Here is a 71,749-nt window from a genome sequence, read left to right on the forward strand (position 1 = left end):
AACACAGAAGGCAGGCCCAGTTAGAGAAGGATGGGGGGGGGGGGGTTCAGACGGAGGTGAAGGTGACGGGACAGAGTTGTTTCCTCACCTGCACAGCGGCTCCACCAGGTCCCTGTCCAGGAAGTCATGGTCCCTCCTTACTGAGGTGATGTCTATGGGAAACTGGGAATCTGGGAGGGGCATGGGGGGGGGGGGGGGGGGGAGTGAGAGGGGAGGGTGTACTGGTTAATGATTGTCAGCAGTAAAAGGTTGATATAGTCTCTGATGGTGTGCCATCTGGTACAGTTCTCGTGTTTATGACTTCTGTTTTGGGGTAATGAGCTTCACACGCACAAAGCGCACACACACAAACCACACACACACACACACACACACATAGCCTTACAGACTGCTGGAAATACCTCATAAAGTAGACAACTATCTGTCCAGGACATTTGAATGAAATGTAACATGTAATGCAGATTCCTATGTGTGTCTGTGTGTGTACGTGCCTGTGTGTGTGTGTGTGTGTGCGTGTGGGTGTCTATTTGTGTGTGTTGGCAAAGTACAGGCCTCACATGCAATAGGCCAACCACAGAAGCCGAGAGAGGCGCATGGTCCTGCAGGCTGCAGTAACCCCCTATTACAGCGCCCGTGTGTGGAGCTGCAGGATGGAAATAGTCATTTCTTAGATTACGGGGGCTGTTTCCTGTTTGTGCCCCGGCGTAAAAGGGCCAGAGAAGCAGCATCTGAACTGCTCTCTGCTCTCCCCTCGAGGGGGTGAGAAGAAACAGTGAGAAAGACAGACAGAAAGAAAGAAAGATAAATAGAAACTAAAGAAAATATGAGATGAGAGAGAGAAAGAAAGACAAAGAGAGAGAGAGAGAGAGAGAGAGAGAGAGAGAGAGAGAGGAGAGAGAGAGCAGAGAGAGAGAGAGAGAGAGAGAGAGAGAGAGAGAGAGAGAGAGAGAGAGAGAGAGAGCAGAGACAAAAAGAGATTAAAAAGAGAGGGACGAGATAGAAAAGAGGAGAGCGGAGACTGTCGGGGCTACAGCAGGGACAACAAGGCCTTTCCCATGACCCCTCCCTCTGGACAGGAATTAGTCCCTGGAAATAGCCCGAACCATCCCAGAACCGAGGGGGGGAACAGAGGGAGGGACGGAGGGATGGAGATAGAGGGATGGAGGGTAAGGAGGGGGAACTGACTGGACTCTTGAAGTGACCCAGCCGGACAAAGGCTCGAGTGCGTGTACAGTACGCGTAAGTGGGCGTAAGTGTGTCTTTACCTTCATAGAGCTGGGCATATTGTGGAAACCCTGCTGCTCTCAGCCAATCACAAGCCTCCTTCCCCTCGATCTCTGAAAATCAAGAGGCAAAGTTTTGCAATAGAAGCAGGAACAGCTCTTCAGTGTTTTGAACAGTCATACACAGCTGGGGTGAGTTAGTGTGGTATATATACACATATACAAATACAAAGACATCTTTAACAAACATATTTACGTCTCATGTTGTACCTGATCCCCAAATATCGAAATCTCTGATGATCGACTTCATTTTCTACGACCTGGTGAATTCTCCAGAGGGAGACCAGAGCTATGAGCAGCGTGTGAGAGCAGGGAGTGTGTGAATCGTGTCATCTATGGAAGTCGTTCATTCCAGTGTGTGTGTGTGTGTGGGGGAGTGATTCCCAAATGGTCGTGTAATTCCACTGGGAATGTCGCTGGAATGCCGTGACGGAACACGCCGGAGAGAAATGACGTATTTCTATGGAGAGAAATACCCCGAAAAATATGCATTCACTGATATGAATATATCAATTTAAAAATGTATATTTCCTATTTATCTATTTAAATGTTATTCTATTTGAGGGTACAAATGTATTTGCATAGGATGTTAAGACGTGTAAAAACTCATTGCTATGTACAGGCAAAACCGGTATTTAACTGATAAATAAAACATTGAACTAATTTGGACTTTTGGACTTTGGAGTTTCGTAGCCGTATGCGTCATAGGAAAAATAGGATTTCCTTGTGGACTCCTAAGCCCCCACAGTCTCAGTGTTTACTGTGAAGGAGCAAACTTCAGAGATGCAACGCACGACACCACACCCCATCACCAGCTCCTGTGGCGGGCTTCCACTCGCCATCTTTTACTTTACTACTTTTTTCCGCTGGCACGAGTATTGCCCACACAGCTAAACTGCCAAGCCTCTCGCTCGAGTCTGGAAGGTGTGTGTGTGTCTTTATGAGTAAACACTGAATACAAAATCCAGCGAGGCATTTTGCTGACAGCAGTACTTCGGTGATTACGACCAAAGTAATCCAGCTCATGCAGACATTTCCAGACACACATACACAAGCACAAGCGCAAAAAAGCATTCATCATTCTAATTCTGAAAAACACCATCCAAATGTTGGTAATCAACCCCCCCCCCCCTCCCCCCCTCCCCCTCCCGCTGATTACGGAGTGGGAATAATTCAAAGCATGTGGAGGATGGCCAACACTACGACAGTTCTAAAGTCTTACTACGATCATTCATCTCCATTCCAGAGTCATCATAAGTCTAGTTATCTCCATTCTAGAACCCTCCCCACAGAGTCATCTCCATTCTAGAACCATCCTCAGCGCAGAGCCATATCACTCCCCAGGGTCATCCTGACAACAGACATGGACAAGCTGAATGAAAACATTCTTCTGCCCACCAGCCAATCATGTCCCTCCGACAGATGAGAGAGGACTGATGAGGAAACGCACCGCAATCCAACAATTACATCCCTTTCACAACATTCTCAGCATAACTCTTCTCTCTGTCCCCTCTCTGTCTCTCACGCTCTGAAAATAGACTTTGACAGGCGAGGAAAACAGGATGGGATCATCCGCGGGTACAGACAGTTCTAATGTGAGAAAATGGAGAGAGAGCGCGTGCGAGAGAGAGAGATAGAGGCGAGAGGGAGAGAGAGTGATCAGGGAGAGAGAAACAAAGACAGAGGGACAGAGAGAGAGAGCGAGAGCGAGAGAGAAAGAAAAACAGAACTCACTTGAAGTCCTCATAGTTCATTCATGGTATCACTGGCAAAGTGTTTCCTGTCTCTCATGCCCCGGGTCAAAGTCTCACTCCATCTCTAACCGCACACCCACAATCAGGGTGTTCAGCCCTCACACTACAAGCGCTCAACTTCTCTCTCTTTCTGCATACCCCCCCCTTATCCCTCTCGCCCTCTTTCCTTCTCTCCAACTTCTCTCCTTCTCTTCTGTTTACAACGTTCTCCCTCTCTCCTTGGCTGCCTGTTTCTCCTCCTTGCCTGTAAAATCGATCTATTTTCTCTCTCTCTCTTCTCTGGCTTTCCTTTTCCTCCTTTCTTTCTTTCTTTCTTCCCTCTCTTCCCTCCCACTTACAGTTTCCCTCCGCGGCTCCTCTCTCTCGTCCCCGAGCCTTCTCTGTGATATGCCACTTCACTGCCAGTCACGTTGCCCCCCCCCCTCTCTCTCGCACACTCTGTCCTCCCTCCATCTCCACTCGCTCGGTTCTCCCTGCCTCCACGTCCACTCCTGTCTCTCTCTCTACTGCTCTCTCCTCTTCCTCCTCCCTTGACAGAAGTCCCATCCTGTTTCCCTGTCCTCCTATTAAAACAGACTCCTCACATCCCTCCACCGATCACAAACGTTACGCCATTTGTGTCCCTGAAAGAGGTCTTACTGACTGACTTTTACTGGCTGACTCTTACTGGCTGACTCTTACTGGCTGACTCTTACTGACTGACTCTTACTGGCTGCGTCTTGCTGACTGACTCTTACTGACTGACTGACTGACTGACTTACTGACTGACTCTTACTGACTAACTCTTACTGACTGACTCTTACTGGCTGCCCTCTTATTGACTGACTTATTGACTGACTTAGACCGAGAGAGACAGGGAGAGACAGAGAGAGGTAGGGGAGAGATATATGCCATGATTCCAGATATTGTTGAGTGTGATGTGAAAAACACTCCAGAGTTTCCAAATCACAGAGGGGATTAATGGGTAAGGAAGACAGCGCTCAAAGTCAGTCCTGCTGCTGGTATGTGTGTGTGTGTGTCTGTGTGTATGTCGGGTGTGTATGTGTGTGTGTGTGTATGCGGAAGCACTCTACCACAGGCGTCCAGAATCCCTGCCCCTGCTGTCTGGGGCATGAAAGACTCCTATTCTTCCGAGCCGAATTTAATCAAGAGATTAATTGGAAACACAAACATGGCCACCCAAAACACACACACACACACTCCAGGCAGCTAATTCTACAGTCTCAAGCCCTCTCCACCACCCCCACTTTTCATATCCCAGAATTCCTCCGGGGAGAAAAAACGACAATAGGGGTGTCACACAGGGGCGTGGCAGGAGGGATGGAGGAGGGAGGGAGGGAGGGAGGGAGGGAGGGAGGGAGGGAGGGAGGGAGGGAGGGAGGGGAGGGAGGGAGGGGAGGGAGGGGAGGGAGGGAGGGAGGGGGAGGGGGAGGGAGGGAGGGAGGGAGGGAGGGAGGGAGGGAGGGAGCTATAGCTATCTATGTAGCTATGAGATGAGCTATAACGGTACCTAAGTACTGTATATACCGTATTCTAGTTTGCTATTAACTATAGGAAATACATGCTGACAAAGACACAAGTACACACTGTTCTGTGCGGAGGGTTCCGCAGGCCCGGTGAGAATGTGTGTCCTGAATACAGAGCACTGCAGTGCTGAGGTACCCTGGATGCAGCTGAACCCTGGATGCAGCTGACCAGTCAAACTGGATCGCTTCCGGCTAAAAACACAGCAACAACAAAAAAAAAGGACACACACTTACAATAGGACTCACTTCCAGAGGAGGGTACACACATCCTCACACACGCACTCGCATATATGCTCTCATACACACACACACAGTATCTGGACCCTGGCCATATTCCCACACAAGCTAAAACACTTAGGACTCCATCTTTAGAGGTCACATGGAGAAAAAGAGGGGGAGGGAGAGAGAGAGAGAGAGAGAGAGAGAGAGAGAGAGAGAGAGAGAGAGAGAGAGAGAGAGAGAGAGAGAGAGAGAGAGAGAGAGAGAGAGAGAGATAGGAAGAGAGGGATGTGTTTTGGTTATGTTTACCAGAACATGCCTTACGTCCGGTATGGGATGACAGATATGATGTCATTCCCTTGGGCATCTACAGAGTTCTAACTTCCTGAATTAGTTGTTCGTACTATTTCGTTTTTATGGGTGAGATGGAACACGAGGCACTGTCTATGTGGGTGTGATGTTGAGTGCGAATGTGCAGTATCTCCCTCGTGTCAAATAAACAAGCCAACAGGAATTTGATTATAACTTAGTTAACATTTCTGTAAGGTTAGATCTGGGAATTGTTGGAAAGGAAGAAAGAAAGAAAGAAAGAAAGAAGGAAGGAAGGAAGGAAGGAAGGAAGGAAGAAGGAAAGAAAGAAGGAAAGAAGGACAGGCAGGGTGTTTTTGAAAATCCCAACAGGTTCTAGGGTCTCGACTCTCTCTGCTGTTTTCCACCAGAGGGCAGTCATGAGCTGTAGTCAGACTCCTGACCCACACCCTCAATAGAGTTCAACTGGGATATCTGGTAGTTAACACTGCCCTAACCTAAACCTTAAATAGGTGTTTCACAACAAGCACTGACGATACAAAGAAAAAACCTGCCTATTTCAGAGGCAGGTCATAACCAGGTCATTGAGTTCTCCTTTCACGGATTCATTCCATGAACCATCTGCGGTTTGAGTGTGTGTGTGTGAGTGTGTGTGTTTGCGTGGGTGTGTGAGTGTGTGTTTTACTAATTCAAATAAGCATTGTGATGTGCCAAGAATGCTAAAAGTAGAAACCTGCATCAATAAAAATGCTAAACCAGGCAATTCTCTCAAATATAGACATGACATCATCCTATTCCGGAAGCACACTGTAGGAAATCACGCAACAACACGCACCCTCTCCCACTCTCTCTTTCACTCCTCCCCTCTCTTTACGCATCTTTCTCCCTCTATTTCTCCTATCACTCTTTCCCCTCTCTCGCTGTCTTCCTCCCCCTTCTCAATCCCTCCCCCTCCCCCCTCTCTCTCTTTCTCACTCTCTCCCCCCTCTCTCTTACTCTCTATCCATCTCCCTCCCTCTCTTTCACTCTCTCTGTCCTTCTCTCTCTAATTTACATTGAGTCATTTAGCAGACGCTCTTATCCAGAGTGACTTACAGTAAGTACAGGGACATTCCCCCCGAGGCAAGTAGGGTGAAGTGCCTTGCCCAAGCACACAACGTCATTTAGCACGGCCAGGAATCAAACCGGCAACCTTCCGATTAATAGCCCGATTCCTTATTCGCTCAGCCATCTGACCCCCCCATCTAATACACCCATCCACAATCATTCAGAGTTCATACCTGTCAACACTGACAGGCGGAGCTAAGAAGCAGAAGCCAAGCAGATACAGACAGAACAGTTCCCTCAGAAGCAGCGCCTGAACCTGAACACAAGACCCGACAGGCCCCTCCGCTCCTCCACCAACCTCCCCCCGTCATCGAGGAATGCAGAAACAGGCATCAGACACGTCGCCCCAAACCACAGGCAGCGCAGGGAACCCGCTCCAGTCACTCCCAGCCCCGGCCCTGATTGCGTACAGAGCGCAGAGTCACGACTTCTTTGACGGTTGTTTTGTTTTTTTAAGTTGTTCTTTGTCCGTCAGTGTTGCTGGAACACTCCAGACTTAGTTCTAGAGGGACTTAATCACACCAGGAAAACACTGAAATGTTTTGTCTATGCGTCACTGTCGCCTAGAACAGAAAGGACTCCTGGTTGTTCCTGGGGGTTAATTGGGTAGGGGGGGGGGCGGATCTGGGAGGGAGAGGTCGATATCAAACTTGAGGAAAACATCTTAAAGTGCTGGAGGAAACCAGACAGACGGATGGAGCGTTGTCATGGTTCCTAGGTGGAACACCTTCAAGAGGAACATTACACCCTCCTTTCCAGACCCCTGGAGAAGACGTTTACAGTGAGACCGTGGAACTGTCCGGCAAACCAACAAGTGTCCGGATGATAGATAGATGCCCTTCAGTGTTATTCCAACACCAGCACGAACTACAACATCAAATCATTCCGTAGGTCCAAAATATCAGGATTATGCAACGGCCAATGACATTCCTGACATGACTGACTTCACAGCCAATCGGAGCTGTAGAATTTGCTGCAGTTGTATGTTGCTGTGAGGGGCCACCATTTTGCCCTAGCAGAATGACAGGGATAGCAGAGCAAGCAGAGGCCCGAATCGCCATGGCAATTGTACGCCGACTGGACTGAGATGTGTCATCTCCGTGACGACCACGGGCGTTCCGCGACTGCACTTCAAACACAGCGGTACACAGGACAGGAAGTGTGGGAAGTGGGCATGGAACACTGACATAGCAGAGCGATGAGCGAGTACGAGAGAGTGAGGGAGGAGAGAGAGTGAGGGGGAGAGGGAGGGAGATAGATAGATACAGTAGATAGAGAGGGAGAGCGAGGGAGGTGGAGAGAGAGAGAGAGAGAGAGAGAGAGAGAGAGAGAGAGAGAGGAGAGAGAGAGAGAGAGAGAGAGAGAGAGCGAGAGAGAGAGAGAGAGAGAGAGAGAGAGAGAGAGAGAGAGAGAGAGAGAGAGGGAGGAAGAGGAGGACTCAGAGACAAGGCCCTGGGCCATGGTCTGGTCTGGTCCCGTGTTCCAGTCATGAGAGTTCCTGTGACCCACCAGGACAACCAACCCCCGTCTCTCTGTCTCCCCTCACGCCTCTCCAGCCAGAGAGGCCAGACGCGACGAGGAGAAGAAGGGAGACACGAAAGAGATTAGACATGAGAGAGAGAGAGAAGACAGGAGAGAGATAAGGGGTGAGAGAGCAGAGGAGAGACATTCGAGGGAGACATCAGGGCACCACTGGATGGATGAGCTCCTGCAATGTAGCCCTCCATTCCTCGCCCCTCCATCCCTCACCCCTCCATCCCTCACCCCTCCATTCCTCACCCCTCCATTCCTCGTCCCTCCATTCCTCACCCCTCCATCCCTCGCCCCTCCATTCCTCGCCCCTCCATCCCTCACCCCTCCATTCCTCACCCCTCCATCCCTCACCCCTCCATTCCTCACCCCTCCATTCCTCACCCCTCCATTCCTCGTCCCTCCATTCCTCACCCCTCCATCCCTCACCCCTCCATTCCTCACCCCTCCATCCCTCGCCCCTCCATTCCTCGCCCCTCCATCCCTCACCCCTCCATTCCTCACCCCTCCATCCCTCACCCCTCCATTCCTCACCCCTCCATTCCTCACCCCTCCACCAATCCCCCCCCCCCCTCCTCCATCCCTCAGACACGGTCTCGTCCTCTACCTTGTTCCAGCCTCCTCAGCAACTGTTGCCGGGTGATGATGCGGGAGAGGCGCAGGGCGGAGCGACGCCGGGGGGTGTGGCCCAGCCTCAGGTAGTACTCCTGGCAGTCAGGGGTCATGACCTCCAGACAGGACCTCTCGCTGTCGTTGTCAGCGGCGCTGTCCGTGACATCATCCAGCCACTCCATAACGGACGCTGTTTTCTTTGACTTTCTTAGTCTCTCTATCCACAATATTTGACTCTCTCTCGCTCTCTCTCTCTCCCTCTATTACGACAGTTGTATTTATTATCTGTCTTGACACTTCTCTCTCCTATCAATCCGATTTCACTATGCTGAGTACATCAAACTGTTTCCCCCGATCTGGCCGTCTCTCTCTCTCTCTCTCTCTGTCTCTGTCTCTCTCTGTCTCTCTGGCTCTCTCTCTCTCTGTCTCTCTCTCTCTCTTCCCCAGGCACGACCAGGAGCCGTCTGGACACTCCTTCGAAAATTCCTATCTTTATCACGCCCCTCTTGTGTGTCAAAGGAAAAAATCTATCTCCCTCTCTCGCCTTCCCTCTCTCTCTCTTTCTCTCTCTCTCTTCCTCTCTTTCTCTCGCCCTCTCTCTCTCTACTCCCTTTCTCTCTCCCTCCACTCTCTCTCCTCCGTCTTCCCACAAAAGTTGCGACATTCGGAACACACACACAACTCCTCACCTGAACTTCTGCACACACACACACACACACCGGCCCGTAATTGCTCTACCTGTCTCTCTCCAGCTGAAGTCCCTCTTCACACACACACACATTCCTTCTCAGTTCTCCGTCTGAGTCAAGGGAACACCAACAACCTCTCCTCAACCACGTCCTTCCTCTGGTCACATGACCTGCCGCTCAGCCAATGGGATGAGAGATCCGGGAACACGGCCCAGATGCTTGAACCAGTGCCAGGGACCTGCTTTTACTACTGTATGCCCTGTGTGTGAGAGGGTGTGTGTGGGTGTGTGTGTGTGTGCATGTGGGTGTGTGTATGAGTGAGTGTGTGGGTGTGGGTAATCTAGTGGAGAAATGGACCTGGAAAAAACATCACCCTTAAGATCCTAAAATATCCTAATGTGAGGGAGGGATTGCTTGAACAGTGAATGAGCCGGGCTGTGGCCTTACCGCGGAGGCCCGGGTTTGAATCCGACCCAGGCCCTTTGTGTGCATGGCTTCCCCTCTCTCTCCCCTGCCTTTCCTGTCTGCCTTGAAAGGAACCATCCAATAAATAATGTGAATGAGCTGGACCCTGGCATTGGTGTGGGGTGACTCCAGGACCGGGGTCTGGGCCTGGGTCTGGGCCTGGGCCAGGGTCTGGGTCTGGGCCAGGGTCTGGGCCAGGACCTGGGTCTGGGCCTGGGTCTGGGCCTGGGTCTGGGCCTGGGTCTGGGCCTGGCCTGGGCCAGGGCTTGAGGGGCTTAATCTGATGCTAAGCACTATTACAGACAAGGCCAGATTGTTTTACATGTAAACTCCAGGAAGAAAAACGTGCATGTCCGACTGCTATACAAGACCCTGAGTCAGTTAAGGGTGGGGGAGGAAGAGGAGGGGTCTGCCTTACAAAGTAGGTCAGTGAGAAGTTAGTTTTAGGTTAACAGTCACACATACACACACACACAGACACACAGGACACACTTTTCACATTTAAATGCTCCAGAGAAGAGGTTTTAGGGCAGTCTTTGTAGTCTGCAGGACAGACTTGTTAGAGAGGTGAGGGTGAGTGTGAAATGGGTCAGAAGTTGTTTAGATCCATGTGCTAGAAAGTATGGGAAAGTATGGCATGTGTGCGCGTATGTGGGCCTGTGTTTGTGTTTGGGTGGGGTCTGTGCGTGTGTATGGGTGTGTATGGGTGTGTAAAGCGCAAATTCCTAGCTTTACTTATACCCCTACCACCAGGAATCCAGCAAACATTAAAAAATCCCATTCATTCGTGGATGTGTGAGAGAGTCTGTGTGCTGCTGGACACCTGTCACTTGAGAGGGTCGCCCTCTAGTGGTCACTCCTAACATCACAGCCATCAGACATGGATCTTGGCACTGCCAGCCGACCAGAGAAATCAAACCCCAAGCTGTGTGTAGGAGAGATGGAGTAGCGTAGCTCACTATCGTGGCGGTGTTGTGGGGAGCCGATACTGTATCACAATAAAGGATCCCCATGATGCAATCGCCTCGATTTCCTCCAATCACAGTTGCAGTAGCTCAGGGGGGGGGGGGGGGGGAGGAACCTGGCTGAACACTCTATGTGATATAGAGTGTTCACTACATTCATCACTACATTACCACTGTATGTGATAATGTAGTGATGATGGGGTGTCCAGATGATAGCAAAGATATCAAGCGATATATATTCAGATATTCATCATTCATATTCATTACATAGCACGTTTATCCCAAACTATATACAAATAGTGTAGAAAGTACACCAGAAGATCAGAGGTGTGTGTTGCTAGACTCACTTGTTTGGGCGAGTCTGTGGTGTGACCCACTCTGGTTTGTCTGGTCTACTGAGAGACATCTAAACAGAAAGAGAGCACAGGAGCCGTGCTGGAGAAAGGCTTTGAGCTCGTCCTCAACACTAATGGTGTTCTGAGACAACCTCTAAACTTCCCAGGTTGTCTGTGAGCAGGCTGTGCAGTCATTTCACTAGGGTGTAAAGAGGTCAAGTGCATGGGGCCGGGGCTGGGGCTGGGGCTGGGCAGGGGCCGGGGCAGGGGCTGGGGCTGGGGCTGGGCCGGGGCTGGGGCTGGGCAGGGGCAGGGACTGGGTGAGTTGTGTGTGGTGGTAAGAGGGCAAGAGGTTAAGAGAGAGGGGGGAGATAAATGGGGAGATAGGGGTAGGAGAAAGCTAAAGGGTTGGAGAAGAGGGAAAGGTGGGGAGGGAGGGGGAGGGTGGAGAGGGAGAGGGAAGGAGGAGGAGGGGGGGGGGTTCAAGTGAGAAACGCTACAGTAAGTGCTCTGTCAACCTGGTATGAATGCTCCGGTTCTACTGTGGCTGCTCTATATTCTTACCCTGCCTACGTGCCAACTATCGCAATGTTCAAGCTGTGACTTGGCTAACAGTCAAATAGTTCCTGCATCTGTTGTAGCCGAGTCAGTTATCTATCGTCATTACCAAAAAAAACATAACGCGCATGTAGATGCTGTCAATTATTCACCTAACACAACACAGGCCGTTAGAAACCGTTGCATGTTGATCCATGTCTCGGAACGCAACTACAACACGTAAACACAGCATCTGACTGCTTCACACTGCGTTTTATGGGCCGAGATGGCAGATGTGAATGGGGGGAATGTTAGGCGTTTAATTTGCTTAAGAGGCAGACATCTCAGTAATTACATTAAGCCGAGTAACGCAGACAGCTGCGGAAAAGGGAGAGAGAAAGAGGGGTTTCTGCACGGCGCAAAGCAGAACGATTACTGTAGTGTGACAAACCCTGGGAGCTCTTAAAAGTTGGCGCATTGACGACTTGTGAATCATTTGATTTCATATGCAACAGACAGCTTGCTGTAATGTCATAGGTTTTCTACAGTCCCAACTGGAATATTACGCCCCTCAATTTTGCGTTTGTTTGTGGGCTGTGGACCACAGCCGCACGAGCGTGCTTTCACAATAAGGACACTAAATTTGACTATGACCTTCCCAAAATATCAGCCCTTCAGCGGGTGCACAGAACACAGGCTATTCAAACGCAGACAAAACTCTTGCCTGACGACAAATGTTATTCTTTTACTCAACTATTAATTTGAGAATACAGATATGTTAAATAACCTCAAAAGACCTTTTAGTTTATTTGTTAACGCTGAGTGACACTGACCTGCAAGACGTCTTTCCCCGCACATTCCTCCACAGAAGATCCCAAGCCTTGGACGTTGAGGTCCCGCAGCTGCTCGCTGATAGAACGCCGCAGCTGGAGCTTGGCTGATTTTCGCTTCGTGGTCATTATGAACACGCACACATAATAAAAGACCAGTGCGACCTGGCTTCCATTCACGACCTCACTCAAAAGAAAACGTTATCCCGTTATTCCCGTTTGCTTAGCTGAACGGGACTCTGCGCGCCGGCTGCCGCAATTGTCGTCACCAGCCCGCTCGCTCGCTCTCGGGCGCTGCGTCAACTAGCTGCACCAAGTATTAGTACGTGCTCAACATATCACCTATATTAAAGATACATTAACTTGTTCGTTTGCCTTATTGATAAGCCATCCTTATATTCCTTATGGTTTTCGGACTTCGGGTGTTTCCGGCCAGCCTGTCATGCAGACACGAAGGCAGGCGAGTTCTCTGTTACTGCCAGATGTGTTGGTGTGGGGGTTGAAGTTTCCCCGTCAGACTGCTGCAGACTCTGCTGCCTGCCTGCCTGCCCCCCCCTCTCTCTCTCTCTCTCTCTCTCTCTCTCTCTCTCTCTCTCTCTCTCTCTCTCTCTCGTCTCTCTCTCTCTCTCTCTCTCTCTCTCTCTCTCTCTCTCTCTCTCTCTCTCTTCTCTCTCTCTCTCTCTCTCTCTCTCTCTCTCTCTCTCTCTCTCTCTCTCTCTCTCACTCTCTCACTCTCTCTCACTCTCCAGTAACTCTTGAACCTTCTGAGATACACACTCTATTTTGTTTTCTATACGGACGTCATTTGAGCGAATTGTATGCGTGTACAGGTCATTCATTTCCATGAGGTACTTCATCATTCACGTTTTCAAACACGAATCAATGACATTTCCAAAGAAGCACACACACACATTCGCACAAGTTAAAGGGACATTCCGTCTCCACACAGAAGGGTCATCCCCAACACCTGACAAAGCTGTCAGTGCAGCACACAGGTGATCCCAACCACACTGCTACAGGGTCGGTGTGTGCACATTGAGGGCTTAGAGTGAGTGTGTGTTATGTGTGCACGGAGGAGAGAGAGACAGTGTGTGTGTGTGTGTGTGAGAGGTAAAAGTGTGTGTGAGAGAGAGCGTGAAAGTGGGTTTAAAAGAGAGAGAAAGTGTGTAAGACAGAGAGAGAAAGTGTGTAAGAGAGAGAGGTGAAAGTGTGTAAGAGGAGAGAGTGAAAGTGTGTAAGAGAGAGTGAAAGTGTGTAAGAGAGAGTGAAAGTGTGTAAAGGAGAGAGAAAGTGAATGTGTGTAAGAGAGAGAGTGAAAGTGTGTAAGAGAGAGAGTGAAAGTGTGTAAGAGAGAGAGTGAAAGTGTGTAAGAGAGAGTGAACGTGTGTAAGAGAGAGAAAGTGAATGTGTGTAAGGAGAGAGAGTGAAAGTGTGTGTGTGAGTGAGTGATAAATCAACAGGACCAGGAGCGTCTGCAGTGTTGCGTGTGTGCTGGACAGAGGGACGTGGGGCAGGGGAATGGCATCCTGCTCTGCTGTTATCCCTGGAATGCCAGGAGGAGCAGAGATCAGGAGACCCAGGGGAGTGATCCTCAGCTGCTGTCTGCCTGTCTGTCTGTCTGCCAGGCCTGCCTGTCTGCCTGTCTGTCTGCCAGGCCTGCCTGCCTGCTGCCTGTCTGTCTGTCTGTCTGCCTGTCTGCCAGGCCTGCCTGTCTGCCTGCCTGCCTGCCTGCCTGCCTGCCTGCCTGTCTGTCTGTCTGTGTGTCTGTCTTTCTGTCTGCCTGTCTGCCAGGCCTGCCTGCATGCCTGCCTGCCTGTCTGTCTGTCTGTCTGTCTGTCTGTCTGCCTGTCTTTCTGTCTGCCTGTCTGCCTGCCAGTCTGCCTGTCTGCCTGTCTGCCTGTCTGCCTGTCTGCTTTCCTGTCTACCTCTGGCACCCTCCCAGTGGACACCCTGTGTCAAGGGAGAAGAGTGGGAGAGGGGAGGGGGTGTTCTAGTTGGCATGGCCTTCCACTGTGTATGAGTGTGTACTTGTGTGTGTGCTTGCGTGTGTGTGTGTGTGTGTGTGTGTGTACGTGTGCACGTCCTGTCCTGTTTGTGGTGTCGGGTTCAGGTCTGGCGCAGAAGACAGATTTGTCACTGCAAAAACGTCTAACAGGCAGTGCTTCTCCGAGCAGCACTGCCGACCTCTATGAGAGTCCCTGCACTCCGGGGATAACCGAGGTATCGGGTTCGTTATCATTGACATCAGCAACTATCGGCAATCCGCAGGTTCCTGTTTCTGTTTGTTCACATCGAAAATAAAGGTTGCAGGAACACTCGAACACCAGTGTAGGAATGGGAAAGTGAATGATGTCTTACTAGTGTAGACATGAGCTGCCTGACTGGATGTGTCGGGTTGGGGTGTGGACCCTAACCACCCAGCGCCCTGCCCTCACCAGCACCCTCTACCTCCCTCCTCTCCTCTCCTCTGCCCTGCCCTCACCGGCACCCTCTACCTCCCTCCCTCCTCTCCTCTGCCCTGCCCTCCCTCCTCCTCTCCCCCTGCCCTCCTCCTCCTCTCCCCTGCCCTGCCCTCCCTCCTCCTCTCCTCTGCCCTCCCTCCTCCTCTCCCCTGACCTTCCCTCCCTCCTTCTCCTCTCCCCTGCCCTCCCTCCTCCTCTCCCCTGCCCTCCTCCTCTCCCCTGCCCTCCCTCCTCCCTCCTCTCCCCTGCCCTCCCTCCTCTCTCCCCTGCCCTTTCCCTCCCTCCTCCTCCTCTCCCCTGCCCTTCCCTCCCTCCTCCTCCTCTCCCCTGCCCTTCCCTCCCTCCTCCTCCTCTCCCCTGCCCTCCCTCCCTCCTCTCCTCTCCCCTGCCCTCCCTCTCTCCTCTGCCCTGCCCTGGGAGTCCAATATCGGCGCTGCCGGGGAAAACCACCAGGTGATTTACAAGAACGTGGCCCTGCTGGGACGACTGGTGACAGGAGGCGATGAGAGGAGAGGAGAGGAGAGAATTGAGACGGACAGGAAACGAAGGGGGTGAGAGGTGGAGAGCCGTTTCTGGAAGCAGACATGCTTTCACTCACAGGGGAGGGGGCGGAGAAGCACTCTGGGTGTTACAGCGTGGGGGGTCAGATGGCTGAGCGGTTAGGGAATCGGGCTATTAATCCGAAGGTTGCCGGTTCGATTCCCGCCGTGCTAAATGACGTTGTGTCCTTGGGCAAGGCACTTCACCCTACTTGCCTCGGGGGGAATGTCCCTGTACTCACTGTAAGTCGCTCTGGATAAGAGCGTCTGCTAAATGACTAAATGTGTTAGAGTGTGCGTCTGGGTGTTACAGTGTGTTAGCATGTTGCAGTGTATTCGTGTGTTACAGTGTGCAGCGATGTATGTGGGCAGGGATTAAGTTGCAGGTTAAACGCGATACATGCCATCACGTCTGTGTCATGTCTGACACACATACGTGCACACACACGTGCACACACACACACACACACACACCAACACCAGATCTTCAACACCCATGACCACCCCAGAATAACACTGAGGAGTAACTCTAGACCAGCCACCCTGGAGACCACATGGCGTCACAACACACACACATGTGCATACATGCAGGACACATGCATGAACACACACCTTGTCACACGCTTAAAGACACACTCACATCGACAACAGGAATACACACATTAACGAGGTGTCTGACCAAATACATTTGGATGGGCTGCCTGACTGATAAGAGACCTCAATCGTACTATCATGAACAAAGAGGTGAATCATTCTGGAAGCAGAGGAGGATTAGAGGATGAGAGATGGATGTAGAGAGTTAAAGAGGGTCAAATCTTTGCTGTGATGGATAGATTTGAGAAAGAGGGAGGCAGTTAGGTGGCAATGGGGACACGACAAAGAGTGAAAGAAATTGTTCAAGAGACGGAGATAGAGATGGAGGACAGCCCTCCCTCCTCGCTCTCCTTGTTTGAGTAAGGGCAAAGGTCAAAATACTCATAGTCCCATGCCTGGGGAAAACAGACTGTGTGTGTGTGTGTGTGTGTGTGTGTGTGTGTGTGTGTGTGAGAGAGAAAGAACGAGAGAGACAGAGAGAGAGATGAGGAGACAGAGACAGAGGTAATAAAGTATCTCAGAGTTAATAAAGAGGAAAGTCAGTCCATTAGCAGTAAGCTAGAGCACTTAACATAACGAGTGAACAGTGGCTGACATTTAGGTTGTATGTGCGTCCAAGCTACCAACAGATGGAACAGCTACCTCTCTAACCCCATCCCTGGATCAGCTGCTAGCTTCTCTTCCCTCACCTGGTTCAGGTGAGGACACTGGAAGCCAAGGTGGTCTCAGGTCAGATACCAGCTCCACCCCGAAGCCAACAAACAGAGCCCGACATGAACACGGTCTAACAGCAACACTCGGTCGTAACACCAGAACAACATCTCTCCGAGGAATCACAGCCAATCCAAGCAAGCCGCCGGCCATCTTCAGGACGAGGAACGGCCAATAGCAACACAAGGCAGATCGGGGTTTCCGAGCAAATACACGGATAGGTACGGGCGCGTACTGAGAGGGGAATCAGATGCAATAGGGTTTACAGAAACAGGGATTCTGGGAGATTAGCCGGTGGGTTGCTACGACGACGGGAAGTCTGCGCTGATCTGGAGGTGAAGAGGGCGGAGTTTCCCGCCAGGTCTAATTAGATGGATTATTGCCAAACTTTGGGTCATCAGATTCTGGGAAAATGTGTTCCGGACTAAATCTCATACACACACACATGCACACACACTGTCTCTCACTCACAGACACACACACACACACATAGACAATTATATACTCTTGTTATGAAAAGTCAAAAGGGACATGGGAGGTTGGGGTGAGTGAGCTCAGTGTGGTCAATGATTCAACAGATGATGTGATGTTGGAGTTTTTCTGTCATTGTCTCTCTACTACTCTCTGTCTCTCTCTGTCTCTCTCTGTCTCTCTCTGTCTCTCTCTGTCTCTCTCTGTCTCTCTCTATATATATATCTCTCCCTGTATCTCTCTCTAATTCCCTTTCATTTTTCCCTCTTCCTCCACCTCTGTCTGCTCCCTCTTCCCAAATCTGCTGGTGCCTGCTACCCCTCTCTCTTTCTCTTTCCCTCCCTCCCTCCTTCCTCCCTCCTCCCTCCTTCCTTCTCCCCTCCCCCTCTCTATCTCTCTATCCCTCCACTGCCGGCTTCTATTTTGAGCAACACTCAGTCATTCAGGCCTAGCTAGTTCCCCATGCTCTACCCTTCATACACACCCTCTCTCTCAACTTCCCTTCAGCTTCTCTACCGCTCTCTCTCACCCATATATACACACACACAGTCATACACACACTCATACACTCACACACACACTCATACACTCACACACACACTCTCTCAACCTCTTCTCAGTCTCTTGGCCCTGCTGTCTTGTGCATATACACACACACTCACACACAAATACTACCCACCTCTCATTCGCCTATGCAAATACTGAAAACCACACACACGTACACACACACAGAGCACACACATTTAACCTCAAATCCAATCAGGACATGTCAGTGAATTTCGCAAATGTAAATACGTCGTCTGTAAATAAATGACAATTCTCAATCACTCCACCGGATTTTCATATTAATATCCTGCATGGAAGCGCCCCAGGGCCCTAATCTCTAAGGTGCCGCGGGCGTCACTTTAAGTGAAAACATTCCATGTTCAGGGGATGAACTGACAGATGGCAGAGTGTCCCTGACCCTGTTTGATGGGTCAGATCGGATCTTTCTAGCAATCTCTGCAAATAGGGCACGCCCCAACACGCACGCACAGACCAGCGCATCCTGTAAATACTGTGAACACACACACCGTCAAGCTTAGACCCCCTCACGGTCTTGCATGTGTCCATTTTACCGGATCAATATAACCGGGAATCACGGAAAACTAGTAATCCAATGATTCCATATGTGTGTTATTCAACCTGGATGAGCTTGTCAGTGCTGACCTTCAGACGGGGGATCGCACTGTCTGTCGAAGGTGAGTAGTGACGGCCCCTCTGGCCCGGTGTTTTCCAGAACGTTCCTCAGAACGTCCTGACTTGAAGCTCATTCAGTCGCATTCTTAAAACCGTCACGGTGTCATTCATTGTGATCTTGCAAGTCATGCTGTTCTTCTGACAATGTTGTTCATGGAGAACGGGGGAAATAGAAGCCCCATCGCGGAAGTCTCAGAGACACAGAGAGAAAATGTTCTATGAAGCTTGGCTTACAAAGCAGGCAACACCACACCTAATTCACCCACATCAAAGCCCTGAGTCATAACAGCTTCAATGATTCTCTTAAATCATTAAATATCCTCCATAACACGCAACTTGAAGCAAGGAGGATTGTCTCCAAAGTTGCCTGATTATGTGATTCAGGGACAATTCCAAACGGACAATGTGGGGTTCATGTCGATTTAGCAGAAGTGACGTTTCAGCGACCGGGAGCGCCCGTCGATCAGAGGAGAACGCGCGTCAGGACGGGTGTCACGACCACAGTCAACTCACTTGACCCCCGTGACCTCTGATCCGAGCCGGGGTCACACAATGACTGACAGGCGCTGTCAACGTGGCAAAAGCCATAGGAAGCGGAGCCGTGACCCCCCGGGAGGGCGAAGACGACCGTGGAGCCAAGACGGAGCGCCCGTCTCGGTACAGAAGGGGGACTGGGGGGGGGGAGGGGGGCGAATGAAATTTGGTCACAATAGCTAATGGAAGTGGAGGAAACCAAGGTCAGGAAAGTTTAGATCCAACACAGATTTGGCCTCTACCCGTCACCGAGTCGAACGCTTTTCTGAGGAAATGCGCTCAGGAATGGTGGGCGGGACCGTGTAGCGACTGTCAAAATAAGCATTTCAGCTGGGAAGAAAACGAAACTCCAAGGTCAAACACGACTTCCTTCCGAAAGGTCTCTCTCTCGCTCTTGTTCTGTTCTATAGGGTTGCAGGGCAGGCCCACACACACACACTCTCTCTCTCTCTCTCTCTCTCTCTCTCTCTCTTACCCACGTGTGTGAACACTCACCCTCCTCCCACACACACACACAAACACACAATCACTTAAACCCACACGCACTCTTGTTCTCTCCCAAGCGGGAACATCATTACACCCACACACTCTCATGGTTAACAGCACTGATATTTATGTGTTTATATGCATTTACAGGCGGTCAGAGAGACCCTAATGTCCGTTTGTCTACACAACAAAAATAACATGTCCACGCTGTCCATTAACTAGACAATCGGGCCCCTTTTCAAAGAGGCCTGTTATTACCGGTACCTAAAATACAGCTTGAACACAGGAACTGTGTAAAACGTACCATCCCACCCACACACATTCAGACCTTATGCTGTTGGTGAGTTTCTGATAGGCCGTTTGCCTGTCCACTCCCCTGGCTCCCTGCTTCTCCCTCTCTTTCACGCTTTCTCTCGCCATCTCCGTACGGAGGGAGTGTGAAGCCTGGGAGTTCAATGCGTGCGAGGCATAAGGAGAGAGAGAGAGGGAGAGGGAGAGGGAGAGGGAGGGAGAGAGAGAGAGAGAGAGAGGGAGGGAGAGAGAGCGAGGGGGAGAGAGGGAGGGAGAGAGGGAGAGAGGGAGAGAGGGAGGGAGGGAGGGAGGGAGGGAGGGAGGGAGGGAGGGAGGGAGGGAGGGAGGGAGGGAGGGAGGGAGGGAGGGAGGGAGGGAGGGAGGGAGGGAGGGAGGGAGGGAGGGAGGGAGGGAGGGAGGGAGGGAGAGAGAGAGGGGGGAGAAAGCCATGGTCCAGGAGAGGAGTGAAACAAACAAGGGAACAACGGTGGGAGTGTGATGTTGCAGTCTTCCTGATGAACCCGGTGCTCCTGGGGAAGGGGGGATGAGGTTTCAGATCGATGAGTATGAGTGCATGCGTGAGAGAGAGAGAGAGAGAGAGAGAGAGAGAGAGAGAGAGAGAGAGAGAGAGAGAGAGAGAGAGAGAGAGACAGACAGACAGAGAGACAAGAGCCAAACACACTTAGTTTGCTGACTCATCAAAGCTCCACCACACTGACTAGGCTGCTGAGGAAGGACCTCCTACTATCACACACTCACACACACACACTCACACACACTCACACACACACACACTCACACACACACACACACACACACACACACTCACACACAGTATACACACATACATACACGCACAAACACGTTTACAGCTAGACAGACACACGCAGTGGAAACTTGAACAGAAGTACACACACAAACACCACTTATGTAGGTAAGCACAATACTGTCAAACGATATAGGACGAAAGCAGATTATAATCTCAACGCATAATTCTTGATTCTCGAAAATATTAGAGAAGCTAAATAAATTCTACAACAGATGTAATCTTTGGGAATTACTCCCCACAAGCATGTTAAGAACATATTACATAACACAGAACATGCTAAGAACATAAGATGTACAGTAAAGATACACAGTACAGAGAAACATCTGGATTCACCACAGCACTTTCTAGAAATATAAAAATAGGACATTTGTGTGTCAGGTTATCTTATTTAGTTGGTGACACAGCTGTCTAGTCGCAAACTAAGGTATGATCACTTTAGAAGTTGTCGGCTAGCTGGTGTAGTTGCCAATACTGCTCAGTAAATATATTTAATCTGGGATGAGATATCTGGGAGAGAGGTGTATAACACACATGCTCGAACGTCCTCAACAACAAGTTAAACACCAGAAAACCTTGTGTTTCCAGTACGACAGCACGAATCGCACCAAGAGCAGGGCACAATCCAGACAGAAGTAGATGAACTCAGACCAGACCTGTGTGTGAACTGGACTGCGTGAGGTCATATCGGGCAGTCATGACCTCACACATCAGAGCAAGCCGACCAAAACCAGATAAGAGGGACCTATGGAATCTGCCAAGCAGAGAAGCTCAATAGCCATTAGTCTGATGCCCCCTGCTACAGCCTGTCTATATGCCACAAAGCATTAACCACTTGAAGATGAATACCATATGAATCAATTGTTATGGATTTTTGCTTCTTTGCCGACCGTAGCCCAGTTGCTCGTCTAAGCCAGGGACATATATAACTCATATATATAATTAATATATAAATATAACTCGAAATACTGTACGTAACACTGAAGGATAAATGTTATGGCTTGAAGTCTCATTTGAAGGTAGCAACATGGTTACATCTCATAGGTATAAGGTATAGTGTATATAATGATCTACACCCAAGGGTTTGGGTGAATGAGTAGCCCTGGCCAGGGTCAGAGAAGAGACAGAGATGGACAGGGAGGCAGACCAACTGAGAGAAGCCCACAGGGAACATGGACAGATAGACAGATAGACGGATAGACGGATAGACGGATAGATGGATAGATGGATAGATGGATAGATGGATAGATGGCGTTGGAGAGAAGGATAGATGGATAGATGGATAGATGGCGTTGGAGAGAAGGATAGATGGATAGATGGATAGATGGATAGATGGCGTTGGAGAGAAGGACAGGGTAGGAGGGAGAAAGAGGAGAAGGAACAGACCGGGGCGAGAGGAATGCTTTGCAGACACTCACAGATTACTCGTCCGCGGGGATGAAATTGAATTTAGGATCAATGCAAGTGGAGTTAAGCTCTTAAGCATCCATAAAAAAATAATACTCCCGTTATTGCATATTAATTCTCCAGGGGGAAATGTATTGAAAATAAATCCTCTCATCTTCGAAAGGGATTATATGTTTTCCTACTGAGGTTTGTTTGATTCGTATCGTTTTGTTCCCCCCCGGGATGCACAGAACCTGCTAACAAACACACGCACACAGGCACAGTGCTGCACAGGCATCCAAACGCATACATGTAGAAATCAAACTCAAGGCAAGACCCAACACGACCTCACAGGTTTACTCAGAGAGTGCGTATCCTTTCAACAGATCCAGTCACCCTCTGACTCAAAGAGAAAGACAATACTAATAGATTAGTACTACAGACCAGTGTGGACCTTGCTACACACACAAACACACACACACACACAGTCTCCCAAGAGGTCGATGGCATGACCTCTGACCTCCCAGCGGCCTCTGGGGCCTCATTACCCAGAGTGCACCTCTTCCCGGTGAACTATCAGTGACAGTAACGAGACCTGGATATGGTGCCACCCTTGGGGACCCCCTGACCCCCTAACACACACACACACATCAGTCCCTTTCAAAACACAAGGAATGGCAACGTGTCGCCAGCACAATTCCCTTTGGCGGTCCCCTGCCACAGTCGCCATGACGCCTGTGCCTGTCAATCAAAGCCGGGACACACTCCCAAGGCCAAGAAGTCTGGAGCGACAAGAGGTTGGGCCTGAGCTCGTTAATCACACTCGGTCCCCTTCGCAGTCTCTCTGTGAAGCTCTCGCTACACAGCGCTCACAGATACACCACACACACTGCTGGGTGTGTTGACACACAACTTATGGTTACTGTGTCTAACTGTTAGCCTTGCTTCTTGGTAGTCCCTTTTCATGATCAATGTATACATGTAGAAAGAGAGAAGTGTCTAGAGAATCACATGTTTTGCCCCGGGGAAAGTTCACGGCTAGACGCTTCTATAGGATTCTGTTAACACCAACCACAACAAATCAGGAGTTTGTGTGTGTGCACGTGCCTGTGTGTAGAAATGTATATGTGTGTGTGTGTGTGTGTGTGTGAGAGACAGTGTATCATTGCTTCTGGGTGGCTGAAGTTTGACCCACTGACAGGAGCTTTAGGAGCACATTCCCAGAAGTACAGTTATATCCTTAAGCTGGGATGCCATGGAAACAGACACTGAAGGAGTAAGTAACTCTCTCTCTCTCACACACACACACACTCCAGATAAAGGGCTATTCTTACCTGGAAGGCCAATGCTCATTCTCCCTATTGCCTGAAATGACAAAGAAAAAAACATATTTAACTCTCACTGCTCACACAGAAAAAGTAAAAAAAAAAAAAAAAAAAACACTTCTATAAACGTATAAACTCTCATTCCCTTGTCTAGGAGTGGTTACTAAGCTTGGGAATGTGACCTGTATTCTCAAGACCCCCCCCCCCCCTCCCCACCACCACCTCCCACACACACATCGAGCAACTGAAAAACATTTCACATTGTTTGTGCAGCAGGAGCTACTAAATCCCACAAACAGCTTTTGTTTATTTGCTTGAACGTGAACCTGAAAACTGTTGAAGATCTCCCATAACACATTTGAACCATTCCACTGTTTGTACGGATGAAATGACATTCTGTAGATGCACGAGATTGCAGTTCGTTGAGAACAATGGCAAGGCGGGGTATCTAGAAGAGTTTTACATGTGTTCAACATTTTAAGCTCATCGAGTCAGAGCATCGATTCACTGTAGCGGAAAACAGTCTTATATATATCAGTGTCACTTATCAGAGAAGCTTCCACTCATCAGACAAACTTGATGGAATATAGGCTATCATGTCATCAGTGTGTGTGTGTGTGTGTGTGCATATTTGTGTGTGTCCGTCTGCATTTCTGTGTGTGCGCGTGCTTGTGAACCTCCAGGGAGTCTGTGGACTGGATCTGAGAGGAGAGGAGCAGAAGGAGAACGGGGGGAGGTGAAGGACGGAGAGAGGGAAGGATGACGACAGATGGATGGAGGACAGGAGGATGAACCGAGAGAAGAAAGGAAGAAAGAACGTTTGAGGAAGAAAGAGAGAGAGAGCTAAAGAGAGCTATTGAGAGAGAGAGAGAGCTAAAGAGAACTATAGAGAGAGAGAGAGATAGAGCTAAAGAGAGCTATAGAGAGAGAGAGCTAAAGAGAGCTATAGAGAGAGAGAGCTAAAGAGAGCTATAGAGAGAGAGAGAGAGAGAGAGAGAGAGAGAGAGGAGAGAGAGAGAGAGAGAGAGAGAGAGCTAAAGAGAGCTATAGAGAGAGAGAGAGAGAGAGAGAGAGAGAGAGAGAGAGAGAGAGAGAGAGCTAAAGAGAACTATAGAGAGAGAGAGAGCTAAAGAGAACTATAGAGAGAGAGAGAGCTAAAGAGAGCTATAGAGAGAGAGAGCTAAAGAGAGCTGTAGAGAGAGATAAATAGAGCTAAATAGAGCAATAGACAGAGAGAGAGCTAAAGACGGATACATAGAGAGAGAGGGCTAAAGAGGGATATAGAGAGAGAGAGCCAAAGAGGGCTATAGAGAGAGAGAGAGCTAAAGAGAGCTATAGAGAGAGAGAGAGAGAGAGAGAGAGAGAGAGAGAGAGAGAGAGAGAGAGAGAGCTATAGAGAGCTAAGAATCTTCATTTAGAGTTGAGCAGTGAATACCAGAACACACAGGGTGAAACTTCCAAGCCTTCATTTTAGATTGACATAACTTGATTACAATGCAGTGTGTGTGTGCACGAGTGTCGCGCGCGTGTGTGTGTGTGTATGAGTGCGTGTGTGTGTTTTCCACGTCCAGTTTGGACAGCTGTGTTTTATCGGTCACGGTCAGAGAAAAATAAACGTTCTCCACAGCAATCTTCTGATCCCACGACCCCTCGTTCTTCCACAGCCTCACACACACACACACGCACACGCACACACACACACACACCCTTGTCTAGACCTAACGTTGTTTTGTTATCCCAGGTATGATGCTGGCTCCAGCCTTATCCTGTCTACTGTGGTACCAAGACCCAGCCAACTATCAGAAAAGTCATCAAGATACATTTGTATCACAGTCTGTACTTACATGCTATATAAATAAAGTCTTATTATTATTATTATGATGCTGTATTGGTTCCATATGGCACAGGTGAGACAAATGAAACGCACCACCAAGTATTTAACTAGTACAGAACAGTAATATCAGGTCAGCTGCTCTTACACACAGAGGAGTTCCTTTGGGTTCATCTGTACCTGACTAACACCTCATCAAACACTCCAGCGTTGTCACGGAGAAGCTGACTCGGGGGTCAGGGGTCATCTCCTTGACCTTTGGAGCAAACCCCTGGTCCCCCTCTCTGAGGGTTATCAGTGGGGAGCTGGAGTTTCTCTGGGCTTACTGGCAACGTGCTCTGATATCATAACCACAAACACACACTGACATCCCCCTCCCCCACACCCCCACACACACACACGTGCATGCACACTCGGAGATATTCATACATACTCAGACACTCACATGCACAGGCATCTACACACCCGAGGACACACACATACCATGCCTTCACACACACACACACACACAGAGGCTGAGCGAGGCCAGTCGTCCACACACATACACACACACAGACACACACGCAGGCAGGCAGAGTTAGGCAGAGCGGGCTGGGTAATGAGGATGAACATTGGGGTGCCTGTGTGCCGCAGTGCAGAGGCAGGGTGACCTTGTGTTGTGTCGAGTAAGAGGTTCACCTTGATGTTATTTACAGTATAGCATCACTGGGCTGGAGACAGAGGGAGGGAGAGAGAGACAGAGAGAGGGAGGGAGAGAGAGAGAGAGACAGAAAGGGAGAGAGGGAGAGACAGAGAGAGAGGTAGGGAGAGACAGAGATGGAGGGAGAAAGAGGGCAAGGAGAATAAGAGGGTGAAGAGAGTGAGAAGTCTGCTTCTCCTCATTTTTGGCTGAGCAGGTAAACAGAGGTTTTGAGGGGTCTTGTCTATATTTACCCGCTCACAAGAGGAGGGCCTCCCTCTTTACTGTATCGGTGTGGGCGGAGATTGAGACACACACATGTTGACTCCCCCACTCACCCACCCACTCACCGTCTGAATGCTGGCACGAGGCCCAGGGTTGGTGTCCCGGAACAGGGTGAAGAACACCCAGTGATTGGCGGCATGCTCTTGATCAACCTCACAACACCCGAGAGCAAGCACACACACACACACACACAGCGACACACACACACACCCCCCGACACACACTCACAAACACACACACACTGACACATGCACGCGTTCTGTCTTCCCTCTCCTTCTGTTTACGTACGACAACGTACGTCACACAGATAAAGGGACAGTCCGCAGGTTTCAGAGGCGTTTCTCTTTTTTTTTTATCTTACCCTGCTGCGTCTGTGGGGGAGATGAGAGGGGGAGGTCAAGGAGGACCGGGTCAGAGGTCGGCTGCGGGTCAGGGGTCGCGGGCGGCGCCTGGTGGGCTCAGGTCTCTCCGGGGCTCTGGAGGTGCTGTGGTCCTGAGCCAGGGATCGCTCCGCGGGTCTCCCCTGGATAGGGGCTGTCTGAGGGGGGCAGAGACACGAGGGTTACAGGGGGGTACCTCCGTTTAGCTGGAGCGGAGCTCCGCATCACAGGAGTCTCTGGAAAAGGCCTCGACACATTCCATCTCTCACCCCCTCCCTCTTTCTCTCCGTGTCTCTCTCTCCTTCTGTCATCCCCTATCGCTGCCTCATCTCTCTGATCCCCGTCCCTCGCTCCTATCTCTCTATCTCTCTCGTCCCTTCACCTCTCTCTCTATCTCGCTCGTCACTCTTAGTCATCCATACTGTACCTTTCACTGACGTCTACTGGGACAGTGAACTGCTCTGGGGCCGACGTCAAACAGCCCTGTCCGCTTGTGTCTCTCTATTCCCTCTCTTTTTCTTGTTCTCGTTCTCTCTCTCTCTCTCAGTCTCTCTTTATCCACTGCCACCTCTCCTCTCCTCCCTCGCTCTCCCCTCTTCTCGGTGAAACCAGTGGAAAGTCCACCCGTCTGACCCTATGACTCACGCTCCGAATCCTCTTCCCACCCGCACAGTCACCATCCAGTCCTCGATGAAATATGAGTGTCTGTTTGTGTGCGTGTACTTGAAGGACAAGTGGCACCAAATCCAGTCAACAGCATGTTTTCCAGTCCTTCCTACCCCCAGGCAGAACCACACACACACACTCACTTCACACACACATTCCACACACACTCAACACACGCACACACTCCACGGTCACACTTCCCTCCACACAATGGCTGTCTGTTTCCAGGGCTGCTTGATCAGTGTGTGTAGGAATGCCCTCCACCAGGCGTGCTCCCTGCACCCCCCCATGCCAGCTCAAATCCTCTCGTAGGCTTGAGGTCGATGGGCTCGGGGTGTTTTGGTGGTGACTTCACAGAGAGATGTGTTGTACGATACTGTAACCACCATACACAACATCACCGTGTTTACGGAACTCGGTATATCGTATTTTCAGTCTTTTGTTGCTGCTGTTGTCATTGCAATTTACGGTTGCTAGGGCTAAATAGAGTACAACTGTTCTGTACTGTACATTTCTTTGCTCTACTTTGCTCTGCTGTACTCTACTTTGTCGTACTCAGAGCTGGTAAACCATAACACATCTCCTCTTGGGGTAGGAACTGAGCAGCGTAACTCGCTGTAATGTCATTATTCCATAGTTGGGGTGAAGGGGAGAGGAGGGGGGAGAAGAGGAGGGCAACGTTTACAATGGAGAGATTAAAGGAGGATTGTGTTTTCCGAGTGAAGAAGTTAAGTGCGGCCGTATTTCTGCAGTTAATCTGTGACAGGACCTTCCTTTGTAGGCAGAGCGAGGCTCACTGTAGGTCTCTGTGATCTTCACCAAGACAGGAAGAAAGAGTTTGTGTGGAATTTCTCCGAATGAGCCCCGTTGTTCGTTGAATAGTTATTTTGGTTCGATCTCTTCTCTAAAATACTCAGTCCCTCTCACTGTTTTAGAGCGCCGGGCCTGTAGCATGCATCCCCCCCCCCTCCCTCCAAGTCCCGAGTCCACCCCCCCCCCCACCCCCACCCCCCCTCACATTGAACGACATGTATTCATAATTCATAGCACAGTGCTCCGCAAACGTCCGACCCTGTCCTTGTTCTCGACCTCCGGTGCCAGCTGTGCCCAAAGGCACGGCCGGCACTTCATCCTGCCAGGTTGTCAGTATTACATTCAGACCAGATTATCTCGAGTGAAGGAGAACCCAAAACAGTTCTAAGAATTTCTCATTTGCATGGCAGTGGATGTCAGACTGGCACTTAATGAATACTTTTTTTGGGGGGGGGGTGGATTTATTGCCTTATTTCTTAAATGCTCTCAGGATTCCTGAAGCTTACTGCTGTTGGTTTGTGGCTTTGCCCGGGTTGCCAGGTTGGTTGTAGGTTTAAGGCTAAAGGGGGGTTAGGGTGGAGGTTGGGGGCTTTTGTGGGCTTTATAAGGAGAGTATTTATCCAAATTTAGCACAGGAGAGGTCCACTACCGAGAACACATCTTCTGTGAGAGGCTTTAATGATGGAGGAACATTAGGATGATTCAAGCTTGTCAATCATCACAGCAGGACACTGCTGCAGCTGCATGCTAGACAACAAACACACACACACACACACTCACACACACTCACTCACACACCCACACACACACACACACACAAAAAGGCAGATTTATAAAAGGTTTTAACGATGGAAAAACAACAGGTTTGAGGCCGCCACAAACGATTATTCTTAATTAATGCAATCCCAGGTTAAATAAGAGGGATAGTCTGCACGCATGGCAACACATTCCCCTTACTGGGCTCTGGCTGAGGCGTGGTGTGTGGGGTATGCTGAGGTAGTGTCGGGTGTGTGTGTGTGCGTGTGGTGTGTGTGTGTGGTGTGTGTGTGTGTGTGTGTGTGTGTGTGGTGTGTGTGTGTGGTGTGTGTGTGTGTGTGTGTGTGCGTGTGGTGTGTGTGTGTGTGTGTGTGTGGTGTGTGTGTGTGTGTGTGTGTGTGTGTGTGTGTGTGTGGTGTGTGTGTGTGCCTAGGAACCTCTTCTTATCCCACTTCCAGGCACTCCATGCTCCTCTACAGTAAGTACAGTCGGTGACATGGCTCAGAGCTGTTCTGGATATGACTCACTGTGGGAGGGGCCTGTTCATCATCGCCATCGGGTGTGTCAGAGTAGGAGGAGTTAGCGCTGAGGGCTTCCTGGATGTCCAAATTTAGCTGGTCCAACTTCCTGATTAGTTGCGTCATGGAATCACATCTAGGGGGCCCTGTCTGTGAGGGAACACACACACAAACACACACGTAGATAAGTTTGCTGAAGAACACAAACACACACAGGTGAAGGCGACCTGACATCAGAGCCAAAGAATGAAGTGTACGTCTCACCTAGCCCAAGCCGAGAGCTCAGACACACACACACACACACACTGTCACCCTCCACACCCCAACCTCCGCCCTCCACACCCCACCCTGCCCACTGGCTCTGCCTGCCTGGAAAGTATATGGGCGAGGCCTGGTTTGAGAATCCCCAAGGGACCCCAATATTTCTACTTTGGGCTCTGGGTGTTTTGGAGAACACCCCTTCCCCTTGGACTTAACTTCACGCACCCCTCCCATGCCCCGTAGGCCCCTTCCAGATTACCCTCACAGCTCTTAAGCTGGGCCAGGGGTACGCAGTGTACCCCTCTGTGGGGCGGAGGTGACACCCTGTGAATGGGATTATTGTAAGGGGAGCAAAGAGAGGGTTCTTTGATGTCATGTAAAAGAGGGGGGAGAGAAAGAGCGAGAGAGGGGGGATGGAAAGAGAGGGAGAGAAAGGCCATGTTGCTTGTTCCGAATGGAATTCTAATTCTAGCTCTCCTTGGCTTCTCGCCGTTTCACCGCGGACTTCGCCATCGACGCCGACGACTGTGCAATCTATGTATTCTAGCTCTGCGCCAGGCCTCTCTCTGTTCCTCCGTCGCTCTCACACGCTTAGAGGAACGCTTGTTCCCAAGCCATCCAGGAAATGAACCAATCGGAGTTGCCTGTCAATCTGTCGGAACTCTGGACAGGAAGACTCTGGTTGTTGCCAGAGTCTTCCTGTCCAGAGTTCCGACAGATTGACAGGCAATCAGACAGACGGCACATAGACTCTCATTGAGAGGCTGCGAGTTAAGAAACTACACTCCCCAATAAACAGACCTCTCCCTTTTCCCTCCCTCTCTCTCTCTCTCTCTCTCTCCCTCTCTCTCTCTCCCTCTCTCTCTCTCTCTCTCTCTCTCTCTCTCTCTCTCTCTCTGCCTCGTTCTCTCCCCTCTGTCTCCCTCCCTTTCACACACAAGCTCCTACCCCCACCGCCCCATAGTAGTAACGAGTCGACCAGTTAAGAAACACTGGAATTAACGTCTTGGCGGCAAAGCCGTTTCCTGTGTGTTGACGTCCCCAGATCTGGAGATTCCAGGACGTCACGACACAGAGGGCCGCTGTGTGCTCCAGATGCTATTTATACCCTGTGAGGGACCGGGAGAGGGAGGATGGGGGAGAGGGAGGATGGGGGAGAGGGAGGATGGGGGAGAGGGAGGATGGGGAGGATGGGGGAGAGGGAGGATGGGGGAGAGGGAGGATGGGGGAGAGGGAGGAATGTGGGAGAGGGAGGAATGGGGGAGAGGGAGGATGGGGGAGAGGGAGGATGGGGGAGAGGGAGGATGGGGGAGAGGGAGGAGAGGGAGGATGGGGGAGAGGGAGGAATGGGGGAGAGGGAGGATGGGGGAGAGGGAGGATGGGGGAGAGGGAGGAATGAGGGAGAGGGAGGATGGGGAAGAGGGAGGAATGGGGGAGAGGGAGAAAGGGGGAGAGAGCAGGAAGGAGAGTGGGAGAAGGGGGGAGAGAAGGAGAGGGAAAAGGAGAAGGGATGGGGAGAGAGAGAGAGAGAGAGAGAGAGAGAGAGAGAGAGAGAGAGAGAGAGAGAGAGAGAGAGAGAGAGAGAGAGAGAGAGAGAGAGAGAGAAAAGGAGGGAGGGGGAGAAAGGGAGGAGGGGGGATTTCACTGGCTATGAATGACCACAAACATGAACACGCACACACACGCGATAAACACACATGCCCACAGCAATAGGCTCCAACGCACACTCCCACATAGTGACACACATACACACACACACCTCAGCCCTTATACAGCAGCACAGAGCAGTGCTTTCATGGCTTATTAAATGTTAACGTGTTTCTCCTCAGACTCCTCAGTCACAGAGAGGAAGGCCAATCACGCACCACCCTGATTCAGCAGATATACTTCCACTGGGCTCCCGTCTTATCGTACAGAAACTGGACTATTACTTTGTCAAATCTAAGAAATCCAAATCATAATTGAGTCTTAATCAGCTATATTTAGTGAAACGATTAAACAGACATTTAGTAGCTGCTCTGATTGGATGGCAGGGAACATGTGATGTACTGTATGTCCAATCTTTCTGGCGATTCCGAAACGCTACACAGCGCCCCCCTCTGGACCTCACGGGTACTCAATTAAGTGCTCGTTTAAGCCTGTCGATAAACAACAATAAAAGCAGCTCTGTCCGTCTAGCCTGCAACAAAGGGAGCGGGGGGAAACGTTTCATTTCCTGCCAAGATGCAACGGCTCGGCGGTGTGGCGTGCCAGAGGAACGCGGGGGGGGGGGGGAACCCGCCAGGAGCGCCGGGGCGCTCGCTGACAGGTGTGAGAACGCCCGCCGACACAATGCATTCTGGGTAGGGGCAAGAGGTGCCAGTGTTGACCAGAGACGAAAAGGAAAAGGAATTTGAGCCCGTGCGGCAGCCAGAGAGAGGGGGGCGTGAGAGCTCTGGCTCCTTGTTCGTTTGTTGGTTTGCATTCTCGTGGTTCCTCGAGGTGGCAACATGCTTTTTCTTGCCACTTTGCACATTTACATTTAGTCATTGAGCAGACGCTCTTATCCAGAGCGACTTGCAGTAAGTACAGGGACATTCCCCCCGAGGCAAGTAGGGTGAAGTGCCTTGCCCAGGGACACAACGTCATTTCGCATGGCCAGGAATCGAACCGGCAACCTTCTGATTGGTAGTCCAATTTCCTAACCGCTCAGCCATCTGACCCCGCTTTGTAACACACACATACACGTACACACAAACACACACTAACACATAATCACTGTATACTATTTCTCATCTCTTGTACTCAATCCGTTTAAAACCGTCATCAGTGTAAGAGAGAAGTGTCAGACTAATGGGGATTAGTGACGTGATATGATAGCCGGGAATGAGGTCAGACAGACTCTTAATGCAGGGTGATTGAGTGTTTTGATAGCCCGAGTGCGATGTGATCACACAGCAGGGTAACGATGCCCTCTAGGGGACAGACAACTGTACTGAAATGTATCCTCACCTGTTTCTCCCTGAGCTTCGCCCCTTCCTCCTTTGACGCTGGGCCGAGCCTATCGGTGGAGCTCAGACCAATCCGAGCGGCGACGGGCGGGACTTCGGGTCTCTTCCTCAGCCACTTCCTGTTCCTGCTCAGGTTCCTGCGGCGGCGGCTGACGAGGAACTCCTTGTACCGCAGCAGCTCAGGGAACGCCTCATCATCGTCATCATCGTCATCATCTTCGGCCCCGTCGTTCTCCTCCTCCTCCTCCTCTTCATCGTCCGCTGAGGAAGACTCCCTGCCCATGGGATGAGAGAACACGATGGCGCTGGGCTTGTGCTTCACCACCCGGAGCAGGTCCACAGGGGAAGGCCCCTCACTGTCCCCCTCTCCGGGGGCCCACTCTGTTGGCTCCTGAGGGGGGGAGAGGGGCTCCAGAGCCAGGCTGGGGGAGAGGGCCTGGTCCCCCCTGGGCGAGGCTGGGCTCTGGCTGGATCCCGTCTGGGTGTCCCCTGGGTCTATGAGCTCCAGAGAGGCAGGTGCTGATGTCTGGCGTGGAGCTTCTGAGGTGTGCTCTTCTAGGTTTACCGGACCCTGGATCTGGTCCTGGATCTGGTCCTGGCCCTGGCCCTGGCCCTGGCCCTGGCCCTGGCCCTGGCCCTGGCCCTGGACCTGACCCTGGATCTGGCCCTGGTCCTGACCCTGGTCCTGGCCCTGGCCCTGGCCCTGTTCCTGGCCCTTCAGGTCCTCCAGAAGAACAGCCACAGAGTCACGAGGGCAGCCGTGTCTGTGAGGGTGCTTCCCCACTGACAGAGTGGCTACAGGTCCCTCACACATCGCCATACCTCCTCCTCATCAGTGGGCAACTTTACTGTGTGTCAGCCAAGCGAAGGACCAGAAAAAACGATACTGTAATGAGTTTCCTTTGGGATCAACAAAGTTAATTGAAATGATCTTTTAAAGACAGGCTAGGCTGAAACAGGTCTTGATTCTAAGACGAAGTTCACGTGGCAAGGCCTTTGTGAGGGCGGTTTCATATCTTACTCCAACACGAAGGGTGTTTACAGGGCATCCCTTAACCAGAATGATGAAATTGTTGTAAATTTGAATCAGACCTGTAGAGAGAGAGAGAACTAGTTGAGATTGATTGGTAAAAAAATATATAAAATTGTGAGGCCAGTATGCCACGTACGGGGAGAGAATACATAATTTGACCGTGAGATCTCAAGTCTGGATCTGCTTTAGACGCGGGCGTTCAATCAAAACCACATCACATCTTCTGTTGCGCACCATGACGCGCCGGTTGATTTACAATGTAGGCTATCCATGCCGACATTCCGTTCCGTCATTCATTTTAAACTTTTTAACTGTAGGATATTGTCAACAACAAAGATATTTTGGTCTCAGCTTCGCTGAGAATGCTTGACGAATGCAGTTTGTTCAAGAGCTGTTTTTTCCTAGCGGATATTTCCCGCTACTCCCTTCCCTATGATGTTTCCTTCGTCCGTTTTTTCCTTGTCGTTTACACTGGAAAGTAGCCTCCCTTGGCAAAAAGATCACTTTTGATCAGACATCAAAAGGTTTTATTTGTTTACTTAAATAATTCCCTTAGTGGATTCAATTGGTCCTAATTTCAAACAGAGAGAGAGAGAGAGAGAGAGAGAGAGAGAGAGAGAGAGAGAGAGAGAGAGAGAGAGAGAGAGAGAGAGAGAGAGAGAGAGAGAGAGTGAGAGACAGACAGACAGACAGACAGACAGACAGACAGACAAAAAAAAGGTAGACAGAGGGAAAGAGAGAGAAATAGCAAGACAATTTCAAACCCAGAGAAAGGGACACAGTGAAAGATGAAGGCAGCAGATCCTCCATCTGTTTAGTATCCATACTAAACGTAGACAAAAAGATCATCCTACCTGCGGAAGCCTGGCTGAGGTCTGACAGCTTGTGAGGCTCTTTGAGGCTCCGGCACGGCCAAGGGAGACGGAGAACCCTCGTTGGGCTTCTGGTCCCGATTCCAGCTGTCATCCCTGGTAAACAGTGTCCATTGTAGCTGTCACTCTCCCATCACCCCCTCCAGCTGGAACACATGCAGACAAGTGCTCGCAAGTCGTACGTGTGGCTCATGTGGAGCGGGACGAGGACTTGCTTCAGAGAAAGAGAGGAGAGGAAAGGAGAGAGGTAGAGAGGGAGAGAGAGAGAGAAGGGGCGAACTTGTGGGCCTCCTCAGCACATTACCTCAGCGAGATGAAAGGGGGAGAGGAAAAAGCAAGGTAATTAAAGGGGACACCTGCGCATTTTGAAGTATGTGTGTGTGCGCGCATGTATGTGCATGTACTGTATAAGTGTGTGTGTATGTATGTGTGCGTACGTGCGTGTGTGTGCAAGTGAGCAAATTACTCAGAGGGAGGGTGTGAATTTGGATATGTTTCCGTGTTTATGTGTGTGTTAGACATTTGGACACAGTGGCAACACACCCCTAATGTAAACCCAGTCTTAGTCTTCCTGGCTCATCAATGCCCCTGCTTCCCCGTTCGGTTAGAGCTCTCCTTAAGGCTACGTTATTTCACCTGAAAACCACATTCCACCAGAAAGTATGAGGTAATGTTTTAAGCTCTGCCCCTCACCTCCTCCCTCTCTCTCTCAAAGTCTTGCCACAAGTTCTTTCCCCTCGGAGTCTGTGATACTCCTTCTTAAGCACAAAAAGTTTTCTGGGTCAGAAGCTCCCTGTTCTCGCTGACCTCGACATTTCTTCTGGATTTGAAGCAAACTTTGAGATTTATGTTCTCAAAATGTGTTTGGACATTCTGGAGGACAGAAGCAGGTTTCTGGAACGTTAACCTTGAACATTAGTCAGCTTGTTGGGACCTGCGGTTCCCCTGAAAGCCCTCCTATAGATCCGTAAAGACGTCCAAGACTTCACTAAAATAATTGTTTCTCAAGCTACAGAATCAATCTCTTCCTATCAATCTTTTTTTCCATCAAAGTTTGCATGCATGGATTGAGGGGTGTGGAGGTATTTGTTGTCGTTGGGCAAGATCTCGACATCGTCTGACACGCAGGAGAACAGACCCACCGAACAAGAGAGATTAGAATTGCATCTCACGGATTCTCAGGGATTACGTGTGGATAGTAGCTTGAAGATGATTGCAACACGTTAGGGAGTTGTCACGTACAAGTAAGATACCACTAATGGAGCCAGTCAGTCTCTCTGTCACCTGTCTTTTTAGAGGAACCACCTGCTCGTGTGTGTCTGTGTGTGTGTGTGTGTGTGTGTGTCTGTGTGTGTGTGTGTGTGTGTGTGTGTGTGTGAGTGTGTGTGTGTGTGTGTGTGTCTGTGTGTGTGTGTGTGTGTGTGTGTGTGTGTGTGCGTGAGTGTGTGTGTGTGTATGTGATACATTCAACAGAGACCTGCATTACAACATACACAAACTCAGCCTGCTGCAACACGCTCCTCATCATATACCACATTCCTCTGCTGAACGGTACATGGTCAGAGTGCAGATGGAGCGAGCGATAGAGGAGAGAGAAACAGAGAGAGAGAAACAGAGAGAGAGAGAGAGAGAGGGAGGGAAAGAGAGACAGAGACAGAGACAGAGAGAGTCATGGTGGAGGGCTCAGAGACAGTGGAAGAAGAGTATATATTTTTCAAAATTCCCCCACAAGTACAATCCCTCTTAATTGTTTTAGTATACATTTTCATTTCTGAACCATGTTGTGGTTATAAGCCACAAATCAAATAAAACAATCAACTCACGTAATGATTAGATTAGTGTCTGTTACAAGACTTGTTAACAATGTGGTATTAAACTGGACTGTTTTACAAATGTGCACATGAAGAGTGCAGCAAAGTCTTACTGTATTTTGGCAACAAACACTGTCTGACCATGATAGCTGAAGACAAGGGAAAAACATAATGTGTCCCAAGTGCCTCTTTCATAAAGAACTAGTATAGGCATGCACTGACATTTTGTCAGCAATAAAATGTAACGTTCCAACAAATTTGATTTAATATTACTTATATTCATACTTTTACTCTACTCAATAATAATATTATTACTATCCCTACTGACCTAACACACAATAGCTGAATTTATTTGAAGTGTTTCCAAAACAATGATCAGAAAAAGGGATCTTGAAAAATGACAAAACCAGAATGATTTCCAGGTTTACCGAATCTGTGTTTCGACAAAAGAGCCACGTTTACATACATTTACTCATTTAGCAGACGCACTTATCCAGAGCGACTTACAGTAAGTACAGTGACATTCTCCCCGAGGCAAGTAGGGTGAAGTGCCTTGCCCAAGGACACAACGTCATTTGGCACGGCCAGGAATCGAACAGGCAACCTTCTGATTACTAGCCCGCTTCCCTAACCGCTCAGCCACCTGACTCCCCTATACATGATGCATAGGGCCAGGGAGTCCCGAAATTAAAGAACAGAACGTTTTGTGAATAAGAAGAGATGATTGGTTTAAACACTGATGTTCTGAAAAGGGAACTATGCATATACTTTGAAGGTATATGGGCAAATATTTTAAGTCAAAATAGTAAAATCTAGGGTTTTTTAAGAGTTTTGATAAAGGTATTAGTGTATTAGATACAATTTGGTTAATATATAAGTCTATGGGCAGTCCCCATTGTGAAGAAGGCATCTTGAGTGCAACAGGACATGTGTCTGTAGGGTTAGTGCCTAGCACATACCTACAGGCTCAGACAGCTTAAGTAACGCGTCAAGATGTACTTTACATGTTGTCACAGTAAACACAAACCCAACCACCATAGGTAATTTCTAAATATTTACATACAGTAAAATTATGTTCAGGCTAAAGCTTGATGCTGATTAACCTATTAAATTATTGTCTCTTTTTAAATAGTTGAATGAAAGTTGTCTTCATAATCGGAACAGGAATCATGAATATCCGTGCTCCTGTTTTGGCCCGTTGAGAAATTGTATGGTTGTATTACCAACTTTGTGAGAAAGAGAAACATACATGTGTAGGTTTCCACCTAGCGGTGGATAATTATATTTCTCGCATCTAAAAAACGTTGAGTTTGTCCATGATGGCTTCCTGTAACCAGAATCTCCTTTATGACAGGGCGGGTTGAAGTATTTCGCGGGAGTCGTGTCTAAAATAAACAACATTTTTGCGACCTTACCCTGAAAATACTTTACAATCAAAACTATATCACGATGAGTTTGTGGTTGGACAAATACAGACCCAGCTCCTTGGGGAAACTGGATTATCACAAAGAGCAAGCAATTCAGCTAAAAAACTTGGTAAACTGCTAGATAAGTCATCAAATGCTAACGCTAGCTAGCTAGGCAGCTGTAGTATTCTTACGAGTCTAGCTATTTTTCACTACAGTACTGGAAACATGGAGTGTCAGCAAATTTCCGTTTTTTAGTTGACTAGCTACATAAGTTCATTGTAAACATCTTGATGTAGTAAGGTCATTTAATACGTGTTTTCATTTAGCACAGTGGTTCTCAACCAGAGTCCTCAGGGACCCCCTAACCTGCATGTTGTAGATGTTTCCCTCTTCCAACACACCTGTTTCAAATGAATGCTCGTTATGAAGCTCAACAGAAGCCTGCTAACGACCATTCATTAGAATCAGGTGTGTTGGAGCAGGGAAACATCTAAAACATACAGGACAGTGCCCCCTGAGGACCAGGGTTGAGAACTACTGATTTAGCAATATCCAAAGCGACATTTACATTACATTTAGATTTAGTCATTTAGCAGACGCTCTTATCCAGAGCGACATACAGTAAGTACAGGGACATTCTCCCCAAGGCAAGTATGGTGAAGTGCCTTGCCCAAGGACACAATGTCATTTTGCACTGCCGGAATCGAACCAACAACCTTCTGATTAATAGCCCGACTCCCTAACCACTCAGCCATCTGACCCCCCAGACATTCAGACAGTGACGATTTGAATCTGCTAAGTCTACATCTGCAGTCAAATGCTCCACCACTGGGCTACACCCACATCTTTCTGAGGTCGTTCTGTGTTGCGCCCCAGGTCCAGTGTGGGGACTTCCCTCACCTGCTGGTGTACGGCCCCTCCGGCGCGGGGAAGAAGACACGCATCATGTGTCTGCTGAGAGAACTGTACGGAGCTGGGGTGGAGAAGCTACGCATTGAGCACCAGACCATCACGGTGAGACTGATGGTCCTCCTCTGACAACATACTTCCTCCTGTTCGAAACTTCCTCCTGTTCGAAACTTCCTCCTGTTCAACACTTGGTGAGTCAATCATTCATGACTGTCATTTGATTCTGAGCAGGCTCCTTCCAAAAAGAAAATAGAAATCAACACTATCGCCAGCAACTACCACCTGGAGGTGAACCCCAGGTATGTAAGAGACAGCGACATGTTGTGCTAATAATCTCAACAGGGTTTTCCAGTTACTGTCTGCAGTTCTGTATGTGCCTATATCTTCCCAGTCCGGCCTAATCCATCCCTGTCTATTTGGGTTCTTCTACATGTCTGCTCGGAACTAGATCTGTTTCTCACATTCCTGCCTGTCAGTGTCACCCTGACTGACCATGTGGTTAAGGTCACTGGTGTGCCTGGTGCCCATCTCTCTCTTGACCGTGCGGTCATGTGGTCCACTCACCCCACGCCTCTTCCCTCAGTGATGCAGGGAACAGTGACCGCGTGGTCATCCAGGAGCTCATTAAGACCATGGCCCAGTCTCAGCAGATCCAGACCAGCACTCAAAGAGAGTTCAAAGGTGAGACGGATGACACCAGCATGCTACCGTCCTGATGCAGTGTTGTCCATGTGGAGCTAGCCAGAGGCCAGGCCTACACTACATTTACATTACATTTAGTCATTTAGCAGACGCTCTTATCCAGAGCGACTTACAGTAAGTACAGGGACATTCCCCCTGAGGCAAGTAGGGTGAAGTGCCTTGCCCAAGGACACAACGTCATTTGGCACGGCCGGGAATCGAACTGGCAACCTTCAGATTACTAGCCCGCTTCCCTCACCACTCAGCCACCTGACACCCCTAGCTGGCTCCCACCCACTAGCTGGCTCCCTTTTTCTGTGGCGGTTGGTATAGACAGCCATTGGCTAGTTAAGTGCTAGAAAGACTGTCAAAATACTGAAGTGACTTGTATATGTTAGATGTTTTTGTGGACATAGTTTTATATTCTGTTTTGTTATTTTGTTCTGTTCTACTTATAATACTAGACCCTAACCCTGTAGATGCTGTTATAATATTTTAACCCTAGATTATTTCTCTCTCAGTGGTGTTGCTGACGGAGGTGGACCGCCTCACCAAGGATGCCCAGCATGCACTGCGTCGCACGATGGAGAAGTACATGTCCACCTGCCGCCTCATTCTCTGCTGTAACTCCACCTCCAAGGTCATCGGGCCAATCAGGAGCCGTTGTCTGGCCATACGGGTTCCCCTGCCCAGCACGGAGGAGGTGAGGAGGGAGTCTTCTTTCTCTGTTTCTCTCTTTTCTCCCCCCCCTCTCTTTCTCTTCCCATCTGTCACCCATAACTGGAATAGTTCCTTTCCACTCTCTCCTTGTTGCTCTTCCCCTTGTCACTCTCTCTTTTCCCCCTCCCTCTCTCACCCCTCTCTCCCTCTCCCAGGTGTGCGGCGTTCTGTCGGCGGTGTGCAGGAAGGAGGGTCTGACCCTGCCTCCAGAGCTGGCCCAGCAGATCAGTGAGAAGTCAGGACGGAACCTCCGCAAAGCCCTGCTGATGTGTGAGGCCTGCAGGGTGCAGCAGTGAGTCACACAACCACTCTGGAGGAACACTGTGCCTGTGTGTGCGTGTGTGTGTGTGTGTGTGTGTGTGATGAAGACTGTGTATCTAGACCAAATGACCCAACACACCTCCCAGGGCTCTCAATACCTCACAGCCCACTGTCCTACTAACATGAGCGCTAATAAATGACTGTGTATGATCATATTTAGGAATAATATCTCACTCATGTAATTGAAAGCCTTTCTAGCCATGTAATGAATGTAGAGGGTGTGGATTGCTCTGGAGCGATGCTCCAGGGATATGATGGGACAGTCCTGGTCATTGGACATACAGTAGAACTCTAAATCCAGGTGGTTCCTGTTGTGCAGGTACCCGTTCTCAGTGGACCAGAGCATCCCTGAGACGGACTGGGAGGTTTACCTGAGGGAGACGGCCAACGCCATCGTCAGCCAGCAGAGTCCTCAGAGGTATGGGGGGGGGGCAGCAGAGTCCTCAGAGGTATGGGGGGGGGGGGGGGGGGCAACAGAGTCCTCAGAGGTATGGGGGGGGGGGGGGGGGGGGCAGCAGAGTCCTCAGAGGTATGGGGGGGGGGGGGGGGTCAGTGCTTTAGCCATAGAAATAGTTTAGAGGGTGTGGAATGCCCTGGGATGATGCTCCAGGGATATGAGAGGGGGGGAGTCAGTACTTTATAAGGCCTACATGGGTAAGCCACAAGAGTAGTTAAGTAGTTAAGTAGTTACCATATGTCTTATGTTGTTTTCATATTGACACTCTCTTCCTATTTCTTTCACTCCCCTCTCTCTCTAGGTTGTTGGAGGTGCGGGCGAGGCTCTATGAACTCCTGACTCACTGCATCCCTCCAGACATCATAATGAAGGTATAAACAACTCAACAATGGTGTGTGTGTCCCTTCATGTGTGGTGTGTAACAGAGTGCGGCTCAAGGTATGAGGTCCTTGAAATCTGAATATCAACTTTTTATCTTTGTTAGGTTTTTTTGTATTTAAGAAAGGAACAGACACACAGTGCAGTCTGTCAAGAGTCCAATATTCAAGTAGCACACTACTTTTGTAGGCAGAGGTTGTGTAACTAGAGCTAACCTCAAACCAACAGTTTTCTTTAAATGACAAGATGGCATGTGACTTTGAGGGTGCGGTTAGGCAGAGTCTGGCTGTTTTCTGTGTTTCTCTTATCCTTGTCATGCCACCGGTACATATGATCACGAGATTCTACAAAAGTGAAACGTAAAAAAACAGAATGAGAAACAAGCAGCATTCTTCCATGACCTCCTCACGGTGTTTCCTGCCAGGGCCTGGTGAGGGAGCTGCTGAGTAACTGTGACGGCCAGCTGAAGACTGAGGTGGCCCACATGGCGGCCTACTATGAACACAGACTGCAGCTGGGCAGCAAGGCCATCTACCACCTAGAGGCCTTCACCGCCAAGTTCATGTCCCTCTACAAGAAGTTCATGGAGGACGGCCTGGACGCCATGATGTTCTGACCACAGACTGGAGCACATTCATGTCATCAACACACACACACACACACACCATGACATCTTGTTGGTGACTGGGAAAGGCCATCTCATGTCAACCACCCATATATTTCAATAAAATGCTTGACTATTTCCATTGTGTGGATACTGACATTCTTTGAAATAAAGTTAACATTTCCTGTTAGGTCTTGTAATTGTAAATAGAGAGCTTACTGGAACCGCTCAGTTCTGGCCATCAAAACAAACTCAGGTTAAACTAGTTTTGGATTTGATCATCTGATGCTGTGTGGTTGGTGGACTTTGGGGCACAAAGTGAAAGAAAGATATGAACATGTCCCACAGGTTTTTCCAGACAAAAACAAAACTACTTGCGTCAGAAAATCATTGTCATGTAGTACACTCTTGAGATACAAAATTCCAGACAGCAAAGACAAAGAGATAAAATAGTTCTTAGACTCATAACAAACCCACACAACCAACTTCACTGACAACACAAACACGTCTGTCCAGGTGTACATGGTTCTGCTCACACCAGCTCTCTGCCACCTGAGACACTGTCTCGACACCCATAGGAGATAGCTGCGATACGCATTGCACCTAGATAGACACAACCAAGGGTGGAGGCCAGGGTGGTGGAGGCAACAAGAAATAAGCAAAGCACAACCTGTGTTGTATTTGGAGCAATGTCGTAGTTTCCCCTGTTTTACACAGTCCTGGTCATCATCAGACATAAATTATAGTGTTATCAAGCCTGGTGGTTCCTGTTGTGCAGGTACCCGTTCTCAGTGGACCAGAGCATCCCTGAGACGGACTGGGAGGTTTACCTGAGAGAGACGGCCAACGCCATCGTCAGCCAGCAGAGTCCTCAGAGGTATGGGGGGGGGGGGGGGGCGAGGGGGGTTGTATAACTAGAGCTAACCTCAAACCAGTTTTCTTTAAATGACAAGATGTCATGTGACTTTTAGGGTGCGGTTAGGCAGAGTCTGGCTGTTTTTCTGTGTAGACAAGTTTCTCTTATCCTTTTCATGCCATCGCTACATATGATCACAAGATTCTACAGAAGTGAAGAATAACAAAACAGAACATGCAAGCAGTATTTTTCCATGACCTCCTCACTGTGTTTCCTGCCAGGGCCTGGTGAGGGAGCTGCTGAATAACTGTGACGGCCAGCTGAAGACTGAGGTGGCCCACATGGCGGCCTACTACCAACACAGACTGCAGCAAGGCCATCTACCACCAAAATGCTTGACTATTTCCATTATGTGGATACTGACAATCTTTGAAATAAAGTTAACATTTCCTGTTAGGTCTTGTAATTTACATTTAGTCATTTAGCAGATGCTCTGATCCAGAGCGACTTACAGTAAGTACAGGGACATTCCCCCGAGGCAAGTAGGGTGAAGTGCCTTGCCCAAGGACACAACGTAATTTGGGGCATGACAGAATCGAACCGGCAACCTTTTGATTGATAGCCCGATTCCCTAACCGCTCAGCCATCTGACCCCCCTCTATTAATTGTAAATAGAGAGCTTACTGCAACCGCTCAGTTCTGGCCATCAACACAAACTAGTTTTGGAGTTGATAATCTGATCATTTGATGTTGTGTGGGTGGTGGACTTTGGGGCACAAAGTGAAAGAAAGATATTATCATGTCCCACAGGTTTTTCCAGACAGAAATAAAACTACTTGCGTCAGAAAACCATTGTCATGTAGTACTCTTGTGAAAACAAATTCCAGACAGCAAAGAAAAGAGATAAAATAGTTCTTAGACTCATAACAAACCCACAAGACACATTTCACTGACAGTACAAACACGTTTGTCTTGGAGTAGCCTACATGGTTCTGCTCACACCAGCTCTCTGCCAATAACCCACCTGAGACACTGTCTCGACATCCATAGACGAGAGCTGCGATACACATTCCACCTAGATAGGCCCGAATCTTTAAGTTACACATCCCGTGCAGTGCCCGTGATGCAGCCAGTGATTGATATGGAATTATAGATTATAGACTGCAGTGTGCATGCCGGTGATGGGTATCGCTTTTTTGTTAGCTAGCCAGAAATTCATCCATAAAGAAAACCCTAGGAAATAAACAGATTCAGTGTTATGCCAGCAGTCAGCACTGCTCCCCTGGCCGTATCAGCATTGCAAAAGCGATACAAATTCAATTAGAGCTTTACAGCTTCTAATTGACAGCATGTACACAAAAATAACATAGCCTACTTGTGATTTGCCGAATGAAACGTTGTCCAGCAAGTAAGTCCTCATTTGATGATGTCTAAACACATGGAAATCAAATCACCAATGTTTTAGGCTAAAACATAGAGTTTGGGTAGTCTACACATTAAGAATTGTAGCTAATAACCTACTAAAAGAAAAATCTGAAATGAAAACCATATTGCCGTGGCAATAATTGTTGAGTACACTTGTCTTTAATGAGTTTGTCATGAAAAGCAATAATGCACAAAGACAATTTAATTTTCACAAACCACTCATCAGAGCAATACACAGCATTTCAACTTCAGTGTGGTGTGAGTTGTTCCAGCACTTAGAAGTGTTTGCAGGCTGGATGTCTGCACACGTCCTTGGGTTGATAAATCTGCTTCTTAATCGGCCTTGCTGGATAAAACCTATTATCATTACAATCGTGAAAATGATCACTAAAATAATTATAGGCATTAGAAATTAAAAGGATTAATTAGGTCTACAATACATACACAATTGCAACATTGATGAAAATGTTAGTTATCATTTTATATTGGTCCATTTAGGGACCAATATAAAATGGATAATGTATGTCTGATGTTAAGTATAATTTAACATTAACTACAAATATCAGATCCAAATCTGCGAGTTTTCTGATTCTACAGCTATATGCGTTATCGTACAAGTTGGCGACTGGTTAGCGTTGCAAAGTATCATGTCTTCAGCTACAGCACCTAAAAAAAGGTTAGGCCTATCTGGGTGACCCGAGTCAAAAATGTACATTTAGATACATAAATACAGATTACTAATTTAATGTGTTCTTTTTTCAACATAACATTACTCCAACTGCTCCTAACAGTCCAGCTATTGCACCTATTGGAGCAGCTCCTTCTATGGCAAGTGTGTTTCCTAACCATAACCCTAACCCTCCACCAAACCCTGAGGCTGTGGTGATACCCATCACTGTTATAAGTAATGTAGGCATTTTATTCCCAAGAGGAAGCCGATATTGCCTTACCAACTTCATTAAAATGGTCTGTATGGTCCAGCATGATACACTCCCAACTCCTTCAGATAAAAGTGCTATTAGGCTGCCTGTCATGAACATGGTTAAGCTGAAAGGGCCTTGGTTTCTGACTGAAACCCCTCCCATTGCAAATACAACAAGGACACTTAACACGAAACATACATGTTTTGGTTTCAGCTGTAAAATGGTTAACTTCATTCTCCACCACGGTAGTTTGGAGTTTTCCTTCCTGTGTCTCTCCTTTCGCAGCATCTCTATCTCTTCCTCTGCCTTTCTTTCTGCCTCATCAAGCATCTCCATTGTGTAGTAGCTACCTTCATTCTCTGTCACCATTCTGTTGATCTTCTCCAGCAGCTCAGTTACCTGCTGCCTGTTTGCTCTGTCTTTATTATTAAATATGGGACATCGCTCATCATTTGGGTCTAATAAGACTATATTGTCCTCTGCAAATTCCTCCAGGTTTGCACCATCCAGTTTATCTGCATGAGTGAACACAATAGTGGTGTACTTATCGGCAACCTCCCCAAATCGTTTCTGAATCACTTTCACTACATCTGCCTCTTGCTCTGTGAATGTTTCCAGCTTCAGAACATAAACAAAGGCATGAGGCCCTGAGCCACAGAGTAATACTTCTCCTGATCTCTGAGTCCAAGTCCTCTGTGTGTGTTGAATAGAAGAAGTCTAGAGTGTCTACAACAGAAATGGTCTGCTCTCCAATAACAGCAGTTGCCAGCTGACATTGTTTGGTAACTGAAGAAAAGCCAGACTCAGAATGAAACACATCTCGTCCCAGAATGGTGTTTCCTGTGGCACTCTTCCCCACGCCAGTTTTACCAAGCAGTACAATCCTCAATTCAGCTGGTCCAATGCGGTACATTGTTCTTGTGCAGGTCTGTTAGCCAAAAACAAACCACTGATGTAAACAACAAATAGCTTACAGAAAAGCATGTAACATACTTAAAACTAATGACATACAGTGATATAGTGTAGTCCTATTTTCACAAATGCTGTCTCAATTGACAATATTCTTGTTTTGATAGCTTCATCCGTAAGTAAATTATCATTATCATACTAATTCATTAGGCCTGCTATGAACCACTTTTTAGGTTAATTGTGTTGTCAGGAGGTCTCACTATAAGCTAGTTATTACGTCGTTGACCAAAATCGAACCAAAACTAACGACACCCTACTAGCGAATAAACGTTATCAACGTGGTCTACCATATTTATCTTCATTTAAACCAAATTTCGAATAGTCTACATTCTAACAGTAAACAACGCCTACACATCAAATTACTATTGACAACACAAATACACACATTTATTCATTGCTGTCAAATTATAAATCGGCCATCGTTTATTGGACAGACAGAAAACATACCTGACTATTGCAACGTTGTGAGTAGGAAAGTCAGCGTTCTCACTGGGCTTTTACCAACTTCAGTTTGATATTCGAGTCGTCTTGTCTGGCGTTAAAACAGGAGTCTATATACACTATGCCACACTAAGACACCAAGTCGAGGTTTACATAACGCTATAGTTCTACTAGCTGGACTCAATAGTCGAATAACTCTGCAAGTAAGGTACCTTGCAGAGTATTTGTTTGGTTTCGCTTTGCTGCCTTTCAAGACTGCCTATGACCGGAACTTGTTTCCGAGTCATCTTTGTAGGCTACATCTTTGACGAATTTGACAAACGACACTCTTGTCTACTCAGAATCCGAAGAAAAGAGCTGCATAAATTTGGCTAAAGCGTTCTAGGGTGTAACAATTTCATTTGGACATGTGAAAGTTACCTCAGTTCCACACCACAGCGTTTGCCATTTTAAACTTAACTTCTTAGCAGGTCGGTTTGGACGTGAAAACGGAACCTGTAGAAAACAGGTACGTTATTTTATTAACTTTGACGTGAAAGAGGGGAAACGTTTTGTAGGTTTTGGGATTTGTAACACCACATCACAATCATATTAAATTACGATTTTACGCATGGACTTGAACAGAGACTGTTGGGAACTAGAGGTAGAGGGTAGCCTTAATAGTTAGGGTGGAATAATAATATTAAATCATAATAATGAATACACCAATTACCCAACCCAAGCACCAATTAAACGTCTTGCATTTATAGTTATTTGTTTGCTGCGACTAAAGTTAGGGGTAAAATTATTATTTGTCAATTTTATGCTGCACTGTTCAAGTGCACCAGAGCTTTCCAAAGTATATGAGTGTTAATTTCACAGTTGGCCTATATGCTGATGAATTTAAAGCATCTTTGGTTTCCTAAGCCCCCCCCCAAATTTGATTTTCAAACAGTCATTTTCACCACATCAAACCAAATGTTTACAAACGATTAAGCAAACTTTTGTATAATGTGTTGTGTACTTCTGTGAGCCATGGTTCATACAGAACATATTCTCATTTACATATAACTTCAGACTGACTTTCAAATATGTAGGCTACTTTTAGCTTATTAGCTCAGTGGCTTATATCCCTGCCAAAACAGTGTCACTAAACAGTGACATTTAATGTAACTATTCAGAAATCTTGATTTAGTGAAAGTAACATCTCTCATGTTGTTTGCCAGGTGTCCTGTACCTGTGTTCAGTCTGTGAGTGTGAAAATGTTTCAAGATATTCAAGATTCAGAACAACACTTTGTGTTGCTCGGCAAGGTCGGAGCTGGAAAGAGTGCTTCAGGAAACACTATTCTTGGGCACGAAGGTTTCATATCGAGAAGATCGTCTGGAGGTGTGACACGAGCATGTGCAACAGTAACCATTAACTACAGAGGACTAAATGTTGTGGTGCATGACACCCCTGGATTCTGTGACCCAGATCTTTCTGATGAAGAAATTGAGCAGAAAATACGCCAGGAGATCCTCCAGCAGCCTTCACATACACACCAGGTGTTCCTTCTGGTGTTGAAAATCGACAGGTTTACTCCAGAGGAGCAGAATACTGTCAGAAGAATTGAACGTCTACTCGGTGAGGAGCGTCTGAAACGAACATGGATCCTGTTTACTGGAGGTGACGAACTGAAAGATCAAACAATAGAAGATCACATTTCTGACTCTCGAAATCTCAAAGAAGTGATGGTAAAATACAAGAAAAGATACCATGTGTTCAACAACATTAGTGGCCAAGAAGAACAGGTTGAATTACTGCTGGAAAAAGTTAAGGCTTCCTATTCTGGTAAGAGTTTTATTACACTTTATAACTTTTATTACGTTACTTAAACTTTTTATGTTAAAATTTTAACAATCAATGATGTAGTCTGATGTATCTTCCATGTGATCACTGTGTTGTGCAGAAATATTAGCATACTTGCTTTAATGTTTACGATTTGTGTTTTTTCCTTGTCGGACCTCCCCTCATTCCTGATGATAACCTTCCAGAGAGGAAACTGCTTCTGCTTGGAAAGTGTGGTGTGGGAAAGAGTGCAACAGGAAACACCATCCTCGGTGGAGAGTATTTCAAATCTAAGATGAGTATGTCTTCTGTAACACAGACAACTCAAGTTGAGCGGGCTGCAGTAAATGGAAACAATGTCTGTGTGGTTGACACCCCAGGACTGTTTGACACAAGGCTCTCTGCGGAAGAACTGACTGAAGCCATTTGCAGGAGCATTTATGAGTGTGCCCCAGGGCCTCATGCCATTCTCATAGTCATGCCAGTCAATAACCGATTCACAGAGCAGGAGAGAAACATGATTGAAAAGTATCAAGCACTGTTTGGACCACGTCTGGCAGACCATGCCATCATCCTCTTCACCCACGGAGACCTGCTGGAGGGTACGAGTTTAGAACAACTAGTCAGAGAGAGCAACGATTTTACTAAACTAATTGAACAGTGTGGTGGAAGGTATCAACTGTTCACAAATAAAGATGCAAGCAACAGAGTCCAAGTCCAACAGCTGATGGACAAGATAGAGAACATGATAGAGAGCAGTGGAGGGTCCTGCTATAGCAGTGAGATGTTTGAGGCTGCACTCAGGGCTGATAAGGAGGCACAGAGGGAGGAAGAGGAGAGAGAACGTCAAGAGGCTGATGAGAGAGCACCGAGGGAGGTTGAGGAGAGAGCACCGAGGGAGGTTGAGGAGAGAGCACAGAGGGAGGTTGTGAAGAGAGCACAGAGGGAGGTTGTGAAGAGAGCACAGAGGGAGGTTGTGAAGAGAGCACAGAGGGAGGTTGTGAAGAGAGCACAGAGGGAGGTTGAGGAGAGAGCACCGAGGGAGGTTGAGGAGAGAGCACCGAGGAAGGGAACACGTCAAGAAGAACAAAAAGAAAATGCATTTAAATGGTTTTTGAGTTTTTGTAGACAACATATACATGAAGTGATTTACACTTCATTTCTTGCGGGTGGTACTGTGGGCGGTTTTGTAGGCTATGCTGTCATTGGTTCTGTGGGTGGTGTTGCAGCGGGTATTGTAGTGGGTGGTGTTGTAGTGGGTGGTGTTGTAGTGGGTGTTCACAAACAAAATACACATACCCAAAAAATGAATTAAATATTATTTTAATTTAACCTATTTTGAGTCAGGGCATCATTTTAGCTGCATTATGAAAATATATGTTGTACATTAAAACAATATACAAGTAAAACAACAATATAAATACAGTAATAAAAAAAGAAACTGGCACAGAAAGTCTGTGGAGTAAAGCAATCCAAAGTATCAGAGAAAGGAAATATATGCACCTTAATGGCATATAATGGCAGTGACATTTAATGGATGAATCAGGCCATTATAATGCAATGCTAATGAAATTACAATGTAGTTTTTTTCTCAATGCTATGTAAAAATCTAACAATATTGTTCCATAGTCAATCCAAAGTTTATACGAATTTGTTTGCTCAATGAATTCATTGAACAAAATCAAAATTCTTCTACCAGAGTTACTACAAGATTTGTATTGTAAATTATCTTTGGGCAGACAGTGATTCCTACTAAGCAGTACATACTTGGAACACTATACCCACAGATTGAAGGAATGTCACATCTCACTCTTTTCTTCAGATCTATAATACAGTGGTTACTGGACAATCCAACCTGCTGTCATAATTTGGGGTACTTATGCTTGTGCTTATATGCTTTTGTCTGTACCGATGTTCTTTGGTGCTCTTGAATGTTTTCTTTTACGGATTTATATGTCATCAACCAGCCAGGGACTGCAGATGAAAATGAGCATGTATGGCTAAACTGGCCAATTTAGACCCAGGCGCTCATATTAATTAATGTGTATTGTCCCTTCTTTAATAAAATAAACATACATGCTACCACATACTGTAACTATGGTTTGTTTCGTCACAATTTACTTTTCATAAATGTATTAAAATCATGAGGTCAATCGTGTGCAAAGAGGGTTATTCACTCAACCTTGATTTGGGGTGTTGAAGTTGCCCGTCTTCTTCCTCTGTGACACCATACTCATAATACTACAAAGTGATCTACATTGTCATGGTTGTTATTTTATTGTGGAGCCTTGTTCTGCAACTTTCTACACAAACTTGGGGCCATTTCTTTAAATGTTTGCTCTGCCTCCTCCCTTACAGCCCTTGTCTTTCTATCAAAGTAACGTAAGTGTTCAATGATTCTCCAGATTTTGTTTTGCTCTGTGTGTCTAAAACTGTGAAATACTTTGGGTCAAAATGTTTAACTTAATGTACATGAATGCATAAAACCCATAATCTAATATATGATACAATCTTTCATTGTATTGTTACGTATGTATTAAGTATGATGGTCACTATGAATAAATGTAGCATTAATGTAACATATAATTTTTTATTTCTGAAGACTTTTAAATCATCAGATTCCGCTTATCCGGGGGTCGGGTCGCGGGGGCAGCAACCTAAGCAGGGAGGCCCAGACTTCCCTCTCCCCGGCCACTTCCACCAGCTCTTCCTGGGGGACCCCGAGGCGTTCCCCGGCCAGCCGAGAGACATAGTCCCTCCAGCGTGTCCTGGGTCTTCCCCGGGGCCTCTTCCCAGTGGGACGTGCCCAGAACACCTCACCAGGGAGGCGTCCAGGAGGCATCCTTATCAGATGCCCGAGCCACCTCAACTGGCCCCTCTCGACGTGGAGGAGCAGCGGTTCTACTCTGAGCCCCTCCCGGATGACCGAGCTTCTCACCCTATCTCTAAGGGAGAGCCCGGACACCCTGCGGAGAAAACTCATTTCGTCCGCTTGCATCAGATTCTGAATACAATTTGTTAACAATGTGGGGTACATAAAAACAATTATGCTTTAAGTTTTTCTTGTGTAACATCTAATCTATAATTTTGTGGGTGATTAATCTTTTTTTCTCCAACATATCTATGCCTACCTTCTTGATTGCTCTTTAAATGGATATTGCTAGACATTAAAATATACAATATACATCTAATGTGCATGTTTTATATTTCCTTTAACTTTAGATACAGTCTCAACTGAGATATTAGAAATGTGTCACCATATATACCAAGCACTTGTCCTCTCCAAGTTGGACTACTGCAACTCGCTGCTCGCCGGTGTCCAAGCATGCGCAACCCGCCCTCTCCAGAGGATTCAGAACGCGCCGGCCTGCCTGGTCAACAATCTACCCAGACGCTCCCATGTTACCCCGCTCCTCATCTCCCTCCACTGGCTACCCATCACGGCCCGCATCAGATTCAAGACCCTGGCACTGACCTTCCGAGCAGTGAACGGGACTGTACCCGACTACATCAAGTCTCTCCTGCAGCCTTACACCCCCACCCGCCACCTATGGTCTTCTTCAGACAACCGCCTGGTGGTCCCACCGCTCAAGACCGCCCGGTCCCAACACAAGCTCTTCTCCTGCCTGGCCCCCCAGTGGTGGAATCAACTCCCCACCTCCATCAGAGACACTGACTGTCTCTCCACCTTCAAGAAAAGGCTCAAGACGCACTTGTTCCGGGAGTACAACGGTACTTAGGAATGGTTTGTTGGACCCAATGCTAGTTTCCTCAAGGATCACAATGACTTTTGCTTAGAGACTTGTTGCTCTTGTTGGTTAGTGTTAACTGATTTAAACTGTTGTACTCGCTGCAAAATATTTTATTTTATCTTATTTTTTACTGTTGCTTGCTTCTCTACAGGTACACTTGCACTTATTGTGATTCATGTTGTTTAATTGTAACTTGCTTGACTACATGCTCTTATGGTTCTTCCCTTTGGCACTTATTTTTGGTTGTTCTCAATATGTGCTTCATGTTTTGGCTACCCGCAATGTTTTTGGGGCTATCTTGTTGTTATTATCAGTGACCTATGCACTTTGTAAAGCTCTCTCTTGGAAGTCGCTTTGGATAAAAGTTTGGATAATTGTTTCATATGAAACATTTTTTATTTTTTCAAATTTGTGGACATAATTGTTTCATATGAAACATTTTTTATTTTTTTTATAGATCTACTGGTAGATGTTATACTGTTTTGCTCTGTGCTTTTTCCTTGTGACATTTTAATAGGTGGCCTAGAGTGGACAATGGAACTTTATATGAATCCAGAGCTCTAAACTCTGAAAAGGTAAGATCTTATCTGAACAAGTGCACTGTTCATGGAGAAGGGTTAGCAAAGTGAGCAATGTAAGCACTTATAAGGGCCAAAACACATATCTACAGCATATATCTATAACATTTAACAGTACAATAAACAATCCTCATCCTAAGTGTTAATAATAGGGTTTGTGTCTCTTGGCTGCGTAGTAGATAATGAGCCCCAGTGTGAGCAGCACTCCAGAGCCCACCAGAGAGAGGAAGCCCACCACGGGCCTCTTGGTGAGGACTTGGCAGCCCAGGCAGGGTGGGGGCTGGCTGGGGCACTGCTGGGCCGGGGCCCCCTCCTCTGGGAAGCCGTGGTGCTGGATGATGTTGCGGTAGTGGGACAGCGAGGCCTTGACGATGGGCTCGTCCTGGACGTTGCCGTACAGGCCGAAGCCTGGGTCTCGCTGGTCGTTGAGGGCGTAGGCGAAGTAGCCCTTCAGGTTTACGCCATCTAGAGTGTAGGCTGAGAGAGACAGACGTACAGTACAGTATGTCTGATTCAGTATACTGAAGCTCAGTGGCTCCTGTTGGCTGTGTATGATCGGACTTAGGAATAATTTATAATTAATGTAATCGAAAGCCTTCTCACCCTATCTCTAAGGGAGAGCCCGGACACCCTGCGGAGAAAACTCATTTCGTCCGCTTGCATCAGATTCTGAATACAATTTGTTAACAATGTGGGGTACATAAAAACAATTATGCTTTAAGTTTTTCTTGTGTAACATCTAATCTATAATTTTGTGGGTGATTAATCTTTTTTTCTCCAACATATCTATGCCTACCTTCTTGATTGCTCTTTAAATGGATATTGCTAGACATTAAAATATACAATATACATCTAATGTGCATGTTTTATATTTCCTTTAACTTTAGATACAGTCTCAACTGAGATATTAGAAATGTGTCACCATATATACCAAGCACTTGTCCTCTCCAAGTTGGACTACTGCAACTCGCTGCTCGCCGGTGTCCAAGCATGCGCAACCCGCCCTCTCCAGAGGATTCAGAACGCGCCGGCCTGCCTGGTCAACAATCTACCCAGACGCTCCCATGTTACCCCGCTCCTCATCTCCCTCCACTGGCTACCCATCACGGCCCGCATCAGATTCAAGACCCTGGCACTGACCTTCCGAGCAGTGAACGGGACTGTACCCGACTACATCAAGTCTCTCCTGCAGCCTTACACCCCCACCCGCCACCTATGGTCTTCTTCAGACAACCGCCTGGTGGTCCCACCGCTCAAGACCGCCCGGTCCCAACACAAGCTCTTCTCCTGCCTGGCCCCCCAGTGGTGGAATCAACTCCCCACCTCCATCAGAGACACTGACTGTCTCTCCACCTTCAAGAAAAGGCTCAAGACGCACTTGTTCCGGGAGTACAACGGTACTTAGGAATGGTTTGTTGGACCCAATGCTAGTTTCCTCAAGGATCACAATGACTTTTGCTTAGAGACTTGTTGCTCTTGTTGGTTAGTGTTAACTGATTTAAACTGTTGTACTCGCTGCAAAATATTTTATTTTATCTTATTTTTTACTGTTGCTTGCTTCTCTACAGGTACACTTGCACTTATTGTGATTCATGTTGTTTAATTGTAACTTGCTTGACTACATGCTCTTATGGTTCTTCCCTTTGGCACTTATTTTTGGTTGTTCTCAATATGTGCTTCATGTTTTGGCTACCCGCAATGTTTTTGGGGCTATCTTGTTGTTATTATCAGTGACCTATGCACTTTGTAAAGCTCTCTCTTGGAAGTCGCTTTGGATAAAAGTTTGGATAATTGTTTCATATGAAACATTTTTTATTTTTTCAAATTTGTGGACATAATTGTTTCATATGAAACATTTTTTATTTTTTTTATAGATCTACTGGTAGATGTTATACTGTTTTGCTCTGTGCTTTTTCCTTGTGACATTTTAATAGGTGGCCTAGAGTGGACAATGGAACTTTATATGAATCCAGAGCTCTAAACTCTGAAAAGGTAAGATCTTATCTGAACAAGTGCACTGTTCATGGAGAAGGGTTAGCAAAGTGAGCAATGTAAGCACTTATAAGGGCCAAAACACATATCTACAGCATATATCTATAACATTTAACAGTACAATAAACAATCCTCATCCTAAGTGTTAATAATAGGGTTTGTGTCTCTTGGCTGCGTAGTAGATAATGAGCCCCAGTGTGAGCAGCACTCCAGAGCCCACCAGAGAGAGGAAGCCCACCACGGGCCTCTTGGTGAGGACTTGGCAGCCCAGGCAGGGTGGGGGCTGGCTGGGGCACTGCTGGGCCGGGGCCCCCTCCTCTGGGAAGCCGTGGTGCTGGATGATGTTGCGGTAGTGGGACAGCGAGGCCTTGACGATGGGCTCGTCCTGGACGTTGCCGTACAGGCCGAAGCCTGGGTCTCGCTGGTCGTTGAGGGCGTAGGCGAAGTAGCCCTTCAGGTTTACGCCATCTAGAGTGTAGGCTGAGAGAGACAGACGTACAGTACAGTATGTCTGATTCAGTATACTGAAGCTCAGTGGCTCCTGTTGGCTGTGTATGATCGGACTTAGGAATAATTTATAATTAATGTAATCGAAAGCCTTTCTAGCCATAGAATGAATGTAAAGGGTATGGCATGCTCTGGACTAAATTCTACAGAAAGTAGAATGATTACATTCTATAATCTAATGAATAAAACATTTGGTATCTTATTTGAGTACTTCATTTGTTATCATACATCTTATTCATTTAGCAGAAGCTTTTATCCAAAGTGGCTTAAATTCGGCTACATAGGAAGCACGGCAGAAGACCAAGGATCAGAAATGCAAAGTTCTAACATCATTTGGGTGGACATTCAGGGAACGATCTGTATTTGTGATCTGTATTTTCTGACACAGCAGGCACTGTGAATAATACTACCCATTAATAACTACTGTACAATAATAACATCTCAGTTATAACAGTGCATAGTAAAGTCCTTGTAGCCAAATCTACATTGTACCATACGTGTAACATTAAAAAATAATTTTCTAAACTATCTAAAGATGATGTATTGGTCATGAGAGCTGTATCTGACATCCCTTTACTTGATAGCAAGTGCAAATAAAAAGCATAATAAATGCACGAATACATGTAATATTTTTAAGACTATAAACATCATTTAAAGAATGAGACTCACACTTCAATATGATAATATTTTGACGAAAAATAAGTTAGTACTTTTTTGCAGATGTATTTATTCAATAAAACATACAAACTGTCTATATAATAAGGCCAGCAACATTAGGTGTTGTAAACAATGAATAATTGCCACTAAATTTAGGTAAGGTGTTGATTAGGGTAAATTTCAATTCATGTATTTCATGTCTAAATGTAAATGTTAAATGTAAATGTCATAGAGAAAGTACTCCTACAGCTTTCCTCAGTGTGTACTTAAGCACAGTCATGCTCTAACATCATGCCACTAAACAATGCAACATATGGAGCCAAACAATGTATTGTGACATTACTTTCAAAATCCTAACATGGAATGTCACGCTATGTACACCTGGGTACAGACGTGGGCTCCTTGTCATTCAAGATCGCATACACAAAGTCTCATCAGATGAAACAAATTTAATTACCTGACATGCATTCTACACCAGACCTTTAAACAAAATACAATGGAACAACATCACATTTGTCCAGTAAATCATTTCATGAATGTTTTAAAGCATGTTACAGTATAACCCTGACCCATGTTAAAATGACACGTGCAGTTTAATAGGTACAAGTGACAAGTGAAGAGCTTGTTGTCCAATCAGGGCTAGGGGTTAATATACCATATTGTCATACTTATAACTGTGATAAGGAATGAGATAAAGTTGTGTTCCAGTTCATCATCAAACTCCAGGTAGATATCCCATTCTCCTTTCCCCTCATAGATGTGAAAAGACCTGTCTGGTGCGAACAATAGAGTCCTACATGAATCCAGATGTTTAAAATCAGAAAGGAGGGTCATATGTGAACAAGTGCACCTGTTGCATATGTCATCATGACATGTAGCTAATGGCTGTACCCAGGTGTACATAGCGTGACTGATCGTCCCTTGAGGGACATTCCATGTTAGGATTTCTAAAGTAATTTCCTGGTGTCTTGGCACCATACATTGCTTGGCTGGATTTGTTGCATTGTTTAGTGGCATGACATTAGAACATTGTCATACACCTGTCGACACCAGTACATTACTTTCAAAATCCTAACACGGAATTTTCCTCTTCCTCATGGGCCTCATGAGTCACATTATGTACACTTGGGTACAGCTGTGGTCTTCTTGTCATTTAAGATGACATACAGAAAGTCTCATCAGATGAACCAAATTTGATAACCTGACATACATTCTACACCAGATATTTAAACAAATTACAATGACACAACATCACAATTGTCATAAGTTAGTCATTTCATAAAGGTTTTAAAGTATATTACAGTATTACCGTAACCCATGTTAAAATGACACATGCAGTTTAATAGGTAACAGGTGACTAGTTTCAACATGTTACATTCACAGAGGAGAAAATCTCCACACGTGGTTATGCATCTCACACAGAAGGATGGAGGCTGTTTTCAATAAACTTTCAACAAGTGACAAGTGAAGAGCTTGCTGTCAGGGTTAGGGGTTAATAAAACCAAGAGTTTTTATTGCAATGATTGATTAAATCAATGTGTGTCCTGACTGAACCATAACTCTTCTCTTCAGATACACAAACAGCTTTAGCACCTGTTACAGCTAGTACATGCTTAGTGTAGTTAGTACTTAGTTTTACAGTATGTAACAACATGAAAAGTGGAGCTTAATAATATTATTGGGTGGGTATAGCTCAGTGGTGGAGCATTAGACTGCAGATCAAGAGGTTGCACGTTTGAATCTTCCCCTGTTTGTTACTTTGGATGAAAAATATCTGCTAAACACATTTATATTATTGTCCTATTTCAACATGACAAATTGAAAGTAAGAAAAAACTGTAAAACCTTCGACAGTATTACCACCAATTACAGCAACAAGTGGTCAATTAAATATTTAAATACTAATGTACTTTCTGTTCTGGATCCAAATTCATAGTACATTATAGTGATACCATCTTGACGATGGGCTCGTCCTGGACGTGGCCGTACAGGCCGAAGCCTGGGTCTCGCTGGTCGTTGAGGGCGTAGGCAAAGTAGCCCTTCAGGTTCACGCCATCTAGAGTGTAGGCTGAGAGAGACAGGAGGAGGGAACAGACAGGAAGAGAAGTGACTGGATAGGTACGAACTCTGTGCTGTTGAAGTTTAGAGAAATACTGCCATCTAGTGGACTTTGAACATACAGGGAATATAAAGTGTATGCGTGGTTGTGTGTCTGCATTGGTGTGATTAGTCAGTTGACGATTACAGGAGTCAGTGAGCTTTATGTCTGTCTAATCATTAATGTAGAAAAACTATCAAGAGTGACCAGAATAGCAGAGGGGTAGAGCAGGTTTATGAAACAGGTGGGTTAAGATGGGGATCAAACCACAAACCCATTGCATGGAAACTCACAAATATACCGCAAGGCCAAGGAGAAGTTACTCTCAAATCACGGGTGTTATAATGTAACTGTTTTCAGTCCCAGACAGGAATATCAATACACAAGCATAATAACACTCAGTTCCAGTCTGTGTTCAGAGTGTGCAGCAGCTCTTAGAGCTCCACCTTTCAGGGCTTCGTTGATGTAGTTGTAGAGGTAGTAGACTCTCAGACTGTCCTTGAAACGCGCCGGGTCTTCTAGGACGCCGTTGGCCATCACGTAGATGGGCACGCCACTGTAGTGCTCCTGCACCTGGACTCAGGAAGGGGGAGGAGTTATCTACACGTTCCTTCATCCGTCTGTCTGTCTGTACATCAGTCAATCAATGCAATCTCTCAATTCATTCACTTGTATGTTTCTTTCCCTTTCTTTTATCATTATCTTCATTTTGTCTTTCTTTATCTCCGTCTTTCTCTCTCTTTCTTTCTCCCTCTCTCTCTCTCTCTCCCTCCCCCCCCCCCTCTCTCCCTCTCCCTCTCTCTCTGTCGCTCTCAGTGGTTTTACTGACAGTGGTGGACCGCCTCCACAAGTACTCCCAGCAGCACATGTCGACGTGCTGCCTCATTCTCTGCTGTAACTCCACCTCCAACGTCATCGGGCCAATCAGGAGCCGTTGTCTGGCCATACGGGTTCCCCTGCCCAGCACAGAGGAGATGAGGAGGGAGTCCTCTTTCTCTGTTTCTCTGTTTCTCTCCCCCTCTCTTTCTTTCTCCTCCCATCTGTCACCCATAGCTGGAATAGGGCGTCACTTCTGTACCTCACAAGACGGCAGGTTGCAGTGGCATTTTTATACTATGAGGGATATTTTACCAGGTTCTGGACAATATGTTAACTGAACTGAGAAATAGATTTTCTATCTTCAAAATTGTAAAATGATGAGGGGTATTCAAGCTGAATCCAAAAGTAAAACTTCATGTGAAAATGAAACTCTAGATCCATTTGATAGGATGTATGGTGCTGATATTGAAGACCTTGTACATGAGCTCTACCAAGTAAAGATCATTTTCGATAAAATATTACATAGAGAAACCAACCAGTATACTGGAGCTTCTTGTTTTTATTCAGCCATATAAGGATGTTTTTCCAGAGTCCTGTAGGTTATGTAAAATTGCAGTAGCAATTCCTGTCAGCACTGCTGCATGCGAGCACAGCTTCTCCTGCCTGAAGCTGATCAGGACACATCTCAGAACTACCGTGTCTGAAGACAGGTTAAGCGATCTTGGGGTTTTGAGCATAGATTGTAGAAGAGAAAATACCCTGGATCTAGATAAGCTTGTGGATACCTTTGCCAGAAATCCCAGGAACAGTAGAATTGTCACTCAATGACAGTGGGATTTTTTTTTTGCACAATTAGCATTGAATAAGATTCTCTCCTCTTGCTAGGCGGCCTATTTGCCTGCCACACGCTCCTATACAGCTCTCCTATACTGTCACACAGGGGCTGTCACGTGCCTTCCATTGAAAATGAATAGATTCACTTTAAGTGGATCCCAATTTACTTGAAGGAGAAACACCACAATCTGTAATGTGTAGTTGATTGTTGTTCTATACTTTGACACACAGAAAAAGATTTAAATCAAAAGTGTTGAGTGATTAACACAATGATTTACAATAAAAGCATTGTCTGCTGGTTTGTTTTATTACTTTTTAGTGGCTGAAGATGTATTAGATAATACCCAATTGCTCTGAAAGTACCAAGTCAATGAAAGGAATAGTTAAGACAAAATCAATGTATTTATTACACATATGTGAGGTGCAGGTGTCTGTAACTAACACGTTGAGTATCACAGAAGACTGCACAAAAATCAAGAGAGTATATGCTATCACAATATGGGAGGATACAAGGTGATTAGCATAGCCTTTGCAGGCACAGAAAAAAGAACAATGTGTGCTAGATAGCTTTTGTTTAGGTCTTTTGGTAGGGCTCCTAGAAATGTCCTTGTCGCACCTTCTATTTTCCTCATTCCCCCCCCAAAATCATATTTTGCTCAGGGCCCTTAAAGGCTCGGGCTGGCTGGTTAGTTTCACAGCATAATTTGCCATAGTAACTGAGTTTGAATTACATTAAACTGGCATCATGGAACCGAATCAACTGGAAATCGAGTTCAAGTTCAAGTCTTTTATTGTCAGATGCACAGAACAACACAGGGTCAGACTGGGCACTGAAATTCTTTGTACAAGACAATTCAAAGCAACCCGGCATAACCTGACATATAAGCCTATGATAAGCTAAGTTAAGAGTCTGACTAAATGAAATGAGGGTTAGGGTTAGGGTTATAAGGGTCATTTTATTTTTTGCCTGTGGACGTAGCAGAGTCCCAGACAATATCTCCGTCCTTCTGCACAATTAGATTCCCCTCATCGGTCAGTTTAACGCGACATGTTTTGCGAACGCAACTGGAGGTATCAGTACTCCAAATGCTTGAACACTTGCCGTACATGACCAGGTTACAGTCACCCTGCATGATCAGGCGCTTAGGACAGCTACCAGAGGTATCTGAGGCCCACACAGGCTTCCAGCCATATATGACAAAGTTACCATCAACCTGAGAGAGAAAGAGAGAAAGAGAGAGAGAGATACAGAGAAGAAAGGGAGAATAGAGAGAGATACAGAGAAGAGAGAGAGAGATGCAGAGAAGAGAGGGAGAATATAGAGAGAGAGTGAGAGATACAGAGAAGAAAGGGAGAATAGAGATACAGAGAAGAGAGAGAGAGATGCAGAGAAGAGAGGGAGAATATAGAGAGAGAGTGAGAGATACAGAGAAGAGAGGGGAAATAGAGAGAGAGAGAGAAAGAGAGAGAGAGAGTGGAGTAAAAAGATAGAGAAATGAGTGATGAGTCATGATTGAGTCATGAGCATTCATGAAGCATGCACATTTTTCACAATCTTCCTCTAATTAGGATCAATTCTATTCTAGTTGAATGAATTTCCTTCTTGGATACTGACCTGAAACACAGCCTTCCACTCTCCATTGTTGGAGAGGAGGTAGTCTCCTGGACACAGCTCACTGCACATGGACAAATAGTTTCTGCTCATGATGCTAGAAAAAGATACAGATCTGTCAATGTGGCATTGTATTTTGATTCTGTGTACATTTGTTGTTACATATATCTAATAATTACAGGAATATATCTGTGTGTGTAAGTGTGTGTGTGTGTGTGTGTGTGTGTGTGTTTGTGTATGTGTGTGTGTTTGTTCACTCTGATTGGTCCTGTGGTCTGCAGCGAGTTTTCTACAAATACCTCAACTTGAGAACCGGGCACATTTTGTTAGTTGGATTACAATCAAATTAATTTGTCTTACCTGCTGGTGGTTCACAATCTCTTTGTCTTGCTTTTGAGGGTTTTGAGGATCTGTCTCTTGATGAGATGTGGTTTAAACAGTTCTGTGTCCCTTTCTTTTATGTGTGTGCCTGTAACACGTGACCATATCACATTATTCACAAAATATTTAGATTGTGACACAAACTTGTAAAACAGGTTTTTTTGCCCTTGGCAGCAGAGCCAGTCCTAGCACATTTGGCAAGGTTTGTCTCTACCCCCCCCCCCCCCCTCCCCCCCTAACTGGGTTAGGGTTAGTGCGCCCACCCCCCGCATTGTGCCTATAACAATTATTTAAAGATTGAGACTCACACTTCAATATGATAATATTTTGCCCAAAAATAAGTCAGTTAGTACTTTTTTGCTGATGTATTTATTCAAAAAGACATACAAACTGTGCATATAATAAGTACAGCAACATTAGGTGCTGTAAACAATGAATAAGTACTTCTAAATGTAGATGAAATAAGAGAAATTTGGGATGGTTGGAAAAAATTGTTGAAGTTGGAACTTTCTCTGTTTGGCGATATAAAGGGCTACGTTGAAAAAAATACTTGAACATGCTGGAGCACCTGTGTATGTTTGTGCGGTAAAGGATAAAATAACACTTGCCCTTTATCACCTAACCTGGGCTTCGTATAACAATGAGTAGTTGATTAAGGTATCTATCCTGATCCTAATGTAGTGGATAAGACAAGACACGATAATCTATAATAAAAGTAATACATTTAATCGGCTTACTTGAAAAAAGTATATCAATATATTTGAGTTATAAACGAAGTATGTACCATATAATCCATAGCATTCTCCACCAGATCTTTAAAGGGAAATGTATTTAGTAAATGTTGATAGTCCAATACAGTATGAGCCTTACCCATTTTAAAATGACTAAACACAAGCAGTTTAGTAGGCCAATGGACAAAAGACATTTGAACATACACCACAGACAAATCAACTCAAATATTGTTTTACATGTAGGCCTAGTTGTACACCAGTGGCAGTTTTAGCTTATATGGCTCCCTGGACCTGTCTGTGAAACTATGTACACACTGAGGAAAGCTGCAGAAGTACTCTCTCTATTTACATTAAAACGGTCTTTATTCTAAATTATAGTAATGGTCACTCATTAATGTATGTAGTCTTTATTCATGACCTATTATTTAATAACAAGAAGGTGACTAGGGTGTGAGAACTGTTAAGTTCCATGGTTCTCATGATTAACACCATACTAACGATTGTTGAGAAGCCAGTTTGATTTCCCAATGAAATGTAATGTGGGCGTGTCCCTCACATTTACTGGACTGCCAAGTTCCGTGTCCTGTTCAGGATAGAGCGGATAAAGTAGAAGCAAAGGACAGGATACTATGGTACTGTAGTATATACAATCATGTGTGTGCACATGCCTAACCCTCTCCTGGAGGCATCAATCATCGTAGATAGGGGCTGGACTTCGCTGGAATCCAACAGTGGTTGACATAGAACCAGGGTCTGTCTAAACTTGATGATGATGTCACCGATTTCTTAGTTGTGTTAAAAAACGGTTCAGTTTTGGAGTTTCTTGTGTTTTCTAAGTCCATTAAACGTTCCCAATCTCTGTTCACTTCCTTGGAGTAGCTGGTGCTGTAGTATGACGTGTGTTAAATTGAAGATGATGAAATCGGTTATTTCTTTCCTCTTGATGAGTGGATTTATTTACTGAAATGACACAAACATAAATATGCTATATAAACTTAAGAAGAGTCCTTTCAAATTATAGTTCTTTTGTGTCTTTGTGTTGGCATGACGCGCCCCGTCGACACGTTGACCCGATGACACGGTCAATGACCGCGTTTTCCGCGTACACCTGCCACTCCCCAGGTCTGGGTGACTGCACCACCTTAAACAGGTGATACTGGAGTTTCCTATAGAGGGACACCCATGCAGTGGTGAATGCACACTAACACAAGGTAAATAGTAATAATATAAAGTGAACTTGTATCACTGTATTTAGAGCTCTTATAATAAAACAAAATAAGCAAGAGTAAATTAATGCCTCCTACAGGTGCATCGCTGTCTTCAACAGCAGCGACTGACCATAGTACATTTACATTTAGTCATTTAGCAGACGCTCTTATTCAGAGCAACTTACTTAGGGACATTCTCCCCGAGGCAAGTAGGTGAAGTGCCTTGCCCAAGGACACAATGTCATTTAGCACGCCCAAGAATCGAACCGGCAACCTTCTGATTAACAGCCCAACTCCCTAACCGCTCAGCCATCTGACCCCCACAGTTACAGGTGGGGGAAGATGTAGGGCTTATTAGTTGTAGGCTAACTGTCTTGCTTCCAACGTTTGATTTCACAACCCAGTCATTTGGAGCAGATAAACATCTAAAAACATGCAGGGCCACAGTAGACCCAGGGACCAGGACCAATGACCAGGATTGAGAGAGGCTGGTGTGGAGGCAGTATCAGAGAAGCTGATGCGCTTTTCCCTACTTACAACGTGGATAGCCAGTCACATGAGCGCCGAGTCTTCAGACCAGGGATGTTGTTACAGTTTTTTTTATTCGCTTTGGTACTATTCTCACAAGTATGTGGTAAAACCTCACAACTGTTAGTACAAAACTCAAAGCAGATCATCAAAAAGTCTGTTTTTTCAAACATGTAATCACATGTTCAATTGACAAAGTACAATGCACAAAATTACACAATCACTTTTTCACCACACCTAATCAGTGTGTCATCAAAGATATATCTTTCATATGAAGTCATTTTCTTTCACAATGCAATGCTCACAATACTTTTGATATGCTTCTCATCTAATTTGCGTAAATACATTTGACCAACACTTAATCCAACTGATCTTAATGGTTAATCACTGAACCGTTTGGTAAACCTATATATTTTCATTTCAGCAATAAACAGCATATTGATTTTGAGAACTACAGAAATAAAATGTGTTTTTGTACGAACATATAAATTAACCACACATGATGAATACTCGTTATTGCTACTTGATTTCAAATTGGGGTAACCACAATTGGTCATTAGATATACGTAAAAGTGCGGGCATAAACACTGGCAATTTCTTTCAACATAGCAGGATAGACAGCAAGGAATAGGAAGAGCTCGTGGACAAGGGTTCCGTCAGAGAGGTGGGCATGAGAGAGGTCAACAGAGAGGTCAGAGGGGTGGGCATGGGCACCAACAGAGAGGTCAGAGGGGTGGGCATGGGCACCAACAGAGAGGTCAGAGAGGTGGGCATGGGGCCTCTAAATGTTATGTTTTGTTCTCATTTAGTTACATATAATAGAAAGTATACCTATGTTACAATTATATCTGAAAAATAGTAAAAACTACGTAATTTACCCAAATGATTGTAGACGATGTCTTCGTTGATCCTTCACTTGATTACACATAGGATGGATATTTTGGAAATTATTATTTATTATGTAAATGTGAGTAATGTAAGTGTATTGCCTAATCTGAAACTGTGTAATCTGTCTTTTACATAGTACTGGAACATATTAATTTCAGCACTTATAAGGCCGATTTGAAACATGTATCTTGCATTGTTTGCTGTTGGATGAACTGATTGTTAAAAGTACTAAACTGAAAGAAGATCATACTGTTGTGTTTCAGTGATTAAACCAAATGTTCCCATTACATATTACAATAATCTTGTGTTTGAAACAATGATTATGTGGACTGGAAACATGTGCAACTGACAGAAAGCATTCCATCAGGTTTTGAAAGAATGACTAGCTGCGTTACAAGTGTGATCAGTTTGGATTTTTGTACTAAGAGTTTTGAAAATGTACACCTTACTTGTGAAAATAGTACCGAAGCGAATAAAAAAAACTGTAACGGTCAAGTACCGCTTATAGTGAACTTGTTATATTACCCAGTGTTCCCATTCCAGCTGGATACTGCGGCTTGTTTCGAAAAGTGGGTTTTGAAATGCTTAAAAATATCACTAGAAGGGAAAAACTTAGGTGGAAGTTGAATTCACATAGGTTAGGACCATATTTACACAGGATTGCCCAACTTCTTTGTTTTCATGCGACTGTTTCAACTATGTGAGGATACCACAGGCAACTATCCTCATGCCCTCTTGCAGGGTATGAGAATAATCGCAGGGAAATGAGAAGAGAAAATTGTTTCATTATACACTTCACTCTTATTATTTTAAAATGTAAATGAGCAACAACAATTGTAAACTTTTTAATCTATGTAATCTTCATAAATAATAAGTATGCATACTTATTATTAAAATATAAATTGCTCCTCACAGGATTCAAACACCCCCACACATATTTAACACTCCCATACAGCCATGTCCTGCTTCCATGGAATCAGAAAGTTCTTGTCTGTCTGTGTGTGTGTGTGTGTGTGTGTGTGTGTGTGTGTGTGTGTGTGTGTGTGTGTGTGTGTGTGTGTGTGTGTGTGTGTGTACATGCCTAACCCTCTCCTGGAGGCATCAATCATCGTAGATAGGGGCTGGACTTCTCTGGAATCAAACAGTGGTTGACATAGAGCCAGGGTCAGTCTAAACTTGATGACGATGTCGCTGCTGTTTTCTTCGTTACAGTCAAAGTAACATGAATCCCAGCATCTTCTCACCTTCTTTCAACTTAAACAGTGAAAGAGTTGCAGAACATTTACATTTATGCATTTAGCAGACACTTTTATCCAAAGAGACTTCCACTAGAGAGCTTTACAAAACTGCATAGGTCACTGATCATAACAACGAGATAGCCCCAACATTGCGAGCAACCAAAACATAAAGCATACATTGTGAAAAACCAAATAAGTGCCAAAGGAAAGAACCATAAGAGCATGCAGTTAAACAAGTCACAATTAAACACCATGAAACTCATAAAGTGCAAGATGGGGTTGACAGAAATGTGTCAAACGTACATAAAATGGAGTTAGGCCTGAAAGGGTTAACTAAAGTTCGGGAGGAACACCAAGACTCCTCCTTCTCCAATCAAACTAATACGCATCAGCCCAGTAAAGCACGGAAGAATGCGACCAAACTCCCCTTGGTCAATTAAGAGTTCTGTATAAAGTATCTTCCGTTCCTCTGGTCCTTGTGCTAGCATGTTGTTGTCACCCTCCCACCCTTCCCTTTCTTCTCTGCTTCTCCCTGTCATCTATCCAGGCTTCCCAGGGGATCTGCTTGAGCTGCTGCTCGGCCGTGACCCATTAGGACTCTCCGCCACACCCCGAGTCCATGCCCGGACACCAGGCCCGGCTCTGCTCCCGGCCTCCACCAACCGCTCCAAGCTCGGCTCTGCTACCAGCCTCCTCCACCATCGGGCTTGGCTCTGCTACCAGCTCTGCTTCAATGAAATTCATCTATTAAATCTATGGTGTGATTACTGAACTCGTGAATGAACCTAAAAGCTAAGACCTTTTTTTTTCCAAACCTTCCATTGCAGTGAGGTTTCTTTCCAAGTACAGATTCCAAGACCATTCATAATCTAAATAGACTACATCAGTTGTCAAAGTCAAATTATTTTTTGGTGGCACATAGTATTGGTTTAGCACAAACAATATTAGGGTACAGATCCATTTGTGCATGTGTTTAGTTCTCCATCCTAAATAAAACCAAAACAGATTTAATTTCAATGATTGATTAACTCAATGTGTGTCCTGACTGAACCATAACTCTTCTCTCCAGATACACAAACAGCTGTGCTAAAGCTATGTACTATGTAGTACATACTTAGTTTAGTTAGTACTTAGTTTTACAGTATGTAACAGCATGAAAAGTGGGGCATAATAATAATAATATGGGGTGGGTGTACCTCAGTGGTAGAGCATTAAACTGCTGATCAAGAGGTTGCAGGTTTGAATCTTCCCCTGTATGTTACTTTGGATGAAAAATATCTGCTAAACACATTCATATTGTTGTCGTATTTCAACATGACAAATTGAAATTAAGACAAAACTGATTGTATTAGTGTTAAAACCTTTGACAGTATTTCCACCAATTATAGCAACAAGTGGCCAATTAAATATTTACATACTAATGTACTTTCTGTTCTGGATCCAAATAAATAGTACATTATAGTGAGATAACACGTTAACAATAAGTTCACCTGTTCAACGGGACAGATCACTAGTAATATGGGCATGTTAGCACAAATCATTTGACAGTCACAGTCCAATTCACATTTATTAATAATTTACATAAGACAAATCATTACCAGAGAATAACATTTTCACCATTGTTTATGTATTTTATACCCAGTGCAGAAAGTGGGGTGTATTGAAGTATGTATCATTGTCATTCTGTACACCACTATTTGAGACAATTAGTGAAATGGTGCAGTAAAGGCTTGTTGACAAACTACTGTCTGACTCCTGCCTATTTCCTTCCAAATTTGTGTACATAATTGTTTTTTTACAGAACTACTGGTAGATGTTATACTGTTTTTCTCTGTGATTTTTTCTTGTGACATTTTAATAGGTGGCCTAGAGTGGACAATGGAACTTTATATGAATCCAGAGCTCTAAACTCTGAAAAGGTAAGATCTTATCTGAACAAGTGCACTGTTCATGGAGAAGGGTTAGCAAAGTGAGCAATGTAAGCACTTATAAGGGCCAAAACACATATCTACAGCATATATCTATAACATTTAACAGTACAATAAACAATCCTCATCGTAAGTGTTAATAATAGGGTTTGTGTCTCTTGGCTGCGTAGTAGATAATGAGCCCCAGTGTGAGCAGGACTCCAGAGCCCACCAGAGAGAGGAAGCCCACCACGGGCCTCTTGGTGAGGACTTGGCAGCCCAGGCAGGGTGGGGGCTGGCTGGGGCACTGCTGGGCCGGGGCCCCCTCCTCTGGGAAGCCGTGGTGCTGGATGATGTTGCGGTAGTGGGACAGCGAGGCCTTGACGATGGGCTCGTCCTGGACGTGGCCGTACAGGCCGAAGCCTGGGTCTCGCTGGTCGTTGAGGGCGTAGGCGAAGTAGCCCTTCAGGTTCACGCCATCTAGAGTGTAGGCTGAGAGAGACAGGAGGAGGGAACAGACAGGAAGAGAAGTGACTGGATAGGTACGAACTCTGTGCTGTTGAAGTTTAGAGAAATACTGCCATCTAGTGGACTTTGAACATACAGGGAATTTAGAGTGTATGCGTGATTGTGTCCAAGTGCGTGTGTCCGCATGTGTGTGATTGGTCAGCTGACGATTACTAGAGTCAGTGAGATTTATGTCTGTCTAATCATTAATGTAGAAAAACTATCAAGAGTGACCGGAATAGCAGAAGTGTAGAGAAGGTTTATGAAACAGGTGGGTTAAAATGGGGATCAAACCACAAACCCATTGCATGGAAACTCACAAATATACCGCAAGTCCAAGGAGAAGTTACTCTCAAACCACGGGTGTAACTGTTTTCAGTACCCTTGACAGGAATACTCTTAACACAAGCGTAATAACATTCAGTTCCAGTCTGTGTTCAGAGTGTGCAGCAGCTCTTAGAGCTCCACCTTTCAGGGCTTCGTTGATGTAGTTGTAGAGGTAGTAGACTCTCAGACTGTCCTTGAAACGCGCCGGGTCTTCTAGGACGCCGTTGGCCATCACGTAGACGGGCACGCCGCTGTAGTGCTCCTGCACCTGGACTCAGGAAGGGGGAGGAGTTATCTACACGTTCCTTCATCCGTCTGTCTGTCTGTACATCAGTCAATCAATGCAATCTCTCAATTCATTCACTTGTATGTTTCTTTCCCTTTCTTTTATCACTATCTTCATTTTTTTTTTCTTTTTTCTCTGTTTTCCTCCTTTCTCCCCCTCACTCTCCCTCTCCCTCCCTCCCTCCCTCCCTCCCTCCCTCCCTCCCTCCCTCCCTCCCTCCCTCCCTCTCCCCCTCTCCCTCTCCCTCATCTTCAGGATGTGGAGGTCAGAGGGGTGTGGTCTGGTTCTCACCCAGTTCAGGGTCTTCCTCAGGCCCCAGGGCACCACGGGGGCGTTGCGTCGCGCTGACGTGATCCACGTGGTGTCGGTCATGTGCTGGATCTCCAGGATGGGGGTGTAGGTGTATCTGTGGGCATGGGGAAGCATGGCTTCAAATCAAATCAAGCTTTATTTATGTAGCGCATTTCATACCATGAGGCAACACAATGCGCTTCACAGAGGGGAGAGGGGGGGGGGGATTTAAGCACTTATGTTTGACACTGATTTTCCTGCTCATTCCCACTTCCCCTACCGGCCGGGTTAACATTTATCTTTAAAAACACCCATCATTAAAGACTATTGTGTTTTACATGACAGAAAGGAATCAGGGTGTTCACCTCAAACTGCACCCCCCAGCTGGATTCAAACCCAGATGAGCAGCCTGCATGGTACCCACCTTATCCACTAGGCTACCAGGGACTCAACGCTCAGTTTATTCGGAATTCAAATGTATCTTTAAGAAAAGCCCACTTTAGAGATATATGTTCAACATCGTCATGTTCTATTGAAAGCTTTCATCCAAAATCTCCTTGGGGGGATATGAACCTCCAACCTCTTGACAGGGAGTCATGCACTCTAACCACAGAGCTAACCCTCCCAACCTGAATGATGGATGTGGACAGTCACACTTGCTCATAATCAATCCATCATTTGAGAAACACACCTGGCAATCGTTTGCATTGATTGGCAATAAGGTCACATGACAAATACCACATATCCAGATAAATTTGATGTAATGCAACAATCACCAGGATAGAAACAGTTAGCAGATCTAGCTTTAACATTGAGTCTATCGGCAACCAAATCCTCAAAACTGGATAGGCTTAATGCTGTGACCCATTGAGTTGTGAAAGTACTTATAGATCTAAAACGAGCAGTCGGTTGCTGCTCTGTCTGTTTTGAGGACTTGGTTCCCCATAGACTTAATGTTACATCTGGATCTGCTAACTGTTTCAATCCTGGTGATTGTTGCATTAGATCTAATTTATCTGGATAGGTGGTATTGGTCATATGATCTTATTGCCAATCAATGCAAACGATTGCCAGGTGTGTTTCACAATCGAGTGGTTGATTGTGGGCCGTAACAACTCAGTTAGGTTGAGCTCAGTGGTTAGAGCATGAGATAACAGATCAAGAAGTCCCAGGTTCTAATCCTCCTGTTTTGTATTTTGCTTTGGTGAAAAACAGCTGCTAAATTAATACATTATTAAAATAATCTCATAATAACATGATTTGAACATCCATGGTCTCTAGATGTAGCTCTATTAATTGTCGCAGTGATGGTGGTTGTAGTTCTAGTAACAGTGGCGCAGTAATGGTAATTGTAGTTCTAGCATTAGTCTCAATAATGGTGGTTGTAGTTCTAGTAACAGTGGCAGTGATGGTAATTGTAGTTCTAGCATTAGTCTCAGTAATGGTGGTTGTAGTTCTAGTAACAGTGGCAGTAATGGTAATTGTAGTTCTAGCATTAGTCTCAGTAATGGTGGTTGTAGTTCTAGTAACAGTGGCAGTGATGGTAATTGTAGTTCTCTTACTTGTCCTCCAGGGCGTGGGTCACCAGCTCAGTGCTGAAGTGGCTGAGGGCAAAGAAGTCATACGTCCCTCTGACCAGCTGCCTGTCCTCCTCGCTGAACACCGGCAGGCGGTAACTAAGGCAACACAATGTTAATACGTGTCACGGCGACAGATCGTTCCGGAACGTTAACAGACGGCGGCGGTCCTGACCTGATGAGGTCCGGGATGTGGCGTCGGTTGAGCCAGTCCCTCATCCCAGGAGGGTAGTCGCCGCTCCCGAAGATGGGCTCGGAGAACCAGCCCACCCGGAAGTCTAGAACCCGGTTGGCCGGTTCCACGTCCTCACGGCTGAAGGAGAACGCCGGCTCCACCCAGTCGAAGTGCAGGGCCAGGGACACCTGCCACGCCGCAAAGCCATTGGCCGATTTGGAGAGGAAGGTACAATGATTGGGCGTCATTAAGAAAGAAAAAAAAGGTGTTTCCTCTCACTTTGACGCCAGGATGAAATAAGCAACCAAGGGGAAACCAAAAGAAACCGGCGCTGGATTTCACATTTCACCCACGTTGACATTCCACGGCAACGCCACGAAGCAACCACCCCCCCCCCCCCCCAGACACAGACGAGCCACACCCACCTGTCCTCCCTGTGCCTGTCTGAACTCCTGGTCGTAGGCGCGCCAGGCCAGCGCGTGCGCCCGCAGCAGCTGGTGGCCCTCCTCGAAGCCGTCAGCGTGGCTCCCCTGCTCGTCGTTGGGCTCGTTCAGGGTGATCCACAGCTTGACGTGGGCGCCCAGCTCTCGGTAACACAGCCTGGCGTAGTCAGCAAACGCCTCCACCGTGCCCCTGGGGAACCGCGGCAGAACGGGGAGCGTCGTTTTTGTTTCGTGATCAGGATTATGTGGCGTCGTCGTTGTGGCGACGGTATTATTGTTGCCTTGTCTGGTAAATGAGACACAGTTCCGTGGATCTAACCACTGAAACACAGTTAGAGAACTGTGCACAGTTGGATTACCTGCAGTACTAACAACAAGCAATACTTGTATGTAACAAAAGGGTCGAAATAATTAATATTTCCCTGAGTCCGCATCCATGGAGGTGTGTGTGTGTGTGCATGTGGGGACGACGCCCGCCACCTTTTGAGCCAGCCGCCCGCGGCGTCCAGGGGGGCGGGCAGGCTGGAGCGGTGGCGGGTGTGGTGCCACAGGGTGACCACGGGCGTGACGTTGGCCCGCAGCAGCTGCCGGG

At 46.5% G+C, this 71,749-nt stretch overlaps 4 protein-coding genes and 1 pseudogene across 4 annotated transcripts in view; 3 read left to right on the forward strand and 2 right to left on the reverse strand.

Moving 5' to 3' along the window:
* Positions 1-37,281: 37,281 nt before the first annotated feature.
* rfc3 (replication factor C (activator 1) 3) lies at positions 37,282-41,535 on the forward strand. The gene is made up of 9 exons (XM_067229009.1): positions 37,282-37,456; positions 38,206-38,343; positions 38,470-38,537; positions 38,822-38,919; positions 39,441-39,622; positions 39,795-39,931; positions 40,280-40,378; positions 40,719-40,788; positions 41,220-41,535. Exons 1-9 carry the CDS (start codon positions 37,370-37,372, stop codon positions 41,409-41,411), a joined length of 1,071 nt encoding a protein of 356 aa, XP_067085110.1. The 5' UTR covers positions 37,282-37,369; the 3' UTR covers positions 41,412-41,535.
* A 2,366-nt stretch (positions 41,536-43,901) lies between these two features.
* Positions 43,902-46,517, reverse strand: LOC136933584 (GTPase IMAP family member 7-like). Its single transcript, XM_067229038.1, is given in 3 exon segments — positions 43,902-45,272; positions 45,274-45,531; positions 46,020-46,517. Coding segments are annotated over 2 exon segments (1,077 nt in total). The 5' UTR covers positions 45,517-45,531; positions 46,020-46,517; the 3' UTR covers positions 43,902-44,438.
* On the forward strand, positions 45,547-47,966 carry LOC136933285 (GTPase IMAP family member 9-like; annotated as a pseudogene).
* Positions 47,967-47,997: 31 nt separating this feature from the next.
* On the forward strand, positions 47,998-49,137 carry LOC136933286 (GTPase IMAP family member 9-like; the record flags this gene model as incomplete). Its single annotated transcript, XM_067228601.1, has 1 exon — positions 47,998-49,137. A coding segment is annotated over one exon (1,140 nt), but the record flags the coding sequence as incomplete, so codon positions are not given.
* Positions 49,138-67,708: 18,571 nt separating this feature from the next.
* The window catches only part of kl (klotho), an 8,900-nt gene continuing 4,859 nt past the window's right edge, over positions 67,709-71,749 (reverse strand). Inside the window, exons 7-13 of the mRNA XM_067228602.1 lie at positions 71,638-71,749; positions 71,140-71,347; positions 70,715-70,902; positions 70,525-70,638; positions 68,963-69,077; positions 68,527-68,653; positions 67,709-68,043 (exon numbers count right to left, since the gene is read on the reverse strand). The exon at positions 71,638-71,749 is cut by the window's right edge and continues 124 nt beyond it. Coding sequence (XP_067084703.1) covers positions 67,709-68,043; positions 68,527-68,653; positions 68,963-69,077; positions 70,525-70,638; positions 70,715-70,902; positions 71,140-71,347; positions 71,638-71,749 — 1,199 coding nt within the window. The remainder of the gene's footprint in view (positions 68,044-68,526; positions 68,654-68,962; positions 69,078-70,524; positions 70,639-70,714; positions 70,903-71,139; positions 71,348-71,637) is intronic.

This window comes from Osmerus mordax, chromosome 25 (assembly GCF_038355195.1).
Source record: "Osmerus mordax isolate fOsmMor3 chromosome 25, fOsmMor3.pri, whole genome shotgun sequence".
Classification (NCBI taxonomy): domain Eukaryota; kingdom Metazoa; phylum Chordata; class Actinopteri; order Osmeriformes; family Osmeridae; genus Osmerus; species Osmerus mordax.

What these genes read in the sequence shown, in the direction of transcription:
- rfc3 (XM_067229009.1), top strand. Translation starts at nt 37,370, where the DNA reads ATGAGTTTGTGGTTGGACAAATACAGACCCAGCTCCTTGGGGAAACTG. An exon ending in CACTCAAAGAGAGTTCAAAG is followed by an intron (nt 38,920 to 39,440) that starts GTGAGACGGATG and finishes TTTCTCTCTCAG; the next exon opens with TGGTGTTGCTGACGGAGGTG. An exon ending in AGCCAGCAGAGTCCTCAGAG is followed by an intron (nt 40,379 to 40,718) that starts GTATGGGGGGGG and finishes CTCTCTCTCTAG; the next exon opens with GTTGTTGGAGGTGCGGGCGA.